The sequence below is a fragment of the Gossypium arboreum genome, chromosome 4 (assembly GCF_025698485.1).
Source record: "Gossypium arboreum isolate Shixiya-1 chromosome 4, ASM2569848v2, whole genome shotgun sequence".
Lineage (NCBI taxonomy): Eukaryota > Viridiplantae > Streptophyta > Magnoliopsida > Malvales > Malvaceae > Gossypium > Gossypium arboreum.
Window position 1 is genome coordinate 38,457,373 of NC_069073.1, and position 72,089 is coordinate 38,529,461.

The 72,089-nt window shown below is 34.8% G+C and overlaps 2 protein-coding genes and 1 long non-coding RNA gene across 6 annotated transcripts; all 3 read left to right on the forward strand.

Annotated features, from left to right (window-relative positions):
* Positions 1–16,684: 16,684 nt before the first annotated feature.
* LOC108460939 (calcium-dependent protein kinase 20-like) lies at positions 16,685–23,898 on the forward strand. 3 transcript variants are annotated; one of them, XR_008281656.1, is made up of 9 exons: positions 16,685–18,166; positions 19,099–19,242; positions 19,354–19,506; positions 21,125–21,240; positions 21,524–21,691; positions 22,352–22,576; positions 22,690–22,790; positions 23,164–23,242; positions 23,342–23,898. XR_008281656.1 is itself a non-coding variant. In XM_053027161.1 (7 exons), exons 1-7 carry the CDS (start codon positions 17,338–17,340, stop codon positions 22,771–22,773), a joined length of 1,719 nt encoding a protein of 572 aa, XP_052883121.1. In that variant the 5' UTR covers positions 16,685–17,337; the 3' UTR covers positions 22,774–22,803. The 3 variants fall into 3 exon arrangements, 1 of the variants encoding a protein (XP_052883121.1); XM_053027161.1 differs by lacking the exons at positions 23,164–23,242; positions 23,342–23,898 and having other exon boundaries at positions 22,690–22,803; XR_008281655.1 differs by having other exon boundaries at positions 16,686–18,166; positions 22,352–23,242.
* A 1,762-nt stretch (positions 23,899–25,660) lies between these two features.
* Positions 25,661–29,867, forward strand: LOC108460850 (sucrose-phosphatase 2-like). The gene is made up of 11 exons (XM_053027162.1): positions 25,661–25,873; positions 25,965–26,000; positions 26,467–26,548; positions 26,632–26,931; positions 27,070–27,171; positions 27,366–27,560; positions 27,661–27,951; positions 28,846–29,032; positions 29,312–29,358; positions 29,517–29,616; positions 29,821–29,867. Exons 3-10 carry the CDS (start codon positions 26,489–26,491, stop codon positions 29,613–29,615), a joined length of 1,281 nt encoding a protein of 426 aa, XP_052883122.1. The 5' UTR covers positions 25,661–25,873; positions 25,965–26,000; positions 26,467–26,488; the 3' UTR covers position 29,616; positions 29,821–29,867.
* Positions 29,868–30,876: 1,009 nt separating this feature from the next.
* LOC128291824 (uncharacterized) lies at positions 30,877–36,580 on the forward strand. 2 transcript variants are annotated; one of them, XR_008281755.1, is made up of 3 exons: positions 30,877–31,345; positions 31,459–31,693; positions 36,350–36,580. It is a non-coding gene; the product is annotated as an uncharacterized LOC128291824 (long non-coding RNA). The 2 variants fall into 2 exon arrangements; XR_008281756.1 differs by having other exon boundaries at positions 30,877–31,693.
* The last annotated feature ends 35,509 nt before the right edge of the window (positions 36,581–72,089 follow it).

The window sequence follows — 72,089 nt, forward strand, 5'->3', positions numbered from 1 at the left end:
AGTGGCAATCATTGAAAATCCTTTGACAAAACATCGGTAATATCTGGCTAAGCCCAAAAAGTTTCTAACTTCAGATACATTCCTTAGAGGTTTCCAATCAACAATCACTGAAATCTTATTTGGATCAACCCGAATACCATCACCTGAAACAATATGTCCCAAAAATCTGACTTCTCAGAGCCGAAACTCACTTTTACTGAATTTAACAAACAACTGCTTATCTTTCAAAGTCTTCAATACAGTTCTCAAGTGCTTGGCATGCTCGGACTCATCTCGAGAATAAATCAGAATTTCATCGATGAACACAACCATAAACTTATTTAAATATGGTCGAAAGATTCTATTCATCAAGTCCATAAAAACAGCAGGTGTATTAGTTAGTCTGAAAAGCATAACTAGAAATTCATAGTGCCCATACCTTGTCCTGAAAGCAGTTTTCGGCACATCCTCCTCTTTAACTCTCAACTGATAGTAGCCAGATCTCAAATCAATTTTTGAGAATACCGTTGCTCCTCTCAACTGATCAAACAAGTCATCAATCCTCGGTAAAGGATACTTGTTCTTTATAGTCACCTTGTTGAGCTGACGGTAGTCGATACATAGCCTCATGGATCCGTCTTTCTTCTTTACAAATAATACGGGAGCACCCCGAGGAGAAAAACACTTATCTGTCTACTCTTGCAACTGAGCTTTCAATTTTTTCAATTCAGTCGAGGCCATCCTATACGAAGCAATAGATATAGGCTCCCTAGTACTAAATCAATACCAAACTCGAATTCTCTAACTGGTGGTAACCTGGGCAACTCTTTCGGAAACACATCCGGATATTTACAAACCATCAGCACTGACTCAATTTTCAATTCAGATATCTTTGTATTCAACACATAAGCAAGATAAGCTTCGGAACCCTTCTTTACATATTTTTGGGCAAACATCGAAGAAATCACAACAGGTATCTCACCTAACTCATCTGAATCAATCCGAAGAGTTTCACCATTTTCACATTTCAGTTCAATAATCTTTCTTTTACAGTTCACTATGGCATCATGTACTGTCAACCAATCAATACCCAAAATAACATCAAATTCATCAAATGGCAACAACATTAAATCAGCCAGAAAATAGTGACCTCGAATCATCACGGGACAATTCTTGCAAACTCTATCAACTAATACATGTTTGCCTAAAGGGTTTGACACTCTAATCACAAATTCAATAAACTCAATAGGCAAGCTCTTACTAGCTACCAATTTCACACAAACATAAGAATGAGTCGATCCAGTGTCAATCAATGCAACTACATTAGTATTATAGAGAGAAAAAGTACCAGAAATAACATCAGGAGATGTCGCTTCTTCACGAGCGCGGATGGCATAGGCTCTAGCTGGTGCTCGAGCTTTGGATCTCACAACTGAATCCTTCGTCACACCTTTACTACTAGTTTCATTTCCGGTATTCCTCGATGGCCTACCCTTATTAGTAGTATTACTCGGCCTTGCACTCTAAAATTTTCTTTCGCGGCCATTTCGGGGAAATCTTGGATAAAATGCTCTTGAAAGCCACACTTGAAACAAGCCCGGTCATTCATTCTACACTCACTAGAATGTCTTCTCCCACAATGCTGGCATTTGGGTCTGTTAGGCCTTACATTACCCACACTTGCCATTGAAGTGACTTCGGATTTAAAACTCAAGTATTGCTTCCCTCAGTTTTTGTACGAGTACCCAGCTGATACATTCGAACGGGAATACATTTCTTTAGATTTCTTTGCCTGAGATGGAAATGACTTACTCATAGGTCTTTTCTTAGAATCTCTAGCTTCACAATCAGCTTTCCTCTTTTCTTTATCCAACTCTTCAGCCTTACAAGCCTGCTCGACTAACACCACAAATTCTTTCAGCTCTATGATCCCAACTAACACACGAATGTCCTCATTTAATCCATCCCCAAATCTCTTGTACATGATGGCCTTGGTGGAAACACACTCTCGAGCATATTTACTAAGTCTGACAAATTCTCACTCATATTCTGTCAGCGACATTCGACCCTGTTTCAACTCAAGAAATTCCTTACGTTTTTGATCGATGGACCGCTGACTAATATATTTCTTTTGAAACTCCTATTGAAAGAATTCACATGTAACCCTCTCTCTTGGTACCACAGATACTAGTTTATTCCACCAGTGGTATGCAGAATCTCTCAATAGTGAGACGACACACTTTAAACACTCATCTGGTGTGCAAGACAGCTCATCAAATACCCTAATGGAATTTCGAGCCAAAACTTGGCTCTATCAGGATTATCATCCATATTAGCTCTGAAGACTTTAGCCCCGTGCTTTCAGATCTTATCAACTGGGGGCTTGTTCATTCTTACAAATTCCATACCTTGTAGAGCCATGGGAATCGGTCGAGGAATAGGTACGGGTGAAGGAGGTTAGGCATTCGGATTTGTTCGAATAAACTTCGTATACCACTCATTCACCATGTAGAGAAAGGCTTCCCTACCTCCTGACCAATTGTTAGAGGTCTACTATCAGATGGCGCTGCCCCTTGAGCGGGAGCCGGTGCATTACTTTCAACGTTATCAGCCTCAGCTCGATTGGGATCTATTTACTATATGAAAACACAATTCAAAATTGTTAGGAGTCATTACACTATCACAGTTCAGTTATGGCAAGTATAGCTAGACTCTTACACATGCTCTGTTAGTCTGATAATCGACTAAACCGTAGCTCTAATATAACTAAATGTAACACACTTACCCGTTCAACGCCAGAACATGGTATGAGGCATTATCAGACTTATACACAAGCAATCATACAAAACTGAGACGTAAAGTTCCATCCAAATTTAAAACTTTTCACATACATTCATATCATCCCTAAAACGAGCCTACGAGACCCAAAACATACTTTGGAAATGGTTCGGGACTAAACTGAGAACTTCAGAAAATTTCACAACACTTAGAAAATTTTTCATGTTTTAAGAGCCACAAGCTCGTGTGGCCTGGACACTCCCGTGTGGCTTGGTACACGCCCTTATGGGCAGGCCGTGTGGTCACACACGCCCGTGTCCCTAACCCGTGTAACTCTCTGTTTGTCACCCAAGAACAAATTGAAGTCACACGGCCAAGTCATACGCCCTTGTGCTAGACTGTGTGGTTGATTTAAAATTTATGATTTTTCATAAAATGGTGCAGACTTCAAACGCCCAAGGCACACGCCCATGCCTGAGTCTGTGCCATCCACACGGTTGAGACACACGCTCGTGTTTCTGCCCGTATGCTCCATTTTGAGCATTCTGTTTTGCAATAATTAAAGTACAGGGGACACACGGCTGAAACACACAACCTAGACACACGCCCGCGTGCCTACCCGTGTGGACAAAAACAAGGTTATTTACCAAGCCATTTTGTCACCCTTTAATGCACATACCTACACAACAAAACATAGCACCAATCCAAGCAATTACATTCAACCAACTCAGCCACAATCAAGACATCCACACATCATTCACATACTACCATTTATCACATACAAACATCACGTTCTTATTAACTTAAGCCATGCAAATTTCCACAACCATAAAAACATCATCATATGCATATATACTTAAACCAATATTAGCCAATTTTAATGACCATTTACAAAATGAATTATCAACCAACATGAGCCAACACATTTGGCCGAATCAATTATGACACATAACAAAATGACCAAGTTCCTATACATGCCATAACTCAAAATGTGGAATTCATTGATACCCAAAATAATAAGTTGATAGTGTGGGTGGATCTTTGACAGTCTTCAATCCCCGAGCTAGCTTGGTGACACTATAAGACAAGGGAAAATAAATGGGAGTAAGCTATAAAGCTTAATAAGTTCCTATGCAAATAATAAGCATCATAAATACACATTTAACATACAATTAATATGAGGTAAATTAACATAAATGTTATCATAAATCTCATAGTCAAACTTACTCAATCATAACCTTACCGATGGTTCATCACATAACGAGCTCATTACGTATGAGTTTTACGTACATACCTGAGTCATCTCGAACTTGGATTTTCACACAATTCATCTTTGACATACTTAGTAAATTACCCGTTGAACCACTTGGAATACTAAAGGATACTCAGGAGATCTCATACACATAGTACCGTACCAATGCCATATCCCAGTTATGGTCTTACATGTAATCTCATATCGATGTCAATAGCCCAACTATGGTCTTACACGAAGTCTCATATCGATGCCATATCTCAAATATGGTCTTAAACGTAGTCTCATATTGATGCCATATCCCAGATATGGTCTTACACATAGTCTTAGTAACCCTAATGTCATGACATTTGTATCCTATCTATTCTTAAGGTTCAACCGAGATTTCACGCTTGTCAAAACTTTGTCGAATTTGTTTAATGGTCAATCACAATTCATACAATAATAAATCATTTAAAACATAATTAAAAAAAATGCATTATTTACATACGAACTTACCTCAGTACAAAAAAAGTAGAAATGTGACCTAATCGTCAAATACTTAATTTTTCCCTTATCTAGGTCCGAACCTCGTTTCTCTTGATCTATAACAGCAAATTTAACTAATTTATTATTCACATTACTCAATTCAGTTCAAAAATCATATTATAGCAAAATTACATTTTTGTCCCTGAACTTTGACATTTTTTACACTTTGGTCCCTAAGCTCGTAAATTGAAATCTATTCAATTTATTCAAGACCCAAGCCTAGTCGAACCTCTTTCATACCTATAACATCCATATGTTTCATTTAATCACACTTTTACACACATTTTATGACCTTTTTACAAATAGGTCATTTTGACATTTTCAACAAAAATCACCTAACAAAAGTTGTTTATCATACACCAAACATACATTTTCTACCATTAGGCATCAAAATACACAATATCTAACATGGTTCAAACCCTATACCTTAATCATTTCTCAAATTAATGTTAGAAATAGATAGATCGAGTGATAACGACTTCAAAAATGTAAAGAGTATTAAAAACGGGACAAGAACAGACTTACAATCGAGCTTGAAAAGTGGAAAAACCCTAGCTATGTCTTCTCTCTTCAATTTTCGGCCAAGCAAGAAGAAGATGGACTAAAATTTTCTTTTCTTTTACTTATTTTGTCTTTAATTGACAAATTACCAAAATGCCGTTTTATAAAACATGAAATTTCTCTTACCCCATGTCCATTTTTGTCCACTAACTTAAAAAATGGTCTATCTAAGGACCTTCAATTTAAAATTTCATAATAATTAGACATCTCTAGCATGTAGAACTCAACTTTTTCACTTTTTGCAATTTAGTCCTTTTTGCTAAATTGAGTGCTTAAACGTTAAAATTTTCGAACAAAATTTTCATGAAATCATTCTATAAAAATTTAGACCATAAAAATGTAATAAAAATAAGTTTTTTTATACGTCATATTTGTGGTCTTGAAACCACTGTTCCGATTAGCCTCAAAACGTTACACCAATATTCATTTTCCATTTTGGTCTCTCAATACACCACCTACTGCAGCATAAACCGTGTTGATTTTAACGGCTTTATCAGGTCTTAAGCAAATCCACCTTTCTGTTCCGATCGAAGGAGATGCGATGTTAACTCTTCAAGAGCTTTTACAATTTGATCGAATATTATCTCTTCAGAGTATGTAATAAAAATGACACTTTATCATATAAACATAATAAATGTTTAATTTATTTGAAATAATATGTACTTTTGCACTTCTTTTCAACATGAATGATAAAAATTTTGAATCCTCAAAAACTTTATTTATTCATATAAAAAAGAATAAGTATAAATAACACATATATTAAACATAACAAATATAAATTCATGTTACTAATCAATCACTTTAACAAGCATGTGATTAGATAACAAATCTATACACCGTAACACAAAAAATACAAAATATTAAAGTAACTTTGTAGCTATAGAGGTTTAAACAAAAACATTTTCTAACCTGCACGTCTTATGACATAATTTCAATTCAAAATTTATTTTCATGCACTGTGGAGTATCCCTTTTTCGATAAGACTTTACAAAATTTAATGTTTTAGACATGCTACAGGCATGTACACAATGTATCATATTTATCATAACGTTTATTAGCATCATCTTGTTGTTGTAGCCTTATACTTTTTCAACCAATATGATTATAATGTCAATAGAAATTGTGACAATTGATAATTTTATTGCCATTCCTTTTACTTTGTATCTACATATACGTATTATTGTGACATTTACTTTTGAAAATTTCTAAATCAATGTGAGGTTTATAATATCATTAACTCAACAAAATAAATATAATTTCCTTACAATTATATGCATAATTCATTTAAGAGAATATGTCAAAATCTTCAAATACCCAAATTGGCTTTAATGATAAAAAATATTATAAAAAATGTTATATTTATTACAAACATTCACTTCAAGGATGTGCAAGAAATAATATTAATGTATGCATATCTAATATTATTTACCAATAAGATCATATAGATACTATCCATTCCAAGAAATGATTAATTATTATAAATTTTGATCATTTTATTCTAGGAATGAATATTTATCAACATTTTGAATTATCCATCTTCCTCTTGTCTATTTGCTAATAACAACAATATGTTCCATTAACTTCTAGGAATGAGCACACAATATATTTGTTAACAAGGCTAATAAAGTCATCATTGTTTAAAAATTTATTTTAATATCATTTGATAAATCAAATGCACATATGCATCTTTCCCATTCTTTTTTAATTGAATTTTAGCAAAATACTCAAGCAATACAATGCGCGTGTATCAAATGATCTTTTAGTATCATATAAATATTTTTGTGCTCTTTGAAGGGCTATTTGGAGAACATTATTTGTTCCCTCATTTATCTTTATCATTCCACCTTTTAAGAGAGAAAAGAATTGCCATAATCACTCAAATTAAGTGATTATTATACCTACACTAGCTTATCCACTATCATGGTCACAACCAGAGTTATAACTTTGTCCTCATAAAATTGATTATGTAATGCTTCATTCACTTCAGAGAATGAAGTAGATCTAGTGAGAAATTTTACATTATCATAATTTCTTTTAAAAAATTATTCATAATTAATGAATCTTTTACATGCTTTCATAGTGTAACACCTCTCACTCAGTCTGGTTGTCAAACCTGAGCTATATAATGCTACAACAATCAATGAAATAATTACATGCAAAACTTAATTCAAAAATAATAATTAAACATGTAATTATTTCATACATACGCACAAGTCATTTTTTACAAACGAAAAATGAGTACAAGTTGAGCTTACAAAAGCTTTTAAGTTTACCCGAGTATGAATAAAGACTGTTCTGAAAGATTTTAGAACAATAAGGACATTTATGAAAAACATGGGACACGATCGTGTGTCGAGGTTGTGTAACTTTCTGTGACCGTGTGAAAAAGATGACCATTTCTACAATACTCACACGGCCGTGTGGCCGGCATATGTAACATTCGGGAACCATGTGGCTCTAAAAACTTCCTCCTTTCAGATATCACACGACTATGTCACCAGCTCGTGTCTATCACACGGCCGTGTGGCTAGCCCGTGTGGTGCAAGAATAGGGCATTTGGTATTTTTTCAAACTAACCACTTAAGTCACCACATAGGTGCACTTATCCAACATGAAAACCTATTGAAAACACTTAAATTCATGTCAAAACATAGCATATATTATTTTCTTTAAACATCTAACCAATATGCCATATTTGACACCAAAACGCAATAAGGTTAAATGGTCTACTTCAAGTCATTCAAGCTATTTGTACAATTCCATACCATTCATCCATTTCATGCTATCAACTAGTTCAAAATATTTAATTCACTTTAGAATCTATCACATAAGCTGTAACAGCTCGGTTTAGACCTTAGTCAGAATAGTGGTTTTGGGACCACAATCTGAGGTCAAAATAATTATTTTATTATTTTATTAATGTTTATAGATGATAGAATGTTTGTGTGAAAATTTCGTAAAGAATTTTTACTGTTTGAGTGGTTAATTCGATAAAAATGACTAAATCGCGTAAAGTGTAAAACTTGTGTTCTATTAGCTAAAAGTGTCAAATAGCTATAGAACATTAAATTAAAGGTCCTTATGTGTTAGTGGATGATATTTGGTTTGGCATTTGTGTAAATTTGATTAATTTTAAAGGTTAATTTAGTAAAAAGGTAAATAATGATAATAAATAAAATAAAACCAAATTTCATCTTTCTATTCATCATCTTCCACCGAAAATGAGAAAGATGAACAGCCATGGAAGCCTTAATATTCGGCCAAGTTTTTTGCTTTATTTGGTGAGTCGTTTTTGCTCGGTTTTTAATAATTTCTACGTTTCTGAGATCGTTGCTTTATAATCTAGCTAGCCCGTGTCTTCGATTTTGAAACTGGTAAAGATTTAGCAAGATGCCATTGTTGAATGCTTGAGTGTTTTGATGATTCATGATAGATTATGAATATTTGATGTTATATTTTGATGTTATAAAAATGTCAATTTTGGACTAAATTGTGAAATGTGGAAAGTTAGTGGTTAAAATGTGAAATAAATTGAAAATATAGGCTGATAGTAATATATGGAAAATTCGACTAGCTTGGGTTTGTGTTTAATTTCATGAAATTTTGATTTTAAGTGATAAGGACTAAATTGTAAAAATGTGAAAGGATAGGGGTTAAAATGTAAAATGCCCAAATTATGTGTTCTTGGAAGAAATTAAATGAAATGTTGAATAACTAAGTTAATTTTGATATTAATTAGATTGACGAAAGCGGAATTCGGATCTAGATCGAGGGAAAATCAAAGTACCGGATTAGTCGACTTAATTTGTCGTTACTGCGAATGAGATAAGTTTGTATTTTAATATATGTTATGAAATTATGCTATAAATGCATATTATTTATGTGATTGAATTCAACGAAGAATGGTAATGTAAATATATGTAGTTTGAATAAGTTATATATATGTATATATATATATGTTATTATGATATCAAATCGTTCAAGAAGCAGAATATGTGAATACAAGAAAATATTGACAAAGTTTCGACGTCCGAAAAGCCCCGTATGAACCTTAGGAATAGTTAGCATATATATGTCATGACATAGGATTCGATATGTGTTTTCATGTAAGACCACGTCTGGGAAGTTGGAATCGACTTATGATTTACATGTAAGACCACGTCTGGGATGTTGGCATCGTATTTGATTTTGTGTAAGACCCTGTTTGGGACAGTGGCATCGATATTTGATTACATGTAAGACCAAGTCTGGGACGTTGGCATTGTACGAGCTTTCCGAGCTATTCGAGTATCCTTATTTGATTTCGAAAAATAGTTCAACAGGCATTTCAAGAAATGAGTGACAATGTGAAAGTGTATCCGATTCAGGTATTTATGATGTGTATATGACATTCGAAAATGAATAGTAAATATATGTGCAAAGAATGTTATGTGATGTACATGGAAGTAAAATGTGAAAATGTGCAAATGAAACATGAACAAATGAATAAGATGTGGTTTATAAAGTTGTATATGTGATATTATCTGATGCTTTACAAATAAAATGTGAGTTTGGGTATAGGTGAGAATATTTGATTTATATGAGAAAGATATATGATTAAATAAGTTATTTAATCATAATGTGCTCATCTGTCTATATGAAAGCGTGAATTGAATGATATATGAGAATCGAATTGATTAAGCTTGTGAAAGTTAAAGTTAGCTAAGTAAGTAAGTATATGATTGAATGATGATAATTCAATATGAGAACATGTTATAAAATTGAGGAAAGTTGTGTTGTGGCATGTGAGATAGCAAAACATGCTTATGTCATTGAATTGAAATTATCTGTTATGTTAAGTTTATTAAGATACGAGCTTACTAAGCTGTATAACTTATTTGTTTGTTTTCCCTATGTTTATAGAGTTTTGAAGACTTGCTCGGGTTGGAAGTTGTAGGAGACGTCATCACACTATCCAGTTATCATTTCGGTAATTTAAAGCTTTGAGTTTTGGTTATGTGGCATGTATAGGCTAAAGAAGATAAGATATGTTTTGAGATGTATAAAACTTGCAATGTGATATGGCTTGGTTATGGTTGAGACCATAGTTTGATTTTGGTATGGACTATGTGATGAAAAATGGTATATCTTGATATGTGAATATGATCTTGTGTAGATGAACATTTTGGTATGTCATGGTGAGAATGAAATGATATATTACATGTTTGAATTTATACGATATTGCTATGTCTTGAAATGGTTTAAAATGTGATATGAAACATATGTTTTGATAGGAATTGGCTTGTCAAATTGGTATTCTTTAGCATGGAATATGAGTATGAAATTGGTTGACGAATAGACGATATAAATGGTGTATGTTTTGGTCATGATTTGGCTTATATTGTGGTTCATTTGGTGCTTCATGTATGTTTGTAGGGAGGACCCAAATTGGGTGGTATATTGGCCTTGTAAATGGCCTATTTTGTGCCCACACGGGCAGGGACACGGGCGTGTGTCTCTGCAGTATTGCTCGAAGGCCACTTTGAAGTGAGCCTAGGTAGACCACACGGTTGCACATACAGGCGTGTGCTAGGCTGTGTGGTCAAGTCAGTAGCCTTCCTAATTTTCATACGGCCTAGCACACAGGTGTGTCTAATGCCGTGTAAGGCACACGGCCTGACCACACAGGCATGTGACCTCAGTAACTTTGAAAAATGTTAAGTTTCGAAAAAATTTTGTATGTGTCCGGCTTAGTCCCAATCTCCTTTTAAGCATCTTTAAAGGTCTCATTGAGCCTTCGTAAGGGACGATATGATTATGTTTGATTGATGTTTATGTGGAAATAATTCATGAATGAGGAATGTATGTTATAAGCTGTATTTTGTTTTGATTCAGTTCCGAATACATGATTTCAGCTTGATAGGTTCGATTCAAACATGATATGATTATGAATGTTTATTGATTACTGTTTTGGTGAGATTTGGTGTATGTTTGATAATTGAATGTTCTGAACTGAGTTGAAAGTCCGGTAATACCTCGTAGCCTTATTCAGGCGATGGATGCGGGTTAGAGGTGTTACATAAGCTCTTGCCTATATGAACTAGCTTGAAAATAAGGAGCAAAGTCTATCTTATTTAAAGACATATCTCAATCTTTTCAAAAGCATATCTCTATAAATAAAAAAAAAGCTAGGCTTTATTTGGAAAATGAATTTGGTAAATAAAAATATAAAGTTGTTCTCAACAATGTAAACTTAAAAACATGTTAAGTACTAATTTTCTTATAACAAAAACATGAGAAATAAAATAAAACTTTCTACATTTATATGGATTTCAGCCAAGGTAATATGTTTGATATTTAAAAATTTTATATGGGTTTGAATCAAAACCAATTTATTTAAAGTTAAAAAATTTTGTTTTCATCTTTTCAGTTTTATAAAACATTTTAATGAAAACAATTTTTTTAAATTTCAACAACATTTTTTAGTATTTTTATTTTTAAAACCATAATCTGATTCCTTAAACTCAATGGAGCTTTAAGGTTTGAAAATTGAAAATCTAATATACTTTAATTTCCTTTTAACAAAGAATATTAAATATAATCTAATTTTACTACATTAATACAAACTTAAAACACATAAAAAATACCCTAAGTGTTATGAATATCTTATTAAGTGGATGTCCATCAAGATCAAGATAAGTTTTGATGTATTTTAAATTCTAATATTTATTAGAAATAAATCTCTACTTTATTTATATTTTTATGCCTATAAATAGAGACTTTGGATAAGCATTGTAAATGTTCGATTGATCAATAAAATATGCTTTCTCTTTGCTCTTCCATTCTCTTTGTTCTTTATTCTCTGCCTTTTATTTTATAACACATTAACAACACGATTCTCTTTTAATTGTTTTTCTCCATAAGTCACAAAAATATCCCAAAATTTGCTATTGTCAATTGCCTCTTAGAGTTGTTGCTATTTCAATTGAGGCCTACGCACTATGGGTAATCATTAGAGCCTTTAACCACTCAGCCAGGGTGATAACGATGATGTTAAAGAATCTCAGGTATATTTTACTATAATTTATTTATTATATTATGTTTATTATAATTAGAGACTAATCATGACAATATGAATAGAAATATTTTGATTTGAAATCTACGCATGTTTACGATGGTGATTATGAAATAAAGAATCTATTGGGACATTTATAAATTTGTCCTAGTAAATCTATTGCATTCCCTAAAGTGAACACAAGCATAAAAGAAAATAAAAACCAATATTATTCCAATATTTGGTAATACAAAATTAGTCGAAAGCTCCAGAAGAGCTAATATATTAATATCTTGTGATGGTTAATCCATTGGTTTTAAAAGATATTCATAATAGATCTCATATTGAGATTGTGAATGAGGAAAAAATTATATTTCATATGAATCAAAAGAGGATTGAGTTATTGATTTATATTTATTACTATTGTTATAAATTAAATTGATTGTGACTATCTTTGTGATATTCTTTTATCATTATCCCCATTAAGGAGTTGAAAGCAGAATATTTGACTATGAAAGATCTACTTATGAGCAATAGAATATAGTAATTCTATCTAAAGCTCATTATGATTAGATGCACCTGAAGTAGATCTGCTCATGGGTCGGGCTACCCGGCCTGGCCCGAAGGCCCGCCCGAAATGTGAGAGGGTTTGGGCAAAAATATAGGCTTGAAAAATGGGCTTGGATAGAAAAGTAAGGCCCGTTTAAAAAATAGGCCAGGCCTCGGGTAGTGTATTTTTGGCCCGAGCCCGGCCTGGCCAAACCCAAATTCACTAAATGACAAAAAAATCTGCTATTTTTTTTATTTTTGAATGTTATTTTCTTGTTGTTTTCTCCCTATTTTGCAACCATATTACTATTATGTTGCTACTATTTTGTTGTTATTGTTTCGATATTGTATAAAACTTATTTTATTATTAATTTTGTTATTATTTTAAAGGCATTTGTTAATTTTGTTATTATTTTAGAGGTATTTGCTTGTTAAGTTGCATCTATCTTAGTGCTATTTAAGTCTACTTATTTTTAAAATTTTATTTTCAATTTGTTGGGAAATATTTATTTAATTTTTTTAGTATTTTTGATGTATTATATATATTTAAAAATTATATAAAATAATATAAAAATTAATCTGAAGTGGTGGCCTGCCTCGAGTTTTAGCATTTTTATTTGGGTCAGGCTTGGGCAAAATTTTAGGCCTATTTTTGGGCCCGGCCGGCCCGAGCCCAATGAATGGGCTTAAATTTTTAGTTGGGCCCGACCCAAACCCGACCCGGCCCATGAGCACCTCTGACCTGAAGTTGCAAGTTTTTTTTAAAACTGAGTATTACTCTACATTATTCAAAATAAGTTCTCAATTAAAATTGCATGGAAAAATATTACTGATGAGAACTTGCAAGAGAGAACTTATGTATGAAAAGTTATTGGTTATGTACCTGTTGTACACCTGGAAAATAGTAACTTAGACTTCATATTGATTTAGACATTTCCAGTAGTAAATGTCACAATAGTACTTTTATGTGGATACAAAGTAAAAGGAATGACAATAAAATTATCAATTTGTCACAATTTATATTGACATTATTAGTACAATTGACATGTATGTTAAAGTAAACCAAAAGTTTACTGATACAAATGCATTTACTACTTGGCATGACCAGTTAGACCATCCTGAATCATATATGATGCGAAAATTAATTGAGAATTCATATAGACATTCATTAAAGAACCAGAAGATTCTTTAATTTAAAGAATTCTCATTTGTTGTTTGTTCTCAATAAAAATTGATTATTAGAAACTCACTAGTTAAAGGTGAGATTTAATGTCTTGCATTTCTTAAATGAATATGGACCTTTTTATCCACCATGTGGATGGTTTTGATATTATATGATTTTGGTAGATGCATCTACAAAATAATCATGTTTGTGTTATCAACTTGCAACATGTCATTTGCAAGATTGCTTATTTAAATAATTAATTTCAAATCATGTAATTAAGACAATTCATCTTACTAGTACTGATGAGTTTATATCTTAGTCTTTTATTGATTAAGTTTGAAAAACTTTTGTAAAAATTTGTTATTTATGCGCATAATGGATTAGAGAAATTACTGACTAAACACATGTGATTAATATCCAAACCAGTACTTATGAGAACTAAACTTCATCTTTCAACATGAGATTATGTTGATTTACGTGTTGTGCGCATCAAGACAATAAGTTATAAATACTCCCCATTACAATTGGTTTTTAGTCAAGAGCTAAATATTTCTCATCTTTGAATTTTTGTATATGCGTATATGTTTCAATTGCTCTATCACAACATACAAAGATGAGTAAATCTTCAAAGAAAGTTAAGAATCTATATTAATTACAAGTCTCCTTGTATTATTGTATGTAAGCATACATGTTTTGGAGATTCAATTATGACATGATTTGTGATTATTATTTTGATTTGATAGTTTTCTCGACATTAGAGGGAGATAAATAATAACTTGTAATGAGTTAGAGGGAAGAGTAATTTGAACCAGAAGTTCAATAAGGATAACTTATTACAGGTTCCAAATATGAAAATTCTCATAAAAGAAAATAATTCTTGTAAATTGTTATATAGTGGAGGCGGGTGCTCCAGAAGAGACCCAATACATAACTAAAACTCCAAAAGAGATTTAGGTACTTGAAACTGAAGATTAAAATAGTGAAAATAAAAGATCTCGATAAGTTATATCAATTCAAGAAAATGTGAAACTGAATAATAAAAATGGTCGACAATGGTTTTGCATGCAATATTGTTGTTGAAATGAAAGGAGAATCTTGAATAAATTTATTGAGAAATATAGATATGGAATAGAGTGGTCAAAATAGAAAGATCCAAACTAGCAATCCAAATATTTAAAGGTATAAAGCTAGTGCGGGTACAAATGAAGTAGTTTTGCAAAATGAAATAAAAATATGAAGTTTTTGCTAAGTTCTGACATTGATTATGAAAAGTTATAATATTCTTTTATGTTGGATACAATAACCTTTAGATATCTTATTAAACTGACGGTTCATAAAAATTTAACTTGCGTCTAATGGTTGTTGTTAAACCTTTTATGAATCACTATATAGTAAAGTTCATATTAAAATCCTTGAAGCATTTAGAATGCTAGAAACATATTGAAATTATCGGAAAATTGTTCATTTATATGAATTGAAATAATTGAACATATGTGGTTGACTTAGTCAATAGTTGTTGAAAGAGGATTATAAAATGATCCAAAATACCTATTTGTATTTTTATAGAGGGATCATTATAAAAGTTTGTTATGATTATTGTTGAGATCAAAATATATTTTCCCCAAAATTTTTCCTCACTCATGACTTTCAAAAGAATGTTGATTGCTTAGCAAGTACATTCAAATGGACATTTGAAAAGTTAGTATTCAAGATTGAATAAATAGAATATGATAAATTATGTGATGTTCTCATGAGGGGAGTAAATATGCGCCCTTAATCAAGGTTTTGTTCCATTAGATTTTCCTGGTAAGATTTTTAATGAGGTAACATATTATGTGTATTATATATATGTGTACTCTTTTTCTTTCAGTAGGAATTTTTTTCTCACAGAGTTTTTATCTTAGTAAGGTTTTATCACAGTGATTAAAAGTAAATCTCTACTTTATTTATACTTCTTGTGTTCATTTATACTTCTTATGCTCATAAATAGATACTTAAGAGAAACATTATAAATATTCGATTGATCAATAAAATACGTTGTCTTTATTTCGCCATTTCATTTATTTTTATTCTCTATCTTTTATTTTATAACACTAACTTAAAAATATAATTTTTTAATAATTATTATAATGTTAGTTGTAACTAAAAATTATAAGTTTCACTAAAAAAATAAAAGCCATAACTTCTAAAATTGCACTGAATTAAAATACATAAACTTTCATATAATTTAAGATTTATTCTTTGACTTAAATAAAAATATATATATGTTGAGATTAATGTTATTAAATCAAGTAGTGATGGATAAGGCAAATAGAATTAGTATATATGAGTAGTTGTGTACTAGATAATAGTATTACTCACAAATTTTATAGATATAATGATAAATTTAATTATTGATATTTATATTTTTGTTAATTTTATATATATTTTTTAGTTTGAATTAAATTTGACCATCAATTTTTAAAAAGGTTGAATTCGACTATCAATTTTTTAAAAGAGTTGAATTGATTTTTTAATAAAATACTATGTAAAATGTTAAACTTTTAAATATGACATCTCACGTAAGAATTTATTTGTATTTTATGATTTTTAATTTTTTAAAGACTTGACATATAAAATAAATAAAATAATATTAGCATGAAATAAATGTGAGCTATGAAGTGGGTTTACACTCCAACATCTAAAGAATTATTATTAAAGAAAAATGATTTAATTTATTTGTGAGATTAATAGTTAAATTTAATTAGAAAATAATGACCAAATCAAAAGATGTAGATGTAAATAATAAAAATGATGGTATTGCTAATCATGTACGTAAATAATAATTTAGATTTATTAAAGCAATTGGGCGGGTGGGGGAACTGAGGTGCATATGATGACGTGTGAATCCTAGGAACTGCAATGCATGCAATGAAACTGTAACCCAATTCATGGAAAATGGAAAACACCCTTTTCTTTTATGTTAATTCTAATTAATAATTTTTTTGATGTAATTATGAAATTTTAGCAATCATTTTATTTTTCTGTTCCTTCACCAAATAACTTGGATGTGGAACTCTCCTGCATATTCTTTGAAAAGAGACGAAATTCAAAGCAAATTGATCTCTTTGTAAACTTCTCATAGCTTCCATTACCTATTTTCTTCATCTTCCCGGAAATAATTTTTCCCAATATCTGTCTAAATTTCGTTTTTGGGATTTTTTTAGATTTGGAACAAATCCTAAAGCTTTGCTTCCCCCATCGAATTGATGACATAATTCCTGATCTATTAGTTTGGATTTTGTGGTGGATTTTCCTAGAAGAGGCTGTTTGGACCAGAAAAAGGGCTGGACTTGGGGGGTCTGTTCTAGGCCTTTGATCTCTTCTCACAGATTGAATTCTTTCGATTTTTATTTGCTCTTTAATGGAATTATCAAGGACCCACATTGATGTTGGAATTGAGAAGAGAGAGTTGATGGTTATAATGAGGACCTAAGAATTTGGGAAATTTTGATGGGGAACGCATGCGCTGGGCCAAGTAATCTTGGTGGGAATGGATTCTTCCAATCTGTCACACAGGCGGTTTGGCGGCAAAGGCCGCCTATTCAGGACCAATTGCCGGCGGCTAATGAAGATAACAGCAACAAAGGTTCCGACGAATCTAATAAATCCAAGGGCTCGGATGATTGTCAAGATTCCGCTGCAACTGAGAACACTGCCCCTGTACCCGTCAAGATCCCCAATGCGGAGCCCAAGAATAAGGAAGGGAACAATGCCAATAAGGCTTCGGGTCAAAAGCCAAACAATTTGAAGAGGTTGACAAGCACGGAACTGGAGTCAGTGCTTGGAAGGAAAACCGGGAATATGAAGGAGCTATATAGCTTGGGGCGTAAGTTAGGTCAAGGACAATTCGGAACAACGTTTTTCTGTGTTGAAAAAAGCACTGGGAAAGAGTTCGCCTGCAAATCCATTGCCAAGAGGAAGCTGACCTCAACTGATGATTTGGAGGATGTTAGAAGGGAGGTTCATATAATGCACCATCTCGCAGGTCACCCTAATGTGATACAAATCATAGGTGCTTACGAAGATGCTGTGGCTATTTATCTTGTTATGGAGTTTTGTGCTGGTGGGGAGCTTTTTGATAGAATCATTCAGAGAGGGCATTATACCGAGAGAAAGGCAGCTGCGCTTGCTAGGGTAATGGTTGGTGTTGTTCAAGCATGTCATTCTCTTGGTGTTATGCATCGTGACCTCAAGCCCGAAAATTTCCTGTTCATTAACAAGGATGAGGACGCCCCACTTAAAGCAATTGATTTTGGGCTTTCAATGTTCTTTAAGCCAGGTATTACCCATGTTGTAACTTCTTCTTTTCGTTCATTCTTGACAGTCTTGTAGTTTGACTACAATTAGCAACTTTTAATTAAAATGTCTCTGATGGAAACATTTGATCTTTTTTTTTTTGTCCACTTTGCTGCCATGAAAGTAGTTAACTCTTGCTAAAGGTAATGTTTTTGGCCACTAGATAAATGCTTGAGTGAACATTTTGTTATCTTCTTGGACAGTTGGACCAAATTTTGTCAGTTGACATAATTTTCATTTTATTTATGAAACTATTGAGAGCACAGGTTCCTACTTTTTAGTTTTATATTATATATTATCATTCATCCTAGCGACCGTGAGCACAAAATTTCTCTCTCAAGCAAAAGTAAACAAGAATCTTCAATTGCTAGAATAAAATGTCCTGTAATCCCTTGAGAAACCTTACGCAGCTGATACTGTGCTAACTGTCTCACTGGTTTTTGTTTTCTCTCAGATTAAAAATCACAAATTCCATTATATTTATTCTGTTAGTAAATTCTTAGTTACTACAGAGAAGCATACGAAGTTCTTATAATCACCATGTGCTGTTATGGAAAGTATTTTACATAAAATAGTTTTAGATCCATGTGAGGTAGAGCAGTATTGGGAATCCTTATGGAGACTCTACCCGTCACAGGCTACCTGACTATGTTTGAATGCACATTACATTGACCTTGCAAAGAAAGCAAAGAGGGGAAGAAAAAAGAGGGTGGGGTTGGGAGATAGGAGTTAGTGCAATGTCTTCATCACCCTTCTTGGCTATTGCTCATCTTTAGAGTGTGGTCATATCTAGCCAAATCACAGTCTGATCATTGCCTTCATTTACATGGAGTCATTCATCTTTATAAAGGATTTTACTAAATTTTATTATGTCAATTTACTCTGTTATCTGGGAACTAATCCCTTTTCCTCTAGGTGAAATATTCAATGATGTGGTTGGAAGTCCATATTATGTGGCTCCAGAAGTGTTGCAGAAGCACTATGGTCCAGAATGTGATGTTTGGAGTGCTGGAGTGATCATTTATATTTTACTTTGTGGAGTCCCCCCATTCTGGGATGGTGAGTGTTTTGCTACTTGTCGCATTAATGGTTTGAAGCATCAGTAAATGCTTCCAGGCACGGTTGACTTACATCTGATTTATTTGGTACGGATGTTAATTTTTCTATCAGAAACGGAGCAAGGGATATTTGAGCAGGTTATGAGAGGTGAACTCGACTTTACATCAGAGCCATGGCCTAGTATCTCTAACAGTGCAAAGGACTTGGTACGACGAATGCTTATAAAGGACCCTAAAAGGCGGTTGACAGCCCATGAAGTTCTTTGTGAGTATGCATAAATCTCCCTTTCTCTAAAACGTACTGTTATTTAGCACAAATGGTCAACTTGAATATTATTTTATCTGGGAAGCCTTGAAGCTATTCTGTCTATTTCAATTGAATGATCCTTTGCAGCATCACATAGTGGAGAGTTACATTGGATATACCTTTAGAAACAGTTTTGATTTGGCCAAAAAGGAATACATTTAATGAAATACAAGTTGTCATGCAGTCAATCTAATTTCATGCAGAATTTTGTTATGGAGATGGAAGAATAAGTGTTCATTTAGTGAATGATCTTTTAAGAACTACCTAGATGTGAGGATCTTAGAAACTAGTGCCTTACATATAAGAAAATAATTTGTCTGTTTTATCTTTAAAACTACGTACTTTACTTTGTTGGCAGTTGTAAATTATGACCTAATATTGAAGGAGAATGACAAAAAGAGTGATATTGTATGCTTTACATTAATCTACTCTGTTAAATACGAGTAGAAATATAGGCTTTGCTTTTATCTCGTTCCTCACCTCAATGCATAATTAGTTTGTCCTTTGTGGCTGCTTCTTTCCATCTATATGATATGACCTGCATGAATACCATTTTCCAACAATTCCTTTTTATACCCACTGGAGTTGGCAGAGGAAAGCAGGGAATTTTGTAACCTGAGATTCAAGATGCTAGGCTTCAAAGCAATCATTAGAGAAGTTGGAGTCTTGGAGAAAAGTTGATCTTAGCCTGCACTGGATGTGGCTGCAAATGTCTGATTTGATCGTTTCAGGATTAATTTTGAGAAATTGGATAGTGATTATTCTAAACAATTTGAGATTACGAACTGATGATTGAAAACCACAATCTAGTTAGTCATCAGGGAATCATTCCATCAAATCTTGGTGTACATATGTTTTGCAGAAGAGACCTGTTAACCTGTAGACTACCTTGTCACACATTTATGAGTTTTTTCTTCACTTGGTTTCTGCCCTTATATATTTTGCAGATTTCAAAAAAGTTTATTGCTATGTTGTTGGAACTCATGTATGTGTCCTACATGGTATGCTTAATTTTTTCTTTTCCATGTTTTTGGAGGGTCCTTGGAGGGACATCTCTCCTATGTCCTGAAATGCATTGGACACAGGGTGCTGTACGCAAATACTTCAAGAAAAATGAGGAGTCGTAGCAACATAGGTTTATATCCCTTCTTTGAGTGAACATCTTTGTGACAACTGGCACTAACTATATTCTGAAAATCAAGGAATCTGGATGACAGTGAACAGTTTTATTTCAGTTACTTAAATGCAAGAAGAAGAATCGCCATTCTTGTTTTGGTCGGTGTTTCCTTTCTGCAACATCAACCAAGAACTTTAAATTGTTGGATTTATCACTTGCCTTGTATTGTCAAACAAAATGAAAAGTTTATCATAACTAATACTTCTACTTCTCCAATTATTTTCTCCATGTGAAAGCATTTTATCATTGTTCAAAAGAATTCAAGACAGATGTAATGCGTTCCCTGTCTCTTTACCGTTTTAAGCATTTCAGTTATCGAGAAAATTTATTTTCTGTACTTCTTCTAATGGTGCAGAAATATATTGTAAAGGGATTACTTAACTTCCTGTTTCTTGGCAGGTCACCCTTGGGTTCAGGAGGATGGCATTGCTCCTGATAAACCTCTTGATTCAGCTGTCCTATCGCGTTTGAAGCAATTTTCTGCAATGAATAAGCTGAAGAAAATTGCCATCAGAGTTAGTACCCAGATTCATCTCAACTCTCTGAAGTCATAGTAGTGTGGAAGAATTTTCAAATTGAATTGTGTTTTTCCCCAATAACATGCATGAATGAAACATGTTGAATGGGCTAAGCAACTTCTTAATGATAAAGAGTAAGAATCTTTATCAAATTAAATGCTTAATGCAGCCATTATATCAGGCAGCTGCAGCAACTAACAAGTTGTGATTTTTTTTTTTTTTTTTGCGGGCCATGGCATCCTTATATATATTTCTTATTAGAAGTTTTGTTTATATTTAGGTCATTGCTGATAGCCTATCAGAAGAGGAAATTGCAGGCCTGAAAGAAATGTTTAAGATGATAGATGCAGATAACAGTGGGAATATCACTCTTGAGGAACTGAAAATTGGTTTGGAAAAAGTTGGTTCTAAGCTCAAGGATTCTGAGATTAATGGGTTAATGCAAGCTGTAAGCCTCTTTATACCGAACAAATCTCTGCCTTGCTGTAGTGTATTATGATTCTGGCTTTTCTTGTTTTAGTATTAAGTGCTCGCAGGGGGCATTAATAGGTCTAGGGGTGAAGCTAGAAAATATTTTTGTGGGTCAGAATTAAATTTTATATTTGTACGATAGTAAAAATGTAATTTCATCATTTTAATAGCTATATCTTTATAAACTTTAAAGGATTAAATTAAATTTTTATCATTTTTGGGGGGCCAAAGTGCAATTTTACCGTTACTAATTTAAAATTTTATAAATTATAAAGGGGCCTAAATGAAAAATTTTCTATTTTAGGGGGAGCCGGTCCCTGCAAGCCCCCTGTTTTTGCCACTGAACAGGTCCAATGTTAAAGATGCATGAGGTGGATAGTTTTAGGTGTTTCCAATGCTTTTCCTGACTGGAAACACTCGATTACTAAACTATTAGCATAGATAAGAATCAAGAACTAGGAGAGTAGCTGCAGTTTTTTTGAATAATAAGTTTTTGCTACATTTGAAACTACATTGTCCGGTCATCATCTTAAATGCGAGATTGACCAGTATATGCATGGCGTAAGAATGGCCAACCAGGCACCCAGGCCATAACATTGTTGCTGATTTGGTATAGTTATTCTCTTAAATACTGCAGGCAGACATTGATAACAGTGGTACTATAGACTATAGCGAGTTCATAGCGGCCATGCTTCATCTAAACAAGATCCAGAAAGAGGATCATCTGTTTGCAGCTTTCAACTACTTTGACAAAGATGGAAGTGGCTACATTACTCCAGATGAGCTCCAACAGGCCTGTGAGCAGTTTGGCTTGCAAGATGTTCACTTGGAAGATGTAATACGTGAAGTTGACCAGGATAACGTAAAGAATTTACAAGCTGACTTTTTAACTTCCATTTTCACTTCAAATATTATGTTGGTTAAAGATGTATGTTCATTTTACATACATCGATTATCATGATTTCTTCTCTTCAGGATGGACGTATCGACTATAGTGAGTTTGTAGCTATGATGCAAGACACAGGTTTAACCGGAAAGCACAAAACATTTAAGCATTGATACATCATCTTGCTACAGTAAGACTGCTTATTCCATGGTTCTTTAGACTACAATTTTGATTTTGAACCTCAGACCTTTTGGTAATCCCTACTGAAACTATCATAAGTTGGGTAGTAATTCCCTTATCTGAATCTTGTTAGCACTTTTCAGTTCACTATACTGAGCTATGCTACTCTTGACTTTTTCTTTTTCTTGAAGTACCCGTCTTAGACACCTATGTCTGATGCATATCTGGAAATGGGTGTAGAGACATGACCCTAAAAAAGCCCTCCAAATACATGCAAAAACTTTGAAAAATTTGAACATACTCATACCAGATATATACTCTTATCCAACATTTACACCCAAGCTGAGATCTCTTTACTCATTTTGACCCTCAATTTCTTCCAGGTTAAGTCATTCATTCATCAGTCCATTCATTTGCCCTCGTCTGAAAAAGAAAAAGATAAAAAAGAAGAAGGAATATACGGTATAACCTTAAACTATGCTGCTAGCATCTAATGTCATCAAATCCATGTTTTAGCCATTTATGTCAATGACTTGCATGATGTTTCATCTAAACTGACAGGGACTTGGTAGCCATGTTCAACATAAGCTGTTTAGCAGCTCTGTTTAGAAACTGTAGCATGCTCGATGTTGTGTCCCGTAGTGATCTTGCTGGCCTAAGGTCGACTCAATCATAGGGTACTTCCTTCTTGCTACCATATCTTGCCTACTAGCAAGGCCAGCATATCTAGATTCTCAGGAGGTTATGCAGAAAAAATGGCATGTAACATTTTGCTGGCGAAGATTGGCTTGTTGACATGGAGCGCCCCCATGGCAGAGAAGTCAAAGCTTATAGGAACCCATATTATTTGGACCTAAGTTAATGGCGTGGTTCGTAGGTTTCCCTCTTCTTTGGAGAGTTGTTCTGTAATGTTCTTAAAAATTTTTGTTGTAGAAAAACGGACCACTTGGTTCAATTTTACTCGTCCTCGATTGGACCATTGCAGGAACAAGCAAACTCATTGGTTATTTCAACCCTTTTTACCATCATGCAACAACTTGCGTCTTCTTGTTTTCACATCTAACAAATCTCATATATTTATTTACTCTCAAATTACAATTTATCATTTGATGGTGAAATTACCATGGAAATTTTTCTACTAAGAGTTGAATTGTATTTTACTTATTCTACTTAAGAAATAGATAATTAAGTCTCTGTACCTTAGATTAAAGAGTAAATTGGTCTTTCACTATTAAAAATTTCATTCATTTGTACTGTTAAAAACCTGCATGATTAATGGAATAACTAAACAGAGACATGTGACATGTCACGTGTATCTTGTACTAATATACATGAATTAATTTTTAATAGGAAAAATGAATAAATTTTTTTGAAAGAATGAATGGAATCATACAATTGAAGGGAAAAAAAGTAAACACTCGTCATAGATAGGGAAGGACAAACTCTATCAACACAGTAAAGGTTTTAGAGACAATTGGTTTTGTCACAATTCAAGCATGACATATTTGTAGTTATTGCAAGCACTTAATATGATAAGAAAATTAACCCTGGATGGTCCAAAGCGGCGAACAAAAATCGACAAAAGAATTGAGCATTCACCGACAACAAAACCATCCCTAAAATCACTTGTAAAATTAAGATTTTAAAACTGAAGACTTATTAAATAATGGAAAAACAAACGAAAAAAAATATATAAAACTTAACACAACACGAGTCCAAATCAACTCGTGAAATCATTCATTATTTTGAAATATTTTCAAAACAGAAACAAATTAAGAAACTGACCGAAGAGCCATCCACTTTCCAAAAAAAAAATTACAGGTGATCGGTGGAGTTCGACAGGCATCGTCATCTATCCATAACCTGTGAAGACAATAAAGATATTCATGAAATAGATCTGCAAACTAAAAAAAAAAAAGAAGACATATGGAGTGAATGAGAAGAAGAAAGAAAAAAATAGTTGGTGGGAGGGAAAAAAAAGCAAGCCCAAAAGACAAAAGTTTTTAGGGTTTAAAAAAAGAATAAATTTTTTAAAAGACTGTTTTTTTCTTTAATATACTATACAAAGATTAATTTATTCTTTTGAGTAGAAAAAAGTAAAATACAATTTGACTCTTTATACAGGGACTTTTATTGTATTTTTATCAGGTTTAATTGATAAGGGGACTCGAAGTGATCCAAATATAAACATTTTGATTTTCATCATTGAAATTCACTTTATTTATAGGGATATTAAATTTTTAATAAAATTGAGTATTTGGAATGAAAATAATTTAAAAATTTAAAAAATTTATAAATATGAGCACCTTGTAATAGGGGTGTTTAAATGGTCGATTCGATTGTTAACCAAATAGAATTACTATTAATCAAATTACCCAAAATGTAAATATCTTTAACTGTTAATCGAATCAATTTTTTTAAATACATTAGTTGAATTAAAATATTTCGATTTAACCGAATTAATCGAGTTTATATATTTTTGTCTCTTGATTAAAAAATATAAAATACATAAAAAAACAATACATTGCTAATATTCATTTTTCTAATAGTTCAAAAAAATTATATATAATATATATTATTTATTTCAATTAATATATAAATAATAATTCAAAAATACATTACTAATATAAAAATTATTATATAATATATATTATTTATTTCAGTTAATTTAATTAATTATTTAATTTCAAACTAAATTAATTGATAATTAAAATTTTAAATAATTATTAATTAACTTCTAATTGAATTAAATTTAATCTCTAATTAATTAATTAATCTAGATCGATTCAATCAATTATTTTAATTTTAAGTGAAGAAAAAAAAAAGAGGAATATGCCTAATAAGATGCATATTTTCAGGTATATAAAAAATTAGATGAAATTCCTGGTGATGACACACCCATGATAGTGGGCCCCTAATAATCCGGTAAAAAGGCTCTCTACACTGATAGAGTAGACAGATGAGGAGGCGCCAACGAATTTGGATCCAATTCCATTTATCATCTCATCCTCATATCTCCTAATCTCCGCTAATATTCCAAGGCCACCAAATCTTTATCTTCTTCTCCACTTCTCCTTTTCTTTTTCCACTTAGGTAACTTCACTCCTTTTAGTTTTCGCTTCATTTTCTTCTTTTTTCATTGTATATAATTTTCAATTGAGTCGTAATTTTCATGCGATCGCAGGTGAAATTTTCAGAAGCTTCGATTTGGTCGATCAAGGTACTTTATCAATTTTGATTTTCCTTTTTACAATCTCTGATTTCAGGTTTTTTTCATTATTCTGTGTGCTCTTAAATTGCGTAGATTGATTTTCTTTTAATTTAATTGAAGCTTTTCACATGTTAATTTCTTTCTTTCAGTGTAGTTTCAATAAATATTCTCAGTTTCTTTCTGGTACTAGATTAATTTCTTTCTTTCAGTGTAGTTTCAATAAATATTCTCAGTTTCTTTCTGGTACTAGATTTTTTTTTCATATTTTATGGCATTTGTTGATTTTTGATTGATTTGGATTTTTGTTACTCTTAATAATGTTGTTATTAAATGATGCTAAATTAAATTATCTCATTTTTTATGGCATTTTTCAATAATCTTAAGTAGTTTCTTCAACACAATCCTGACTCAGTTCAGTAGAATTTCATGTTTTTTTTTTTTTAATTTACACTGAGTAATTCCTTTCACGCTATAGGATTTTAATCGGTACAATAGTCATGGATCGGATTACTAAGGCCGCACGTCTCATGATAGTATCTGATCTTGATCATACGATGGTATGCTTTTGTCTTGCTTTCATGTTCGGAAATGTTTTTGCTACAGTTGCTTAATTGGATTTGATGATCTTTTTCTTTTCCAGGTTGATCATCATGATCCCGAGAACATGTCTTTACTTAGGTTTAATGCCCTTTGGGAATCGAATTATCGTCATGACTCTCTGCTGGTTTTTTCCACTGGGAGGTCACCTACACTCTACAAACAGCTGAGGAAAGAGAAACCCATGCTAACTCCCGATATAACTATTATGTCAGTGGGAACCGAGATAACATATGGCAGCTCGATGCTGCCTGATGATGGCTGGGTTAAAATTCTGAATCAGAAATGGGATAGGAACATAGTCATTGAAGAAACCAGCAAGTTTCCTGATCTCACTCTTCAGGTCTACGTAATATATATTATTAACTGCAACCTGATATCTAGGTTTTAGTGTTATTCTGTTGAGCATCTTCAATATAACAGGATATGTAGTCCTTGGTCATGATATATTTGATGAATTCAAGCATGTTGGATCATGCAGGCAGAAACAGAGCAGCGACCACACAAGGTTAGCTTTTACGTTGATAAGACTAAGGCCCAAGTAGTGATGAAGGAACTTTCTAGCCGTTTGGAAAAGCGAGGGGTAAGATTCAACTTACTACCAAGCATGTTATGCATCCAATCATATGCACTTTTCCCAAGTAAATATACATAGAAAGATGTACACCGGACTACAATACATTGGTATTCATTTCTTCTTCATCTTGCTTGCTTAGTTGTTTCTTATTCACTGGAAGTTGTTTTGCTACCATTAACTTTTGTCTTATTCTGTGCCAGTTGGATGTTAAACTAATTTATAGTGGGGGAATGGATTTGGATGTATTACCACAAGGTGCTGGCAAAGGACAGGCCCTCTCATATTTACTAAATAAGTTGAAGACTGAGGGAACACTACCTGTTAATACTCTTGCTTGCGGTGATTCTGGAAATGACGCTGAACTCTTCAGCATTCCAGATGTGTATGGAGTCATGGTTGGTAGTCTTCAGCTTTTTAAATAATTCAGAGTTACTAGCCCTTTAGAATTGCAGTTCTTTGTTGCTATTTGTGGTCTATTAATCTTCCCCTCTTCAGGTCAGCAATGCCCAAGAAGAATTGTTGCAATGGCATGCTGAAAATGCAAAAGGTAATCCTAATATAATCCATGCAAAAGAAAGGTGTGCAGCTGGAATCATAGAAGCCATTGGACATTTTAATCTTGGTTCAAACACTTCTCCAAGAGATGTTGCTGATTTTGTGGAATGTAAGCTAGACCGTGTCAATCCAGGTTATGAAGTAGTGAAATTTTACTTGTTCTATGAGCGATGGAGGCGAGGGGAGGCTGCCAACTGCGAGACTTATATAGCAAGTCTGAAAGCTTCTTGTGTATGTTACTCCCCTTCCTTTTCTTTCATTGGTATGTTTTGTCATGGTACTTATCAGTTCACCAGAATTGGGCAACATCCAACATTCTTCTAATTATTAGGGAAAGGAAAAAAACAAGACAACAATCATGTTACTTATCAGCATCTTCTAATTAATTCTAGTCTGAAAGCTAGACCATGTCTTGCATTTGTTTATTTTAATTTGGTGCATCATTGGCTTCTGTTTCTTATTTTAATCTGAACTCTTTACACATTACAAATTTGAATCATAATACCTGCATGATTTGAAACCCTTCTCTGAACAGGATGAATTAGCTTTATGGTATATAGGGGTATTAGTGAATCAGATCTTTTTAATACATTCCCTCGTTACATTTTTCCTTTTGAGATGAATTCTTTATGTGATTGTCTCTTCCATCATTTTGTTGTGCAAAATGTGACCAACCTACAGCACTCCATTACTGACAAAGCCAGGGCACAGCAGGTAACAAAACTTGTAGGACTGTTGGGTATGCATGCTAGGTAACTAGCAAAACAAATAGGTAAAAGCAGTTGGATCTATTCTTCTGCAATGTTATGCATCTAGAACATAATGTGATCATAAGATAATAAAATGAGAACAAGTTCACAATCAGCCAAAGATTACAATTTGTTACGGGTGTGTATCTACAAATTGGAATGCATGCCGATCAGTTTATGGACAAGCTTGTGGCTAACCACAGATCTAACAAGTCCTGTTGAATTTTAACAAACAAGTATAGAGATTATTTTCCTGACCAAGCATTTCTGCCAGGAAAACACTGTTTTCCTCCTTTTATGTGAATAAAATCTAATTTTGATTCGTTTGTTCTTACTAATTAGTACTGTGCTTAGATTTTATGTTATTTTCCTTCAGGATCCCACTGCTACTTTTGTCTTTCCAACCGGTGTTGAGAAAACTCTTCATGAATGCATATACGCAATGAAAGGGTGCTATGGAGACCAAAGGGGTAAACAGTTCCGAGTCTGGGTGGATCGTGTATTGTCCACACCAATTGGCTTGAACACATGGCTAGTGAAGTTCGATAAGTGGGAGTTATCTGGTGAGAGTGTTTTCTTTATAAAAGTAGTTTATCATTGTATTTGATTCCGCAGGCACCTTTATTTCGCAAGCATGCTCACATTGTATCTCCATTTGGAAAAAAAAGAAAGAAAAGAAAACAGTATTATGAACATGTGCAAGCATGTATAATGTTTTAGAACATAGGCTATATGCCTCTACCTTTATACTAGGCAAGCTCCTAAGAGCCACTCAGTATTATTCAATGTTGGCGTGATTGGCAATGATTTCCCACCTTTGATTGCCTTGCTAATTCTTGTAGGTGATGAGCGATGTTGTTGTGTGACCACTGCTAAAATAAATGCGAAGGTAAGAACTTTTAAATCCTAGATTCTGTTTGATTGATACTTTTGCTATAAGTTTTGAATAGCTATCGCGTCAAACAACAGGAGCTTTAATCTGTTAATTTCTTGATGAAGATTGCTTAACACAATTTTGTTGTAAAATGATTACATTTATGTTGGCAGGGATCCGGTGGTGCTTCAGACGGGTACACTTGGGTGAGTGTGCAGCAGAAGTGGTTAGAAGGATATGAAAAGAAGGATACATCAATTTGGCTTTTCTAAGGTACTCCGCAACAACATCGACTCTGGAATCAGCATAAAAATTCTATAGGAATAAATGTATCCAAATTTCAATAGCTTTACTATTTTGACATATATTTGATTAATTCATAGGCAACTTAGGAGATGGCTCTATAATTAGATAAACTGAGATACATACCTTGGCTTATCTCTTGTGTGATTCATCTTATTTTTTATGCTCTCGCAGTGTACAGCATCTGTGTCAAAAATTTGCATTATCCTTTGGATTTCAAACCCAAGTGCTTATTTTGTTATTACATATTTGGTCTCCCTTTGTTTATTTTCATTCAATCTGTTAATAAAAACTTTAGGTTTTGGCTTAATTTCCAAATTGGCTACTAAAATATGGGTAAAATTTTATGTGTTATTTTTTTTAAAAAAAAATTGACAACAGATTATATTTTTGTTGAAATAATTAAGTTGAGTTATTAAAATCATTGGTAGCATTTGGTTTACTAAATGTAACATTACGACATTTAACATGGGGTGTAATCTTATTATGACCTATTCCTTAAGTTATCTTAGATTACAGTGTTCAATTTGCCTTTTGTTTTTATTATTTTAATTAATTTAGACTTTTTCTTAAATAAAGTTTAAGATTAATTAAAACAAAAATAAATATTTGAACTAGTAAATGTCATACATTACAATTACAATTACAATTATTATATTTTATTTAATAATTTATTTATGAATATATTACTTATGGTTACAATTATGGTTTGTGTTGCAATTATGATTTATATATTTATTCAACAACATATATTAATATATAAGAATTGTAATATTTATCATAAATTTATGGTAATTGAGATTAAAAGTATTAAAGGAATTAACCTTGTTAAAAGAAATCTTATAACAATAACAATTGAATAAAATATTCTTCTAGGTAATCTTAGATTCGAACCTGTAATATTATTACGGAACTTAATTTAAGATTCAACAAACTACACACTTCTAATATTTTGAGTTTAATTCTATCATGTGCAATTATTTTTCTAGATTGTATATAAAAATAAAATTATATTTTTTGTAAAAATAAAACACTATTTACAATTTCATTAGTTTGACTTTTCTCCTTGACGTTTTCTTAAAATTAGGAATGGGGGTGGGTAACGTAACATGAAAAGATTAGAGCGTTATAAATTATTAGTGTATAAAAACATACGTGTATCTTTAATATTTAAATGAAATATTGTTATTGAAGATGATATAAGGAAATTTTAAACATATTTTTGAGAGAATGATATCATTAAAAATCGAAAATATGGCCATTATCAAATGGCCTTCTCTGATTCCAACAGAACTAACAAATGCTGTGGCACTTCCTCCCTCAGATGTTTTCCCAATTCATGGACTGAGTGAAACAAATAGAAACAAAACTAGCAAGACATCTTCAACAATGGGGGCAACTTACTTTGCAGCTTCTTCATGATGATAAGCCACCTTCTAGGATAATAAGCTCAAACCCCACATCAATGGCTAAATTGATAGCTCGCCAAAAAAAAGCTTCAACAGCAAAAGGGGAAGGTGCATGAAAAATTGGACCGACTGCATCTACAAGAACTTCCCATTCCATACCGTCCGGATCGAAAGGAGAAAGAACCATCAAAGTTTATTTTGACAAGCCCTGGAGAAGGAGGACACCAACGCCGGATAGTAGGCCGTGGAATTTGATCCGTCAGATGTGTCACTGTAGAATAATCCAAGTGGTAAGTATCAATAAAACGCCTCTGACAATCCACACTAACTTTAAGACCTTCATGCTTCTCCGGATTGTAGTATAAAAATTTCTGCAACAAAAAGGGGAAATTGATTTATGCAGTTGATGAACCATCCCTCAAGAGAGAGTTGTAGTTCGTCAGTGCTCCAAGCAAACCCCTAAGCCACCCAAAAATCATTTTCCAAGGGACACCGTCGAATTGCATGAAGAACATCTTCCTCAGCCCTCATACACCTGAGGCACAACGCCGAATCATCAATATGGCGTGTAGCAAATACCATCACCACCGGAATAAAACCGTGGAAACATCGCCAAACTCAAACAAGAATCTTCTCAGGTAATCTAACCTCCCATAGCGTTTTAAAGAAACGACTGTTTAACATACGTATTCGGGAAGCATTTATTCATAGCCAGCCAAGCTGCATAATACCTTGATTTCAGCGTAGGACCCTGAATTATGATGCGTCCATATTAATCGATCTTGCATTCTGTGTCTGCTTGAAGGCATATGAAAATTTGTTCAACAATATCATCAGAAAATAAAGCATGCAGAAGTGGCTCCTCCCATGTCTTAGAACCTTGATCAATAAGTCAATGATCGTAGTAAGTACAGGCACCAAAAGATCGTGCCTAGGCACCGAAAGGTCGTGCCTAGGCAACCATCTATCTTCAAAAATTCGGATTGCGATACCATTACCAACCTGCCATCTAACACCACAATGTAGTAAATCCTTAATTCCCCAAATACTTCTCCATGTGAAAGATGGATTTTGGCCAAGAACCGATTGAGGAAACTCGGTAATTGGAAAATATCTGGCTTTCAAGATTCGTCCAATTAATGAGGTAGGATTAGTGGGAAGACGCAAACCTTGTTTACAAAGCAGTGCCCTGTTAAAAGCTTCCATATCCCAGAAGCCCAGTCCTCCCTTAGACTTAGGAATGCATAAATTCGTCCAAGAAACCTAATGAATACCGCTCCCAGCAGCATCCATTTTCCACCAATTGGTAGCAATAATAGAATTAAGTTCAGAGCAAAAACTTTTAGGGAAAGCAAAACAACTCATGGGTAGAGCTTGCAACACAGATTTGATGAAAACATATTTACCCCCAAATGATAGAGCCCGTATACTCCATCCTATAATTCTGGATAAAAGTTTGTCCTTAATGGCCTGAAACACTTTCTTATTCCTCCCCACAATAGGGGGAAGACCTAGATATTTTTCCAATTCAGAGACTTCAGGAAAATTTAAAGCTTGACTCATACTATCATTCAGTTCTACTCCAGTGTTGGGACTAAAGTAGAGCTTTGATTTATCAAATTTAAATGTTGTCCCGAACACCTCGCATATTCAGTCAGATCTCCTTAATTGAAAAAGCATCCTCCGAAAACCAACCTATAATCTCTGAATTTGTCATATTTATAGTTTTTAATTAAAATAGCACTTGTGTCTTATACGAGGTGATTTAAGCTGTTCTTAAAATTTCTATTGATCGATCTTATCCTCTACCTTAAAACGTTGAATTGCTTTGAGTATGGACTAAAACAAAACTTCTTTTAGTTTTTGGTGGGAAAGTTATTTTAAACTATGAACTTTCACAAAAATAAAATTTATTCTAAAAATAAATTATCATTATTTTTTGACAAAATATCGATGCTCTCAAAAGATGTATAAATAGATATTTTGAATGAGAAAATTAAATATATTTTCTTCTGATTATAATACAATAAAATTGATGTAACTTACAGAATTATAATTAGGTTAAAAAAATAATTTAATTTAACTAATTAATTGAATAATATTTTGAGAAATACAAAATAATTATTGGATTAGATAAATTATAAGTGTTGGATTAAAGGTCCGTATAATACATATTATTATACTCAATACACGAGATGAGAATAAAAACCCAATCACGTGAAGGGGGCAACAATTCCTAGTCCCAGTAAAGGTATGTTGTCGCCCCCATGTATTCTACTTGTAGTAGAATATTGTGTTTTTATTAAATTATTATTATTTAATTACACCTTATTGAATCAAAACTCTTGTATCGTTTCTCTATAAACTCGAACTTCAATTACTTAATTACAACCAATTAAATAATAGTTCAAAAAAATTAAATTAATTTCTAAGTCATTTTTTGTATTGAGCGAGGAAACTCATTCACTGCAAATAGTGATACATGCGATCTATTTCTCTTATTTATCTTTTTCATTCATTTCATAGTTTATCATTTTGACATGCAATTCGTTTTAGGTTATCTTGAGCTATTGAATGGACCGATTGAATTTATATAATTAAAGCTCAAATGATTTTGTAATTAAGTTTCAACTCTTTGCCTATCAATTACAACATTATTTAATCATGGAACCATTCCACTATAGTACCCATAATTTAACTTTCCCTTATTATATACCACTATGAAAACTACTATTTCAATGCTTGTCAAATGACTTTTTCATAAGTGTCTTATCCTCATAGGTTATCATTAATCTCTTTAAGATAAAATTCGTTTTTTCAATATGATCCTATTTTATCTCATGGTTTCTATTACATCTATCGATATGAAAAAGCCAAATACTAACACATAGTAATTAAATCATTTTTCCTATGAAAAATGACTTGTGGCCTCGTTACTTTTTCATTAATCATGTAATGCCAATGAGAAGATATCATTTACCATTATAGGGCTATGATTCCATTGTTGTAGAATGATGCTACATCATTTAGAAGTCGTATACCCAACGTACCAGCTTTCGGTTCCTTATCTATTTAGACTCAGGGTTTTAATACATCAAAGTATATAAGTCACGCATATATAGCCTATCAACCATGCAATATTAAGGTATGCCACATTGTGAATGTTACAAGTGAATAAATCTATAAACAAATCTAAGATAAATTCATCTTAAGTCCTATCCAATATATTATTAGTCAAAACAATAACACCTGTCTCTATATTTTAGGAGTCATCGACTTTGATACCCAAGACAAGACATCTCCTTAGTTTGACTTGATAGACGATATAATAATATTTCAATCGATTTTCTCAATTTTGATTAGACTATAGACTGTTTAGATTATCTACTAATATAATTTGTCTTCTTGCATTATACTCCAACCACATAATGCAACTTAATATTAGTTAAACATTATATAATTAATGAACCAATATTTGCTTATGTTTTTCTTTGAGAGCAAAAACTGTTGAGGACAAATACAAACGATATTAATGTATAATGAAATTTTATTTAAACCAATTGTTTTAAAAAATTACAAGTACAAAATGACTAATACACTACATGTAACAGCCCGATTTTGGGCCTAGTCGGACTAGTGGTTTCGGGACCACGAATCTGACGTAGAAAAATTTTTTTTTATTAAATTTTCATGGTCTACAGTTTTACAGAATGATTTCTTGAAAATTTTGTTCGAAAATTTTGACGTTTGAGCACTCAATTTAGCAAAAAAAGACTAAATTGTAAAAAGTACAAAAGTTGAGTTCTACATGCTAAAGGTGTCAAATTGTTATGAAATTTTAAATTGAAGGTCCTTAGATGGTAATTAGACCATTTTTAAGTTAGTGGACAAAAATGGACATGAGGTAAGAGAAATTTCATGTTTTAAGTTAGGGGCATTTTGGTCATTTGGCTAATAAATGAATTAAAAATCAAATTGAAAGCCAAAATTTAGTCCATCTTCTTCCCTTGGTGCCAAAAATTTGAAGGAGGACATAGCTAGGGTTTTTTCCACTTTTCAAGCTCAATTGTAAGTCTGTTCTTGCGCCGTTTTTAATGTTTTTTACATTTTTGAAATCGTTATTTATCACTTGATCTAGCTATTTCTACCATTAATTTGAGAGATGATTGAGGTCTAGGATTTGTCCCATGTTAGATATTTGTGTATTTTGATGTCTAATGGTAGATTATGCAAGTTTAATGTTAGATAAACAATTTTTGCTAGGTGATTTTTGATGAAAATGACAAAAGGACTAATTCGTAAAAAGATTTTAAAATGTGTGTAAAAGTGTGATTTAATGAAAAATATGGGCTAGTATAAGCATGAAAGAGGTTTGTCTAGGCTTAGGTTTTGATAAAATTGAATAGATTTCATTTTACGAGCCTAGGGACTAAAATGTAAATATGTCAAAGTTTAAGGGTAAAAATATAATTTTTTCATAATGTAAGTTTTGGAATGAATTGAGTAATTGATTAATAAATGAGTTAAATTTGCTATTATAGATTAAGAGAAACGAGGTTCAGACCTAAATCGGGAAAAAAACAAAGTATTTGACGATTAGGTTTCCTACTATTTTTGTACCAAGGTAAGTTCTTATGTAAATAATGCATTGTTTTAATTATGTTTTAAATGCTTTACTATTTATGAATTGTGATTGACCATTAAGCGTGTTCAACAAAGTTACAATAATCGCGAAATCTTGGTTGAACCTTAGGAATAGATAGGATACAAATGTCATGACATTAGGGTTACCGAGACTATGTGTAAGACCATATCTGAGATATGACATCATTATGAGATTTTGTGTAAGACCATATCTGGAATATGGTATCGATATGAGATTTCGTGTAAGACCATAGCTAGGCTATTGGCATCAAAATGAGATCCCATATAAGACCATATCTGGGATATGGCATTGGTGTGGTACTATGTGTGCGAGATACCCGAGTATCCTTTAGTATTCCAAGTGGTTCAACGAGAAATGAAACAAGAATGTTAAAGTTATGAAAGACTATGGTAAGTTGTAAATTGGCACAGGTATGTATATGAAACTCATGTTTAATGAGCTTGATATGTGATAAATCCCTCGGTAAGGTTGTGATTGAGTAAGTTGGATTGTGAGATTTATAATGACATTTATGTTAATTTACTTCAAGTTAATTGTATGTTAAATGTGCGTTTATAATGCTTATTATTTGCATGGGAACTTACTAAGCTTTAAAGCTTACTCTTCTTTCTTTTCCCTTGTCTTATAGTGTCGCCAAGCTAGCTCAGGGATCGAAGATTGTTGAAGATCTAGTCATACTATCAAATTATTATTTTGGGTACCAATGATTTTAACATTTTGAGTTATGGCATGTATAGGGACTTGTTCGTTTTGTTTTGTGTCATAATTGATTGGCCAAATGTGTTGGCTTATGATGGTTGATAAATCATTTTGTAAATGACCATTGAAATTGGCTAATATTGATTTAAGTATATATGCATATGATGATGTCTTTTATGGATGTGGAAAATTGCATGATTTGAGTTGAAATATATGTGATGTTTGTGTATAATAAATGATAGTATGTGAATGAAGTATTGATGCCTTGGTTGTGGCTGATTTGTTGAATGTATATACTTGGAACGGTGCTATGTTTTGTTGTGTAGGTTTGTGCATGGAAGGGTGACAATATGGGTTGGAAAATAGCCTTATTTTTGTCCACACGGGTAGATGCATGGGCATGTGTTTAGGCCATGTGTGACACACGGCTCGCCCCATGGGCGTGTGATCCAGCCGTGTGTCCCTTGCACCTAACTTGTTGCAAAACAGAATGCTCAGTATTGAGCACATAGGTAGAGACATGGGCTTGTGTCTCAGCCGTGTGGATGACACAGCTTCAGGCACGGGCATGTGCCCTGGGCATGTGAAGTCTGCACCTATTTTATGAAAAATTATGAAAATTAAATCAATCACATGGCCTAAGCACACGGGTATGTGCCTTGGCTGTATGACTTCAATTTGTTCTTGGATGACAAACAGAGAGTTATACAGGTTAGGGACACAGGCGTGTATGACCACACGGCCTAACCATACGGGCGTGTCCCAAGCCACACAAACATGTGGCTCTTAAAACATGAAAAATTTTCTAAGTGCTGTGAAAATTTTCAAAGTTCTCGGTTTAGTCCAAAACCACTTCCAATGCATGTTTTGAGCCTCGTAGGCTCATTTTAGGGACGATGTGAATGTAAATGAAAAGTTTTAAATTTGAATGGAAATTTACGTCTCGATTTTGTATGTTTGCTTATGTTTAAGTCCAGTAATGCCTCATACCCTGTTCTAGTGTCGAATACGGGTAAGGGGTGTTACACTACACTTAGGACACTAGATCCTAACAATCTACCAGTTGCTCTAGTGACGTAGATTAATCATATTTTGCATTCCCTTACCCTTTATATGTTTCTCAAAACTCAAAGCAACTAGAGTCTTGGCAAATAGATCGACAAGGTTGTCTCAAATGCGATTTTAACTACAATCAGTATTCTATTTTCCTTCGCCTTTCGGATAATGTAATATTTTTGAACAATGTATTTTGTCCTTTTATGATTCCGTGTTTCCTTAATATTAGCTATTGCCGCATTATTATCTAATACAGTGTAATAGCTTTCCCTATACTAAAAATGATTGTGAGATTCATAAGGAACTTCTGAAACTAGACTGCTTCTTTTGTTGCCTCAAAAGCAACCACATATTCAGCCTCTATAGTGGAATTAGTAGTACAACCCTACTTGACACTTTTCCATGCTATGGACTTATCCTTTAGGATAAAGATGCAGCCCGATGTTGATTTCCTCAAATCTCGACTTGTTTGAAAGTTAGCATCTATATATTTAATAAGATTTAAAATCTTCTCTAGAATATACAAGCATATAATCTCTTATTTTCTATAAATACTTAAGTATATGCTTAACTTCTTGCTAGTGTCATGGACTGATATTCATCTAATATTGACTTACCATCCCTACTGCATAACATATATTTAGACATGTGCATAACATAACATACATGAGACTTTCTACTACCAAACCATAAGGAATCTTTCTCATGTACTCTTTTTTTTTCACTGTTTTACGATAGTTCTCTAAAGAAAGATGAAATCTTGAAACAGAAGGTTTTGATCCTTTTTTGGAATCAGTCAGCGTGAAATGTTTCAATATCTTAACTTCCTTTCGTACCACAATTCGTATGAAGTTTTAGGTACTGTCATAATTGGTACATCATTTAGAATGTAGTAAGTCATTTGTAACGCATATCCCCAAAAGGATATTGACAATTGTGACTAACTTAACATCGAATGAACCATGTCTAACAAGGTTATGTTCCTTCTATAAACCATGTCATTTTTTATGTAGTACTTTGTGCAATTAATTGGGATAGTATCTTATTCGCTATGGTGTATCCTAAGAACTCATATGATAAAGATTCCCCACTTTGGTTAGATCAAGTGTTTTTATGGGTAAACCTAACTATTTCTCCACTTCTACACTAAACTCTTAAAATTTATCAATGGTTTCATTCTTGCGGTTTATTAGGTACACATATCTATATCTTGAATAATCATCTATAAAGGTTGTGTAATAGTCATAAATACCTCTCGTACTAATGTTCATGAGATTACATACATCATTGTGCACAAGTTTTAAGGGTAAAATGATCCTTATACTTTTCGCATAAAAGACCGCTTGACCATTTTACCTTCTAAGTAATATTCATAATTATGGAAAATGCACCTTTTTAAGTGAACTTAAAGTTCTATATTTCAAAATTCTAGTGATTCCTTCTTGGTTAATATGACCAAGTCTTAAATGTTGTAAGTACGCCTCATTAGAGTGAGAAATTTTAAGTTTTTTATTCATAATTTCGGTTTCAAATAGTAAGCACATCTTTAGTTTGATAAAATAGAAATTATTTTGCATCCATCCATTACAATATGATTTTTATGAATTCCAATTCCTTTATTAAAAGTTACAAAAAATTCGTCTTAGAATAAACATGCAATAAAAATTAAATTTCTCCTAAAAGTAGGTACATAAAAAATATCTGATAATATAATTTTCCTAAAATTATCAAAATATATATGTAATTCTCCCACTACTTGAGCCACCCCATTATTCCCATCTTTGCTTTGCAACGAGAGGTTCCTTATGCCAAAGACATGCATAAACTTTGGATTTTAAAATGTTTAAATCATTGATTTTAAAACTTAAATTGATAAATCTTAATTTTAAACTAATTTAAATATAAAGTCTTCAAATGTATTATTTAGTCCGCTGTGTATTTTTGAAAGTAGAACATTTGCAAAATAACATTTCAAAATTTGATACCAAAGCCTTTTTCTTTGAAATAATAAAAGTAACAACATGAACTATTTGGAAAAACTTACTTAAATTGAACATGCTTTATTAATTATTTTCAGTTCCAAAATTTCTATAAAAGGTAAATAATGTTTTTCTAAAAAAATTATATCAAAGCACACGAGTTGCATACGCATGGCCAGTATGTAACACCCCGTACCCGAGTCCGCTGCCGAAATCGGACACGAGGGGTTAACGGCTTAAACCATTCACTTTCACAGTCCATTTTAAAAATTTTCCAGGCAGTTGGCTAACCGCGTCACTGTCACTTTAAAAAAATCATATCTTGAGTTCCAAAACTCGAAAACCAGTTTCGTAATTTTTCCCTGAAACTAGACTCATATATGCATCTACAAATTTTTTTCTAGAATTATTGGTCAGGCCAATTAGTACAGTTTATTGGTTAAAGTCTCCCCTGTTACAGGGATCGACTACACTGACCTTCGTGCGTTACGAATTGGATATCTCCCTGTACAGGGCTTCAATACTGATGCCGTTTGTTTCTATAGAAACTAGACTCAAAGAGGAATCTATATATATATGGCATGACTCCTAATTATCTCTGGTTAATTTAAAATGAATTTCCAAAGTTGGAACAGGGAATCTAAAAACCGTTCTGGCCCTGTCTCACGAAAACTTAAATATCTCTTAACATACTGTTCATATGATCGTTTCGTTACTTTCCTATGAAAATAGATTCATCAAGGTTCGACTACATAATTTATTCACTATTTAATTCCCTTTCTACTATTTTTAGTGATTTTTCACATTCACGTCACTGCTGCTACCAGCATCTATTTTTAAGGTAAACTTTACCTATTTCATGATCCTCCATGGATCAACTAGAGTTTGTCATACATATACCAAAAGTGATCATGAATGACCATTACCATGGCTAACCGTTACCAACATTTCCATACCTCTTGACAAACAACATACAATGATTATAATGCTATGATCAAAGTATATCTAAGCCATTTTCGCATGGCTATCCAAATTTACACAAAACCGATGGTACATGACCTACACCAAAAGGGTAGTCCTATACATTAACCAAGATATCCTCTCACTACTAGTCTATTCTATACATGCCATAAGATATTCCAAAACATAGCAGTACCAAACGGTGGATAGTGATAGTGTGACTAGTTCTTGACGATCCCCGAGCCTGTAGCTTCCAAATGAGATCTATAAAGCAGAGGAAACAAAGTACACGAGTAAGCATTACAATGCTTAGTAAGTTTCAAGCGGTGTCAACAGATAACAATCAAGTTATAACATAGTTGTTCGTATTTCTATTTCACTCTTCCTTGGGCATACCACCCTTTATCCAAATATGCACATCTCATCATAATCATAGGAATAGTCTCATAGATTGCTCTCGTATACATCACATAACTACCTTATGGTTTAGTTTAAATCAAGCTCACATATAAACTTGGAGTACATACCTGTTTAACCTTTCGCATTGCGTATTTTTATAAGCAATTGTTATAAAAGAAGTCTTACCCGGACATAATCTCCACACGTAGTCATCGGGTCTTACCCGGTCATAATCTCCACACGTAGTCATCGGGTCTCACCGGAACATATTCAAGTTTCATATACATTTAATCACATGTTACAACATTCACATTAGCCATTCAGCTTTGCCACATATGCATATCACACATATATTTTACATTAGCCATTAGGCCTTATCACATATACATACACTTTCACATTCACCACATCGGCCATTAGGCCTTATCACATATACATACACTTTTACATTCACCACATCGGCCATTAGGCCTTACATACACTTTCACATTCACCACATCGGCCATTAGGCCTTATCACATATACATACACTTTCACATTCACCACATCGGCCATTAGGCCTCATCACATATACATCCACTTTCACATTCATCACATCGGCCATTAGGCCTTATCACATATACATACACTTTCACATTCATCGCATTGGCCATTCGGCCTTATCACACACATATGTATATCATACATATTTCATATTTTCGTGTACATCAATTTCAGCAATAGCTTATAAGCAACTCAAATAGTTTCATCAAAGTTTACAACAAAATCACATATTCACTACAAGCAGTTTTTCTGACCAACAGTCACTAAGTTGTTTATAACTGGAGCTACAAAACTCAAAATCAATTGCCGTTAATTTTCCCCGAATGTAGACTCATGTATCTTTCACCCATAAAATTTTCAGAATTTTATGTTTGGCCAATCAATACCAGATTTTTCTTAAAGTTTCCCTGTTTCACTGTTTGACTAATCTGACCACTCTTCGCTCTGAATCGAATTTTTCATTGTACAGAATTCATAATGTGTTCTATTTGGTTCCATTTGAAACTAGACTCATTAAGGAATCTAAGCATATAAATCTTATCTTATAACCATTTTTTACAAATTATAATGATTTTTCAAAAACAGAACAGGGATTTCGAGTCATTCCGACACTATCCCGCACAACTTTAAATATACCTTCATAGGAAATTCCTTTGCTTACATAGTTTCTTTTATAAGACACTAGATTCAATAAGCTTCATTTTCATATTTTATTCAACTTGAACTCGCCTTCTACAATTTTTGGTGTATTTTCAAAGTTACAACACTGCAGTAACTCAAATCTGTCAAGACTAGTTCGGCACTTAAACTATATAAATTCATCCTTCTCGCTACTAAGTTTATACAATCTTCAAGTATACTAAAGTAAAGTTCAAACACTTGAGAACTTACCTCGGATACTGTTGAACAATTTCAAAACGGCTATTCAATTATATTCGCCTTCCCGCTATGCAAGATTGATTCCTTGAGCTCGTGAACTAAATCAACCAATTCAACAACTCAATTTACATTCGGCAATGTCATCACATACATAACAAAATTAGATTCATTTCTTAAACCATCCCCGGCAATTCACCTTCCAAGAACCTTGATTCACTTTAAGCTAAACCACTTCATGGTATACATTTACACATTCGGCTAATATAAACAAGGTTAGCACTTAGCCGAAATAATTTCTTTAACATTTTAAATTTCATTCGGTCTAATCTCCATATCAACTACTAATTCACAATGAGAATCAAATCCAAAATCAGCTACTATAATATATATCTAAATGCCATGTAGCTACTTAGTTGATTATCAATTATCACTTAATTCACATATTAACACATAACATCTCACATTAGCAATTCATTTGTATTATTCGAATACAAGCTCAACATGCAACCTCATCCCTTTAGTTTTCCATTCAATAATCGAACACAAAGATCACATGCCTAACTCACTATCCAATCTTGATTTCTAACACAAATACTCTCCCTTAACCGAATGTCCATAACCAATTTGCAAAACATTTTCACTTCAACATAGCCGATTGTCATTAAGCAATTAAGCCACATCTATTCAATTTTTACCAAGCTCAACTTATCTATAATCAACCTTCAATACTCTAAAGCATCAAAAACAACATAAAAAAAATACAACCATCCATGACCGAATGTCATCTTCATAAATTTACAAAACATTTGCCATGAGCTAGCTTCTATACTTGATGACCACTCCAAATATACAAAGATTTTCAATGAAAGAGCATTAATCATACCTTAATCCCAAGAACCACCTTGGCGAACTTCCCTCTTCTTCCTCCTTCAATTCACGGCCAAGAAGAACCAACTTCTTCTTTTCTTTCTTTCTCAAGTCACGGCTAAAGGGGAAGAACATGGATGAGACAACTTTTTTTTTTCTCATCACCCTTCCCATTCATTTCTTTATTACAAACCCTTTATTCTTTTCTTTCTCCCATAACCCACTAACACAACATGTTTCCAACATGTTTCACCCCATATCATTTTGTCCATCCTCATGCTCATGGCGGCCACTACTAGTTAGGGGGGGAAAATTGACATGCAAGTCCTCCTTTTTGACTACATGCACTATTAGATCCTTGTAGATTAGCCTATCACATTTCAAAAGTGTCACACAAGTCCTTTTGACTAAATTCACATGCAATTTACTAAATCGAAGCTTAAAAATTTTTGCACATTCATATTCACATATTTTAGACCATAAATATCACATTCAAATAATTTGGTGACTCGGTTTAGCGGTCCCGAAACCGCTTTTCGACTAGGGTCACTTTAGGGCTGTCACAACTCTCCCCCACTTAAGAAATTTTCGTCCCCGAAAATTTCTACCGATGCATAGTTTAGAATAACGTCCTCTTATTGAATTATATTCATATAAACATTAGCTCATCGATAGCAATTGTAATTCATTATTGATTTCACATCGATCTATAAAATCATTTTCTTATCTCAAAACAAATACATAAACATTTCTACAAGTATGCACATATATCTCATTTCCTTGATTTCATAAGCAATAATCACTTAATTTAATTCACAATTGCATTTCAACCACATATCAAGCACATACTAACATGTATAATTCATATCATCAACCCACATATTTGTAACCCACATTTTCATCCACGTATAAGTCGTAACTCGGCGAAAATACACATATACTCAAACATCCCAATAAATATTCTTTATAACTCCATCGTATCTCAATATTCAACTTCCACATACCGAACATTTAATTCATTCAGCACATACGAACATACCTCATTGCTGGAATTTTTGCAAGCGTATTAGCTGAAATTTTTACAGCAAGATTGCTCATTTCGAATCACGTACCTTGAGTTTAACCGGATATAGCGACTCGCTCGATTGTTCTCGGGACATAGCCGGTTATAATGATTCGTACAATTGCCTTCGAGAATTAGCCGGATTTAGTAACTTAGCACAAAAGCCTTGGGACTTAGCCGGATACCATTGAATAACCAAGCACATATATCAACCAATCAATACACATTCTTATTACATTTTCATTACCAAAGTTCAAACACAAGACACTCATCATATTTACAATTTCGGCTCAATAGCCACACACCAAGAGCATGATTTCGATTTGCTTAAAACATGATCTAATCAAATCATAATTTAAGCTCTATTCACTCAAGAACTTACTTCACATTACCAACCCTTATGTTCATACACAAAAGATCAATTTAGCCAAAGGCGGTAGCTCGTTTATCAAGCGGCGAATACTTACTTGTAAGGGCTCAACTAATTCAAGCACATATAGCTCTTACAATGCCATATCCTAGATATGGTCTTACATATTCTCACATCTCGAGCCGATGCCATGTCCCAGGCATGGTCTTACACATTATCTCAAGTCAATGCCTTCGTCCCAGACGAGGTCTTACATGAGTCTCATTTCACACACTTAGTGCTCTGTTGAAAAACTCGCACACACAGTGCCTCAATTACTGATCTCGCACACGTAGTGCCTCAATTACTGATCTCGCACACATAGTGCCTCGATTACTGATCTCGCACACATAGTGCCTCGATTACTGATCTCGCACACATAGTGCCTCAATTACTGATCTCGCACACATAGTGCCTCGATTACTGATCTCGCACACATAGTGCCTCTATTCATTCGTTATTACCCAGTGAAAGGACTTAACCAAGTCTATAAAACATCATATATGTACACTTTTAAACATATCATCTCATTTAAGTTTGAATTCGTATAGAAATGAACACTTAAACTTTGCTCAAATTAAACACGAAGCCTACTAGGCACGAAGGCGAATACGTCACTAGCATGATTGCTCTTGGGACCTAGCCGGATACATCACTAGCACGAATGCTCTTGGGACTTTGCCGGATACATCACTAGCACGAATGCTCTTGGGACTTTGCCGGATACATCACTAGCATGAATGCTCTTGAACTTAGTCCGGATATATCACTAGCATGAATGCTCTTGAACTTAGTGCGGATATATCACTCTCAATTCTCATGTACATATACACATATAGCAATACACATTAGTATATCATTTTCATTACTTGAATACAAACACAACATGCTTATCGACCATTCAACTTCCGGTTCCATAGCCACATACAAAAAAATCACATTTATAGTCATAACACTCTTTCAACATTGCATCGCTTATACCCTTAATTCAATCCAAATCGAAATTCAAATACGAGTACATGATCGTACTGATCAACTTAATAATTTAGGCGTATCTAAGTGAAGTTATATCACAAATTCTCATAGTCGAAGCTTGCTACTGCTCGATCGGGATCAAGATTCATTACAATCTGACAACCACATTTTAATAGTCAAAAATCATCACACTATCATTTTATCACTTTATGGCATGTATAAATAGACTCACGCGTGCTACGTTAGTCCTAGAAACGACTAAACCGTAGCTCGATACCAATAAAATTGTAACACCCGTGCCGAGTCCGCTGCGAAATCGGACACGAGGGTTAACAACTTAAACCATTCACTTTCACGGTCCATTTTAAAAATTTTCCAGGCAGTTGGCTAACGCGTCACTGTCACTTTAAAAAATCATATCTTGAGTTCCAAAACTCGAAAACCAGTTTCGTAATTTTTCCTGAAACTAGACTCATATATGCATCTACAAATTTTTTTCTAGAATTATTGGTCAGGCCAATTAGTACAGTTTATTGGTTAAAGTCTCCCCTGTTGCAGGGATCGACTACACTGACCTTCGTGCGTTACGAATTGGATATCTCCCTGTACAGGGCTTCAATACTGATGCCGTTTGTTTCTATAGAAACTAGACTCAAAGAGGAATCTATATATATATGGCATGACTCCTAATTATCTCTGGTTAATTTAAAATGAATTTCCAAAGTTGGAACAGGGAATCTAAAAACCGTTCTGGCCCTGTCTCACGAAAACTTAAATATCTCTTAACATACTGTTCATATGATCGTTTCGTTACTTTCCTATGAAAATAGATTCATCAAGGTTCGACTACATAATTTATTCACTATTTAATTCCCTTTCTACTATTTTTAGTGATTTTTCACATTCACGTCACTGCTGCTACCAGCATCTATTTTTAAGGTAAACTTTACCTATTTCATGATCCTCCATGGATCAACTAGAGTTTGTCATACATATACCAAAAGTGATCATGAATGACCATTACCATGGCTAACCGTTACCAACATTTCCATACCTCTTGACAAACAACATACAATGATTATAATGCTATGATCAAAGTATATCTAAGCCATTTTCGCATGGCTATCCAAATTTACACAAAACCGATGGTACATGACCTACACCAAAAGGGTAGTCCTATACATTAACCAAGATATCCTCTCACTACTAGTCTATTCTATACATGCCATAAGATATTCCAAAACATAGCAGTACCAAACAGTGGATAGTGATAGTGTGACTAGTTCTTGACGATCCCCGAGCACTGTAGCTTCCAAATGAGATCTATAAAGCAGAGGAAACAAAGTACGGAGTAAGCATTACAATGCTTAGTAAGTTTCAAGCGGTGTCAGCAGATAACAATCAAGTTATAACATAGTTGTTCGTATTTCTATTTCACTCTTCCTTGGGCATACCACCCTTTATCCAAATATGCACATCTCATCATAATCATAGGAATAGTCTCATAGATTGCTCTCGTATACATCACATAACTACCTTATGGTTTAGTTTAAATCAAGCTCACATATAAACTTGGAGTACATACCTGTTTAACCTTTCGCATTGCGTATTTTTATAAGCAATTGTTATAAAAGAAGTCTTACCCGGACATAATCTCCACACGTAGTCATCGGGTCTTACCCGGTCATAATCTCCACACGTAGTCATCGGGTCTCACCGGAACATATTCAAGTTTCATATACATTTAATCACATGTTACAACATTCACATTAGCCATTCAGCTTTGCCACATATGCATATCACACATATATTTTACATTAGCCATTAGGCCTTATCACATATACATACACTTTCACATTCACCACATCGGCCATTAGGCCTTATCACATATACATACACTTTTACATTCACCACATCGGCCATTAGGCCTTACATACACTTTCACATTCACCACATCGGCCATTAGGCCTTATCACATATACATACACTTTCACATTCACCACATCGGCCATTAGGCCTCATCACATATACATCCACTTTCACATTCATCACATCGGCCATTAGGCCTTATCACATATACATACACTTTCACATTCATCGCATTGGCCATTCGGCCTTATCACACACATATGTATATCATACATATTTCATATTTTTCGTGTACATCAATTTCAGCAATAGCTTATAAGCAACTCAAATAGTTTCATCAAAGTTTACAACAAAATCACATATTCACTACAAGCAGTTTTTCTGACCAACAGTCACTAAGTTGTTTATAACTGGAGCTACAAAACTCAAAATCAATTGCCGTTAATTTTCCCCGAATGTAGACTCATGTATCTTTCACCCATAAAATTTTCAGAATTTTATGTTTGGCCAATCAATACCAGATTTTTCTTAAAGTTTCCCCTGTTTCACTGTTTGACTAATCTGACCACTCTTCGCTACGAATCGAATTTTTCATTGTACAGAATTCATAATGTGTTCTATTTGGTTCCATTTGAAACTAGACTCATTAAGGAATCTAAGCATATAAATCTTATCTTATAACCATTTTTTTACAAATTATAATGATTTTTCAAAAACAGAACAGGGGATTTCGGAGTCATTCCGACACTGTCCCGCACAACTTTAAATATACCTTCATAGGAAATTCCTTTGCTTACATAGTTTCTTTTATAAGACACTAGATTCAATAAGCTTCATTTTCATATTTTATTCAACTTCGAACTCGCCTTCTACAATTTTTGGTGTATTTTCAAAGTTACAACACTGCAGTAACTCAAATCTGTCAAGACTAGTTCGGCACTTAAACTATATAAATTCATCCTTCTCGCTACTAAGTTTATACAATCTTCAAGTATACTAAAGTAAAGTTCAAACACTTGAGAACTTACCTCGGATACTGTTGAACAATTTCAAAACGGCTATTCAATTATATTCGCCTTCCCGCTATGCAAGATTGATTCCTTGAGCTCGTGAACTAAATCAACCAATTCAACAACTCAATTTACATTCGGCAATGTCATCACATACATAACAAAATTAGATTCATTTCTTAAACCATCCCCGGCAATTCACCTTCCAAGAACCTTGATTCACTTTAAGCTAAACCACTTCATGGTATACATTTACACATTCGGCTAATATAAACAAGGTTAGCACTTAGCCGAAATAATTTCTTTAACATTTTAAATTTCATTCGGTCTAATCTCCATATCAACTACTAATTCACAATGAGAATCAAATCCAAAATCAGCTACTATAATATATATCTAAATGCCATGTAGCTACTTAGTTGATTATCAATTATCACTTAATTCACATATTAACACATAACATCTCACATTAGCAATTCATTTGTATTATTCGAATACAAGCTCAACATGCAACCTCATCCCTTTAGTTTTCCATTCAATAATCGAACACAAAGATCACATGCCTAACTCACTATCCAATCTTGATTTCTAACACAAATACTCTCCCTTAACCGAATGTCCATAACCAATTTGCAAAACATTTTCACTTCAACATAGCCGATTGTCATTAAGCAATTAAGCCACATCTATTCAATTTTACCAAGCTCAACTTATCTATAATCAACCTTCAATACTCTAAAGCATCAAAAACAACATAAAAAATACAACCATCCATGACCGAATGTCATCTTCATAAATTTACAAAAACATTTGCCATGAGCTAGCTTCTATACTTGATGACCACTCCAAATATACAAAGATTTTCAATGAAAGAGCATTAATCATACCTTAATCCCAAGAACCACCTTGGCGAACTTCCCTCTTCTTCCTCCTTCAATTCACGGCCAAGAAGAACCAACTTCTTCTTTTCTTTCTTTCTCAAGTCACGGCTAAAGGGGAAGAACATGGATGAGACAACTTTTTTTTTTCTCATCACCCTTCCCATTCATTTCTTTATTACAAACCCTTTATTCTTTTCTTTCTCCCATAACCCACTAACACAACATGTTTCCAACATGTTTCACCCCATATCATTTTGTCCATCCTCATGCTCATGGCGGCCACTACTAGTTAGGGGGAAAATTGACATGCAAGTCCTCCTTTTGACTACATGCACTATTAGATCCTTGTAGATTAGCCTATCACATTTCAAAAGTGTCACACAAGTCCTTTTGACTAAATTCACATGCAATTTACTAAATCGAAGCTTAAAAATTTTTGCACATTCATATTCACATATTTTAGACCATAAATATCACATTCAAATAATTTGGTGACTCGGTTTAGCGGTCCCGAAACCGCTTTTCGACTAGGGTCACTTTAGGGCTGTCACACAGTAACTAACTCAGGATTTAGGTAATTCGCACCATCAATGTCACAAGTGAATTAATTCACAAGAGAATTCAAAATTAATTCATCTTAGGTCTAGTCTAATGTATTATTCTACCAATGAATACATCTCTGTCTCTACTCGTGAAGTCAACTGCTCCGATAGCCAAGACTAGCCATCTCCCCAATTGGAATTATAGATGACATAATAATCCTTCTCAGTATTTGAATCAAATGCTTAATTAAATTCTTTTATGGGATTACAGATCATTTAGATTATCTACTAAAGTAAGTTATCTTTCTCGCAATGTAAACATTCTTACAATGTCACTTACCTTCAATTTGAACTTAGACAATCGATGAGCTAATATTATGTTGTCACAATTTTTGCTATGCATGCAAAATATAAAAGACATAAATACAAAAGACATAATAGTGAAATGTGAAATTAACTTTATTTATTTATTCATCGTTCAAATAAATAGAAAATAGTTACATACTTACTACAATATGGGTACATTTCCCAACAACCATTTCATCTTCTTTCATGAAAGTAAATTACTATTAAACAATAATCAAGTCATTAATCACAAAGTTGAATGACTTGCGACCACATTTACTTTTCATCTACCATGTAATGCCAATGAAAGGATATCATTTACTCGTGTCTTGGGCTATGAAATCCATAAACGAGCTCAAGATCTATTGTAACGCCCCAAATTTTGGGCCTAGAAGTATTGGGTCTTGAGCATAGGGACAGTGAGAAGTTCGTACATATGTAGTTAGTTGTGTGATTAAGTGAAAGAATGGGCCTGCTGGTCAGGTGGTGAAGTGAATGTTAGTGTACCTTGAGGTTCTGGGTTCGAACCTTCTTGTGGGCGTTTTGTGGAACTGTTTTTAATTTTGTTAATTGATAATTTAGTTTAAGTTTTTAATTGATGAGAATTTATACTTTTTCATTTATTTTTATTTTTATTCTTTATTTTTTGGTTTTTCACATTTTCTTTGCTCTCCTCTTTTCTCTCCCCATTATTTTTCTACTGTTTGTTTTTTTAAAAGTGATTCAAAACTAACGTGTTGTCTTCGATTTTTGGAATTACGCTCCCCTGTCATCTTCTTCATCGTTGAAGCAGGTTTGGGTTCCCAACCTTTTTCCTTTTTAATTGCGAATCCCAAACTAACATGGCCGTGTGATTGGTTTGGGAAATTAGGGCTTCCATACGAGTGTGTGTTTTGAGACACACGGTCGTGTGTTATGGGATACACGGCCGTGACTGATGGCCACCGGACTTGTGACACCTTCACATGGTCGTGCCCTTGCACCACACAGGCGTGTGTCTCTGTCACACGGCTGTGTGCTGCCCCACTCACACGGGCGTTTGGATCCCCACAGGGCCTGAATTGCTCCACACGGCTGGAGCACACGGGCGTGCGGCCCTAACTTGCCAAATATTGAATTTAAGTCAATTTGATTGCAATCGCAAGTCAATGTGTTCCTATTTTTAACTAAGCTTAACTGAGGGTAACCGTGACTCTGAATTAAGTTGGGTTTGTGCGATACTCGTGTTTGATTGCGTGAATAATCTATTACTGATATGGATTACATGAGTGTACATCTTTCTGATTGACTGAATGTGATTGACCATTTTTGAATAACTGCTTTTGAGTGACTGTTTGGAATTGTATTCTGAGTTGGTGCATTTGCATTCATACATTTGCATACATCCATTTGCATAAACCATTTTGGGGTTGGGATGTTGAAGAGAAGGAAGACTGATTTGATTTGGCAGTTCAACTGCATTGATGTTGCCAGGCAACCCGGGATGACATCTTATAACGGTATAGCGGTTTACCGTATTGCATCATACCACACGTACGTTAGCTACGCTACGTACTTTCATCTGATCTTACAGTTCATACTGCATGACTATATTTCAATTCACCGCATTGCACAGTACAGCCTATACGCTAGCTTTGCTGTGTAATTTATGTGACTGGTAGTTTATCTACATACTGATAGCCCAAATTCCCAAAGGGTCGAGGGCAGTGCCAATACCCTGAGGGTCGTGGACAATGCTGATGATCATTGTTTTCGGGCAACCCGGGATGACATCATATGGAGTGTAGGGTTGGATGAGCTTTTTAAGGTCCTGCTTGGAGTGTAGGGATGGGTGGGTTGATAAAATCCCCACAGTAAGTGCAGGGTTGGACAGAGAGGTGTGTTGGCTGGATGGGTGGGTGCATTTTGTAACTCATCTGCACTCACGTGCATTTGATTGAATCTGATTGATTGGATGTGTTACTGTGAACGAATTGATTGTACCGTGGTCTGGTATGTCTGATTGACTATTTGCGAACGACTGATTGACTGAAAGGCACTTGTGCCTAAGAGGATTCTGTAGATATGGTTGCTACTGTCTGACTGGATAGTTACTAAGAGGGACTAAGGCCCCAAATGAGAATTGATACTGACTCTAGAATAGGGCTTAGGCCCAATTTGTGACTTCTAGGAATTACCGTTATTGTGTCTGACAGAGCCATATGACTGTAAAGTTACATATGGTTTGTATTTGTTTTAGTTGGTCTGTAAGTATGTTCTATTTTTGAACTGCTTCTAGTTTTCTGATTTCCCTTCTATAGTTTAATTGATTTGATTTCACACTGAGCTCGAGTAGCTCATCCCCTCTTCGATTTCCCCTTTCAGGTATAGTTCTGGATTCTGGATGCTGGACTCAGTACGCGGAGGTCTCTGACAGTTTCAGCAAATTGGAGTATTAGTTTATGGTTTCTAGTTCTTATATTTGATTTTGGACTGTATGGTTTATATAGCTGTGGTACAAGTTTTGATGTAAGTTTTATTCATTTTTATTCCTGAAGTTTTACTGATTCGAGTTTTATACAAGTAAATGTTTTGATTCAACATGGTAACTTGTTTTGTAAAATTTACCTGCGATCACTTCGGTGATCAATGGAGCATTTCAAATTCAGTCTAAACTCCTAGGCTGGGTTTCGAGTGTTACATCTATTTTTATTGGGTCTTATCTGATGTATTGTCTGTCCCGTTAGTCACATTTATGTCTTTATCTCTTGAGAGTCATTCGCTCCAATGCCCAAGATAAAGCATCTCCCCCATTGGACTTGATAGACGACATATTAGTCTTACAATTGGTTTTCTCATTTTCGATTAGATTAATGATATATTTAGGTTCATCTACTAATATAAACTATCTTTCCTTATTATGATCCGACCATATAATACTGCTTTGTATTAGTTAAACCTTAGACAACCAATGAGCTAATTTTTGCTTCCGTTTAGCTTTGTATGCAAAACCATCATGGACAATATACAAAAGATATTCATGAATAATTTTATTATACTAATATGTTTGAAAAAATACAAGTGTACATAGACGAAATTACTACGCTTAGGGCACTAGACGCAACAACTATTTCAAACAGAACAAAAAGTTTGTCCGAGGGGTTACCAACGAGATTATACTTAAGAAATTGGAAAGTAGTGCTCGCTATGAAAACTTGGATGGCTTGATAATAAAAAACCTCTTTGGTGGTCATGGTGGAAGCATTAAGGCTTTGAACAAATCAAGGACTTATCCACCCATTAGCGAATGGACATTAGGTTCAATGGGGACTGTTGAAAAGTTTTTTTTGCAAAAATCTACTTATGAAAAAATCAGCCAATGGGTCAAATGTGTGGTTGGAATGTAATAGCCCAAATTTCAGTGATGTAGGAAATAGTGGTTCAAGACCACCAAATCTGAAAAATGAAATCGTAAATTATATTATTTAATATTTACGAGCCAAATGTAGCTTTTAAAAGGTTTTTGAAATAGTAAACTATGTTTTATAAAGATTTATTTGGTTAAAAAATTGAGAAAAAGAGGTTTTGAGATCTCAATGTTATAAACCGAGCCATAAATATTTTTATGAATATTTACAGAGTGTCAATAAGATAGTATTAAAATTTCGTAAGAAAATTTAACGTTTCGGTAGTCAGTTAGATAAAAAGGACTAAATTGAAAAGGTGCAAAACTTGCTAAAGTGATTAAATAGCTTAACCATTAAATAAGGAAGGACTAAAATGGAAAATGGACCATTTTAAAATGTTTGAGGCGGCATAGCGTGAAAAAAAAGGATTTTTATGTGAAAAGGATAAAATTGGAATTTTAACAAAAGTTACATGGCCAAAGTTGATTTTAATGATTTCTAGGCCATTTCTTCTTCAATTTTATGTCAAAAATAGCCATAGAAGAGGGTTTTGAGCTGGTCTTTCATATTTTAGCTTCAAGTAAGTTTAATTCTTTCTTTTTCCTTGAAATTTTTATAATTTTGGACTTTTACAATTAGGTACCAACGGGTTTGTTACAACCTGTTACGATTCCTGAGTGGAAATGGGAGCAAGTCATGATGGATTTTGTATCTGGATTACCTATGACTTTGAGAAATAAAGATTTGATCTAGGTGATTGTTGATATATTAACTAAGTTGACACATTTTATCCCAATCAGAACAAACTTTTCACTTGAGAAGTTAGCAGAATTATATATATATTTGAGGTTGTAAGACTATACGGGGTTCCAATATCCATTATTTCAGATCGAGATCTGAGATTTACATCAAGATTTTAGAGTAAACTACAAGAAACTCTGGGTACTAAGCTAAATTTCAGCACAACATTTCATCCTCAGACTGACGGGCAATCAGAACAAGTGATTCAGATTCTAGAATGCATGTTGAGATGTTGTATACTCGAGTTTAGAGATAGCTGGGAAAGGTATTTACCCTTGGAAGAATTTGCATATAACAATAGTTACCGTCTAGTATAAAAATGGCACCATTTGAAGCTCTTTATGGAAGAAAATGTAAGACTCATTGTATTGGTCTGAGTTGCTAGTGGAAGTTGATCTGATATAGGAAACTGAAGATAAAGTTCGAATAATATGGGTAGTTTGAAGGCTGCTTCTGATCGTCAAAAATCATATACAGACTTGAAAAGAAGAGATATAGAATTTGAGGTTGGTGATTAATAGTTTTTAAAAGTCTCTCCATAGAAGAAAGTACTACGATTCGGTAGGAAAGGAAAACTGAGCCCAAGATTTATTGGACCATATGAAATTGTAGAAAGAATTGGCCCTGTGGCTTTTCGGTTATCTTTACCTCCAAAAATTGAGAAAATTCATAATGAATTTCATGTATCAATGCTGAGGCGGTATAGATCTCATCCTTCACACGTGATTCCTTACAATGAGATTGAACTGCAACCAGACATGACATATTCAGAAAAACCAATAAAGATTTTAGCTCAAGAGGTTAAGGAATTGCGAAATAAATGGGTACTGTTAGTAAAAGTATTATGGCACTATCATGGTTTGGAGAAGGCTACTTGGGAAACAGAAGAATCGATGAGATCACAATATCCAAACTTATTCTCAGGTAACAAATTTCGAGGATGAAAATTCCTAAAGGGGGGAGAATTGTAACAACCCAATTTTTAGTGGTGTCAGAAAAAGTGGTTTGAGATCACTAAATTCAACAAGTGAGTTCAAAAATTTTATTATTTATTATTTATGAGTTAAGTGATATTTTAGAAAGATTTTTGAATTAGTGATTTGTGTTTTAAAAGAATTTATTAGGTTAAGTGGTTTTGAAAACGAGGTATCGAGGCCTCAATTTCATAAGTTGAGCCGTAAATACTTTTATAAATATTTACGGAGTGTCATTGAGTTAGTATTAAAGTTTCATTAGAAAATTTTAACGTTTTGATAGTTAATTAATTAAAAAAGACTAAATTGGAAAATGTGTAAAATTTGCTAAAGTGATAAAATAGCCTAAATATTAAATAAGAGAGGACTTAAAAGGCAAATTATCCCAAAGATGATGGCTTGGGCTGCTTAGGCAGAGAAAAATCACAAAAAATAGTGTGAACTAAGGGCAAAATACTAATTTGGTTAAAATTAAAAATAAAACAAGTTACTAAATTGAATTCTAGACATTTCTTCTTCTAATTTTCTATCCAAAAACACCATTCAAGGTCCTCTAAGCTAGATTTTCGTAGTTTTTCATCATGTGAGTTCAATTCTTCCTCTTTTCTTGAAATTTTTGTGTTTTTTGAGACTTTTACAATTTAGTCCAACTATCTATTTAATTAGTTTTTGATTTTATGGGTAATTTTGAAAGTTACCATTGGTGAGTGCCGGATGTTTATGATAAATTAACATGGAATTGAAGTTTTAATTTTGTTAAATGATGATTTTATCAAGTGATTTCAATAGAAATGATTTTAAGACTAAATTGCAAAGAATTAAAGAATTAGGGTTTGCTATTAAATTTCTATGTATCAAAGGCTGTAAGATAGCCTAGAATAATTCAATAAATTGTCAATTGAGAAAAATTAGGTCAATTGATAGGATAACTGGTAAGGGACTAAATTGTAAAAACTATAAAAGCTAGGTTAATTGTGTAATTTTGAAAATTAAAGGGTATTAATTTTTAAGTAGATTGAATTGAAATATATGATAATGAATGAATAATTTCATATTTTAGATTAAGAGCCTGTAGATAAGGGAAATTAACAGAATAGTCCCTAACTGCTACAAATTCCACAATTAGCCCATATTAACGTGAAATCGGAGGATCGGATCAGCACATCGAGCCACATTATCTAGCTTGCTCTGGTAGATTTTGTATATATACTATGGTTTATATGGCATGTATAGGGATAGGTATGATTTAAGTAAAGTTGGTTTGTGTAACATTATATGATGTATACTTTGTTTAAGTTTCCAACCAACTTATATAAGTATGAATTAAACATGCATGAGGTGTGTTTAAAATGGTTAATTTATGGTTAATTAATAGGTATAATAAGGTATAATTTGACTTAGTAAATTTAGTAAAATATGCATAATTGTGTACATAGTTGATTTGATAAGATTGAATATTTGAATATATGTAATGATATGTTAGTTATAAGACTTGGTATTGGTTTGAATTAAAGGTCTTATTGTGTTTTGTGAGTGTGTAAATGGTTGTGCCTAGGCTGATACCAAGATTGGGTGAGAAAAGTGGCCTTAAAATGGCCTATTTTCATCCACACGAGCAGAGACAAGGACGTATGTCTCAGTCGTGTGTGGTACATGCCCATGCACATGGGTATGTGGTTGGCCGAGTGTCCCCTGTGCCTTAAAATTTTGAGACAAAATGCTCAGGTTTTAGCACATGGCCTAGCACACGGGCGTGTGGCTTGGCCGTGTGACCCATGGACTTTTCTCATGTCCTAGTACACGGGTGTGTAGTTGGTCGTGTGACCCAAGTCAGAGAGTTACACGGGTAAAGACACGGGTTGGGACACGGCTTTGTGTTCCACATCGAATGCCCACACGGCCTAAGACATGGGAGTGTCTTTTGGCTGTGTGAGCCACACGGCTAGCTACACAGGTGTGTGTCCTTTGTTCCTAAGAAAATTTTTGAAATTTAGGGAAAAATTTTTTGAGTATCCAGTTTAGTCTCGAATCACTTTTAAGGAGTATTTTGGGTCTCGAGGGCCATCTAAGGGACAATATAAGTATTATATAATTGATTGTTAATATGAATAATAAAGGTGGAAAAATGTACATATTTAGTCTGTAAAGTTCGGTAATGCTCTATAACCCTATTCTAGTGACGGATAAGGGTTAGGGGTGTTATAGGAAGTGTTAGTTCACTTGTGACAGGCGAAGAGTTGGAACTAAGGAGGAGAGAAGGAAGAGGAAGAGGTGACAATGTGAAGGAGAATGAGAGAGCTAGGGTTTTCAGAGGAAAAGGAGTAGATCATTGGTCCCTTGTGCACTTGGTTTATATGGAGGGGTCACCCCTTATCTTGTAGTGCCACGCGACAAAAAATACAGTGTCTGCAAGTTTGTACGTGCATGGCTTGATGGTAGGATTGTTACAGGTTAGTTGTCACCATATAGTGTTTTTTGTGTTCTTGGTTTGACATTCTTTGAGGTTGTATGAAGTTGCTATGCTTTATTGGTCCCTTAGAGGTCCCCACAAGGGGTGCATAGTGGGCTGTCTCCAAGCTAGTTCAAATAAGGTGCACGGGTGCTCATCCGTTGGCTATCCTAAACGAATGGTTCCTTATAGAAGGTTGCATGTGAACCATTCCCAATAGAACATTATCTACAAGATGTTCCATGTTGTGCTACATGATGTTGCCAAAGCAGGGATATAAAAATATTATATATAAGTGAAGCTATTTGATTATGTTTAAAAAATCCTTTGAGAAAGTAGTCAAATAATGATGTAATTTATTTTGTATTTATCCATGTTGACTTGTTGAGATTTATTTTTTTTTGACGTGTAATTCATTAAACTTTTAAAAGTAATATTTGATTATAAATTGTATTCTCGAGGGGGGTCGTAGATGACTTTTCAAATTTTCAATTCATGAAGAATGAAATGTAAAACCTTAACTTTCTGAAATAACTGAGAACCATACCATTTTTTTTTTGTGAAAAATGTTTCAACGTGTAATGGTATATATTGCATTAGACTTATTTTAGGCACACCAAATTATAGTTGGTTTTATTTAGTTTTTGAGCCCTAATTTTGTTGTTTTTGATCTCAAAACTAAACAAAAAGAGAAGCTCAACAAATTAAGCATTATGCATTATAGCAAAAAATTGATGGTCTGTTTCACTTCATTACAAACTATTTTTCCTTTATATTTACTAATTATCTCATTGTTATTTTCTGTTTTCTTTATATATTCCAATTATCCTAGAAAAGAAAATGTCTTTTTCTCCCTTTCCCTCTTATGTAACACCCCAAACCTGGCCCAGACGTTATGGCCGGATCTGACATGCCACATCAAAGCGTTCAAAAACATTTCAGGTCGTTGTTCTAGAAAAACTTATTTAGTATTTTTAAAAGATAATTTCAATGCAAGTTAAAGTGAATGGAAGCTGAGCACCAGGTAGGAAACTGGAAAAGAGGAGGTGAGTCCCTCGGACTGCTTAAGTACCAAGCTCCCTTCGGATCCAATCCTAGACATGCACACTGCCATTACCACATCTTAACGTCGTGTATATTTCGAGGAAACCAATTTGGTTAAGTCCTTTTTAGGAAAAGTGATTAATTTTGGAAAAAATATTCTCATTGTGGAAGCTTTGCTTGTTGTCGTGTTATGTTGAAATCAATTACCATTTTTGAAAACGGGCCCTAATGCTATCCAAATTCAACAGTTAAATATAAGTAGTACCTATCTTAATAAAACATATAAAACCCATGAAAGAAAATAATTAAGCGGGCTTATTACATTTTTTTTAAAACCCAAAACCTTAAACGTAAAAAAAATGTCCAATTCACCAGAATAAAATCAACTTGCAGAACGTGTGGCCACTCCGAATCCCTCACAGCTCCAAGCCCACTATGGTTGGGGATTACCTGCGTGGATGAAGAATAAAGGGGTGAGTTTGGGGAAACTCAGTGTGTAAATTAACCCAACCATAGCCTATATCAGCTCAACCACGAAATGAATAAGTTGGCCTTAGCCCAGAACACAAGTCAGAATAAAGCCCATAGGCCCATAACATAGCAGAACAGATATTACATGTCTATGCAAAACCCAACCCATATCCAACCACATGCACCCCCATACCAACCTGTAACACCCCGTACCCGAGACCGTTGCCGGAGTCGAACACGAGGTGCTAACCGACTTAATTCATTTACTCTCACAGTCTATTTAAAAATTTTCCAGACGACTGGCTAACTGCGTCACTGTCACCTTAAAATCATAACTTGAGTTCCACAACTCGAAAATCAGTTTCGTAATTTTTCCCCGAAACTAGACTCATATATCCATCTACAGATTTTTTTCTAGAATTTTTGGTTGGGCCAATTAGTACAGTTTATTAGTTAAAGCCTCCCCTGTTACAGGGTGCGACTACACTGACCTTCATGCATTACGATTTGGATATCTCCCTGTACAGGGCTTCAATACTGATGTCGTTTGTTTCTATAGAAACTAGACTCAAAAAGGAATCTATACATATATGGCATGACTTCTAAATGTCTCTGGTTAATTTATAATGAATTTTCAAAGTCAGATCAGGGGATCCAGAAACCATTCTGGCCCTGTCTCACGAAAACTTTAACATCTCATAATATACTGTTCATATGAACGTTTCGTTACTTTCCTATGAAAATAGATTCATCAAGGTTCGATTACATAATTTATTCGCTATTTAATTCCATTTCTACTATTTTTAGAGATTTTCACATCCACATCACTGCTGCTGCCAGCATCTATTTTAAGGTAAACTTTACCTATTTCATGATCCTCCATGGATCAACTAGAGTTTGTCATACATATACCAAAAGTGATTATGAATAACCATTCCCATGACTAACCGTTACCAACATTTCCATACCTCTCGACGGACGACATACAAAACGATTATAATGCTATGATCAAAGTGTACTTAAGCCATTTTCGCATGGCTATCCAAATTTACACAAAACCGAAAGGTACATGACCTACAACAAAAGGGTAGTCCTATACATTAACCAAAATATCCTCTCACTACTAGTCTATTCTATACATGCCATAAGATATTCCAAAACGTAGCAGTACCAAGCGGTGGATGGTGATAATGTGACTAGTTCTTGACGATCCCCGAACTGTAGCTTCCAAATGAGATCTATAAAACAGAGGAAACAAAGTACACGGAATAAGCATTACAATGCTTAGTAAGTTTTAAGCCGTGTCAACGGATAACAATCAAATTATAACATAGTTGTTCGTATTTTTATTTCACTCTTCCTTCGGGCATACCATCCCCTTTTCCGAATATGCACGTCTCATCATATGTAATAGGCAGATAAATTCTCACTTGATGGTGACCTCTTATGATCATAGGTACATTACATATTTTTTTACCTGACTTTCCACATTGACCAAATGCACAATAATCATAGAACAGTCTCATTGCTTTACTCACATGTGCATCACATAACGACCTTGTGATTTAGTCTAAATCAAGCTTAAATATAATCTCAAAATACATACCTGACCAACTTAACGCATTGAATATATTTATTACTAATTGTCACTGTGAAGTCGCATAATCTTACGCTTTACTTGAATCTTCAGCAAAACCTTTAGTTCGGGGCTTACCCGGACAAAATCTCCACACGTAGTCATCGGGTCATTAGAGCTCGGATATAGTGCGAGCACGAAGCCTCTGATCATTAATCGGTGATAATATTCTCGCATAAAGCCTGCGGGGTTTTAACCCGGATATAGTACTAACACAAATGCCCTTCGGGACTTATCACATTTAAACACTTCCACATCCATCACGTTGGCCACTCGGCCCTATCACATATATACACCTTCACATTCATCACATCGGCCATTACGCCTTATCACATATATATACACTTTCACATTCATCACATCGGCCATTAGGCCTTATCACATATATATACACTTTCGCATTCATCACATCGGCCATTAGGCCTTATCACATATATACACACTTTCGCATTCATCACATCGGCCATTAGGCCTTATCACATATATATACACTTTCGCATTCATCACATCGGCCATTAGGCCTTATCTCATATATGCACTTTCACATTCATCACATTGGCCATTCGGCCTTATCACATATATACACTTTCACATTCATCACATCGGCCATTAAGCCTTGTCACATATATACACTTTCACATTCATCACATTGGCCATTCGGCCTTATCACATATATACACTTTCACATTCATCACATCGGCCATTAGGCCTTATCACATATATGCACTTTCACATTCATCACATTGGCCATTCGGCCTTATCACATATATATATCTCATACATATTTCATATTTTTCTTATACATCAATTTCAGCAATAGCTTATAAGCAACTCAAATAGTTTCATCAAAGTTTACAACAAAATCACATATTCACTACAAGCAGTTTTCCTGAGAAACAGTCACTAAATTGTTTATAACTGGAGCTACAAAACTCAAAATCAATTGCCGTTAATTTTCCCTGAATGTAGACTCATGTATCTTTCATCCATAAAATTTTCAGAATTTTAGGTGTGGCCAATCAATACCAGATTTTTCTTAAAGTTTTCCCCTGTTTCACTGTTCGACTAATCTGACCACTCCTCACTACGAATCAGATTTCTCATTGTAAAGAATTCAAAATGTGTTATATTCAATTTCATTTGAAACTAGACTCATTAAGGAGTCTAAGCATATAAATTTTACCTTATAACCATTTTTGTGCAAATTATAACGATTTTCTAAAAACAGAACAGGGGATTTCGGAGTCATTCTGACACCGTCTCATACAACTTTAAATATCTCTTTATAGGAAATTGCTTTGCTCACACGGCCTCTTTTATAAGGAACTAGACTAATTAAGCTTTGATTACATATTTTATTCAGCCTATAATTACACACCAACAATTTATGGTGATTTTCTAAAATCACGTTACTGCTGCTGTCCTAAGCAAATTATTACAATTTGCTCTTAAATTTCCAAGTCCAAACACTTATGAACTTACCATTTGAGTTTAAAACATATCATGGCCACATCATATCTTATTAAATCAACTCTTTATGTTCTATTATGATTGAATTTACTCAACGTTTAATCACTTAAAACTTACCTCGGATATTTTGAATAGTTGCGGATAGGCTACTCGATTGCTTTTTCTTTTCCTTTATCTGATTTTGACCCTCTTAGCTCTTGAGCTTGATTAAAACAAATAGATCTTATTTAATAACTTATCAAATTAGCTATTCGATTAAATACATGTATATTATACAATTAAGTGCGAATGATTTTATTAACTAGTTTTTCAAGCATTATACATATGCTCTACTCATGCCCCATCGAACATAATACTAGCTTAATACCTTGCATATTAGGATTTCATAGACATCATTTAGTTTCACATAGTACACATATTGTCCCAAATCGACACAAGAGTCAAATGCATCACTCAAAATGCGAAATCCAATTAAGTCTACCATTATAGCATTATCATATTTATGTACTTGGTAAGTTGGGTTTGAACACGTTTGGCACTAGGTGTCCAACCAAATATTCCTTGAACACTAAACTCAATTTATAATCTTTCCTAATTAAAACATTTAACACCGATTAGACATGTTTACAAGCCTAGGCTGAATATTATTTTAGACATTAGAAATCATTTCTCAACTCGTGATTCACTAACTTGGGAGTTATTTTCTAACAAATTTTAACTTACTCTAATACCGAATGCTACTCAAGCTTTAAGCTCATGTCCTTTCATTATTAAGCAAATGTTATAACATAACTAACATCCCCTTTTCAATTCGAACATCAACACATAAAGAAATTAAACACAAAGATTCATAGCCGAAACCTATACATAACATCATTCAAGGTTTAATCCCTTAAATTCATGCACAAAGCCGAACCTATTGAGAGATGTATATAAAACAATATCTAGTTAGTACATTCAAGCACCTACGACATTCCCTTCAATTGAATACTAAGACAAACCAAAAGATTTATTCATGTAAATTCAAAAATTTCAAGTTCATCTCTTTCACATATAAATACCAAAAATTAAGTATTAGTAGCTTAAACTCTATTAAACCTTAAAACATCAATCTATCCCCTACCATTTTCCCCCATGGCCGAATGCTCAAGACACCATAAAACTAAAAATTGTCATGGGCTATGTAATGAACTTAACATCTAACTCAAAATATGCTAAAAAAAATCCATAAGCTAACATGAATTTCTCACCTTATTCATGACTTAGAATCACCGAATGGTTGCTCCCTCTCTCCCTCTTAGAATCGGCCAAGAAGAAACAAGAATAAAGACTTGTTTCTTTCACCCCTTCCTTCTTTCTTCTTCTTCTTGTCATGCTAAGAAGAACAATGTGATGCCTTTTTTTCTTTCCTTCACCCTTCATCCCCTTATTTTATTACTAACTCATTATTTTATTCTTTCCAACATGAACATTAGCACACCATGCTTAAAATATGCTATGACCCATAGCATGGCCTACCACTAGCTCAATTTTTGGGCAATTTGACATGCAAACCCCTCACTTCTATAACATGCATTAACAGGCCACTTTACATTTGCCTAGCACACTTCTAAATTTTCTCACATAAGTCCTATTTACTAAATTTCACCTACAATTAGCAAAATTTAAATATGAAATTTTCACACATGCATATATACATATAGTAAGCATCAAACATGACAGCTAATTATTTTTATGACTCGGTTTTGTGGTCCCGAAACCACTTCCCGACTAAGGTCATATTAGGGCTGTCACACAACCTTTCACCATGTGGGGAGACACATGCACCCCCATTCGCTACACGCCACAGAAATATGCAACATGGCTGCCAGAACAGATAATGTGACAGAGTCACCAGAATAGATAATCGTGGCAGAGCCACCAGAACAGATATATGTGGCAGAGCCACCAGATCAGATAATTGTGGCATAGCCACTAGGACGCTTCCTCCATAATATAACCCATGTCCCCATTCAATAGATATACAGTCATGGCATACATCATACAGAATTAAATCATCATGCTTTTCAGTCAAAAGTAACCCTAGGGGTATAATGGTAATTTTGCACCTAGGGGTATATCAGTAATTTCCATATATAGGGGTATTCAAGCAATTTAACTATTTTTAGGGTTTTCATGCATAGCATAGCCATTTTCATACGACTAGAAACACTTACCGCATTTTCTTACCGAATTGGGCCCGTTGGCCCATTAACCCGTTTTCAGCCTATTAAGCCCAAAATATCATTAATGCACGAATTTGCACGTACTGCAGTTTTATCACTTTAGATTACCAAAAATATTAATCCAATTATCTTACGAGCATTCGCACACTCGCAAGTTCCCAAAATACCGACTTTTCGGCATTTTAGCTTTTCAGCTTTTGCCGATCTAGTCTATGAGAGGGTGTCAGTTACCTACCTGTTTGCGACGATTCGTTGACGAGATCCACGCACGAACTACCTACAATTATATTACTACCACATTAATCTAACTACCGAAATGAACTACATATTAACCCCTTACCCTATTTGGCCAATAACACCTTACGCACTAACAATCCTACCTTTGCCGGAATTAGCGACTAGATTTAGATCCCGTTGTTCCCCTTGTCCAAGCCCTTGATCAGTAGCCTCTAGATCACACTATCATCAGGATAAAACAGTTATCACAACCCCTTAGGGCTACAAGTCCAAAACGACAACCTCCTTAACCTTTAGGGATTTCGGCTTTTCCTAAAATACGAAATAAAGACTAGGTTGAAAAGACTTACCACCGATTCCTTCAGTCAACAATACCTCTTAATCCCCACTCGATTATGATGCAGTTCTAAGCCCTCAAATGATAGCAAAAGTCGAGCCTTCAGTGATCTCAATATTCGGCTAAGTCCCTAGGAGTGTGGAGTTTTCGATTTTTTTCCCTTGCAACGGTGTAACGAAAGATGAAATAGGAGGGTTTTGTTGTGGTCTTGTCGACAGAAGCTTGAGGTTTAGAGAACTAAAGAATTGGTCAAGAATGATGAAAAAGATGAGACAATTGGCTAGGAGAAATTAGCACAGAAGGAAATATTGCTTTCGGGATTTCGGCTTTTCTTATGGCAAATGGCTATAAAGGTTTAGGATCATCTGAAGAAAAAGTTAGAGATGAATAGGAGGATAGAAAGATTCGGCTATAGAGAAAAGAAGAAAAAGAAAAAGTTGATGGAGAGAGGAGAAAAAGAAAAGAAGAGGAGAATAGTCAGGAAACGACACAACTTACCCCTAGTGCCGAATTTATACTGGCACTTAACCTAGCCGAAATTTGCCCCCTAAAGCACCCCTTGGCTAGCCGACTCTTGCTCCTCAAGAGTCCACCATTCAGCCAACACCGTTCTCCCTAATCAGCTCTAAATTCTCTCCCTTATCAGCTCTTAAATCCTCTCCCTTATCAGCTCCTAAATCTTCTCCTGATAGCCTTTCACTTCAGTTTCACTGCTTACCTTTTCTGTACAAAAAATTAATATCACTAATTTGCTTACCTTGCGACTCGAACCTTAGCTCACCTTGGTCATCTACATGCCACCTCTAAAGCCCCCAAGTGGCGTCACATGCCAACTTACCACAGGCTTCCTTATGTTTTATTTTACACAGTTAATACTTAAAAGCCTAGCTAACCAGAACCTCTTTTCCCTATGGATTAAAATCACTTAAAATTACCGGGTTTTAGCTTAAGCTTGGGCTTTCTAGAGGCCCACTAACATAATTAAACCTACGCCAAATAGTTAAAACATAGAAATTTTAAAATTTGTTGAAAACCACAGAAATCCCGAAAATCCCGAAAATTGGGGCGTTACAACTTTACCTTCCTTAAAGAAATTTCGTCCTCGAAATTTTACCTGATTCAAACAGATGAGGGTATTGTTGTTGCATTGCCTCCTCTGGTTCCCACGTAGCTTCCTCTCTGCTATGATTACGCCAAAGCACTTTCACTAATGGGACAGATTTCCTTCTGAGAACCTTAACATCTCGTGCCAATATCTGCACAGGCTCCTCCTCAAAGGTCAAATTAGTCTGAACATCAATTTTTGCAACTGGCACGACATGAGCAGGGTCAGAATGATAACGCCTTAACATGGAGACGTGAAAAACATCGTGAATCCTGTCTAACTCTGGAGGTAATTCCAATTGATAAGCTATTGGGCCTACTCGCTTCAAAATCCGATAAGGCCCAATGAACTGCGGACTCAACTTGCCCTTCTTACCAAACCGTAATATCTTCTTCCAAGGTGAAACCTTCAAGAAAACCATATCACCTACTGAGTACTCAATCTCCTTTCGCTTCAAATCTGCATACGACTTTTGCCTATCAGAAGCTTCTTTTAACCGATCCCTAATTATTCTGACCTTATCCTCGATGATCGCCTACCAACTCGGTCCAAGAACTTGTCTCTCTCTAGTTCGGTCCAACAACTAGGTGTACGACACCTTCGTCCATCTGATGCTTCATACGGTGCCATTCGAATACTACTTTGGTAACTATTATTGTACGCAAATTCTGCCAACGGCAAGTAATCCTCCCAACTACCTCAAAATTCAATCACGCATCCTCTCAACATGTCCTCCAGAATCTAAATAACCCTTTCCGACTGACTATCAGTTTGGGGATGGAAAGCCGTGCTAAAGTTCAATTGCGTCCCCAATGCCTCATACAGCTTTTGCCAAAACCAAGATGTGAATCTGGGATCCCGGTCAGAGATAATCGAAACTGGGACTCCATAAAGTCGCACAATCTCCGCCACATACAACTTGGCTAACTTTTGAGGTAAGAAGTCAGTACGCACCAGTATGAAATGGGCTAATTTGATCAACCTATCCACAATCACCCACACCGAGTCTTTCTTCGATGGTGACAAAGGCAACCCACTCACAAAGTCTATGGTTACCCTCTCCCACTTCCAAAGTGGTATCTTCACCGGCTGTAATAGTCCAGAAGGTAATTGATGCTCAGTTTTCACTTGCTGGCATGTCAGACATTTTCCTACAAACTCCGTTACTTCTCGTTTAAGTCCAGGCCACTAGTATACTTCTCGCAAGTCGTGATACAACTTATTCCCTCCAGGATACATAGCACAAAGTCCCCCATGAGCTTCCTTCAATATTGCCTACCTCAAGTCAGAGTCCTTCGGAACACAAATTCTTCCTCGGAAACACAGAACTCCTTTGCCATTTAACCCAGACTCAGAAGTTTCCCCTTCTTTAACTTGTTGAAAACGAGTGACCAAAGACTCATCGTTCAACTGCTTTTCCTTAATCTGATCCACCCAGGTTGGCCTCACTTGCAACTAAGCCAACAGACTTCCATCATCATACAAACTCAGACGAGCAAACATTGCTCTCAGATCAGATACAGTTCTACGACTTAGAGTGTCGGCTACCACATTAGCCTTGCCTGGGTGATACTCGATCAAACAGTCATAATCCTTAAGCAACTCAATCCATCTCCTTTGCCTAAGGTTTAGCTCCTTCTGAGTCAACAAATACTTAAGACTTTTGTGGTCTGTGTATATAATACACCTCTCTCCGTACAAGTAATGCCTCCAAATCTTAAGTGCAAATATCACTGCCGCCAACTCCAAATCATGAGTAGGATAGTTCCTCTCGTGGGGCTTGAGCTATCGTGATGCATATGCAACCACCTTACCCTCTTGGATCAACACGTAGCCCAAACCTACATGTGATGCATCACTGTACACCGTAAAATCCTTCCCAGACTCCGGCTGAATTAACACAGGTGCTTCAGTCAAAACTTTCTTCAACTTCTCAAAAGCCTCCTGATGCTTCTCAGTCCATACAAACGGTACTCCTTTTTTTTATCAGAGGTGTTGCCATCATAAAAAAACCTTCCACAAACCTTCTGTAGTATCCTGCGAATCCTAGAAAACTCCGTATTTCCGACACTGACCTAGGCAGCTTCCACTCCAAAATCGCTTCAATTTTCCGAGGGTCCACCTTAATCCCCTCAACAGAGACCACATGACCTAAGAAGGTTACCTCTCTCAACCAAAATTCACACTTGCTGAACTTCGCATAAAGTTCCTTCTCTCTTAACACTTGTAGCACTATACGGAGATGCTCATCATGCCTCACTTCTGTTTCAGAATATACCAGGATATCCTCAATAAAGACAACTATGAACTGATCCAAAAATGGTTGGAACACACGATTCATTAGATCCATAAACGCTGCAGGAGCGTTCGTCAGTCCAAATGGCATAACCAGAAACTCGTAATGACCATACCAAGTCCTGAATGCCGTCTTATGGATATCTGCCTCCTTGACCCTTAATTGACGATATCCAGATCGAAGGTCGATCTTGGAAAATACAGACGCTCCTCTAAGCTGGTCGAATAGATCATCAATCCTTGGCAATGGATACTTATTCTTTATTGTTAGTTTGTTCAACTGGCGATAATCGATGCACATCCGCATCGTACCATCCTTCTTTTTCACGAATAGCACTGGTGCTCCCTATGGAGACACACTTGGCCTAATGAAGCCCTTATCCAACAACTCCTGAATTTGTGCCTTTAACTCCACTAACTCCTTCGGTGCCATCCTATATGTTGCGATGGACACAAGCGCCGTTCAAGGCAACAAGTTGATTCCAAACTCAACTTCCCGGTTCAGAGGCAATCCTGGAAGCTCCTCCGGAAAAACATCTTGGAACTCTTTTACGGTCCTGACCTTATCCACTGTCAGACCCTCTTCCTCCGACTGACTTACAAATGCCAAATAGGCCTCACAACCTTTCCGAATCCACTTTTCGGCTCTTAATGCCGACACTACATTGGACAAATAATCCCTTCGTTCCGCTATCACCATAACCTCCTCACCTTCCGCAATCCTTAACACCATTCACTTAGCTGCACAATCCAGAGTCGCCTTATGCTTAACAAGCCAGTCCATTCCCAGAATGAGATCAAACTCTCCGAACGGTAACTCCATCAGATCTCCCAGGAAAATCTTACCTTGAGTTTCTAAGGGTACATCCCTATACAGTTTGTCTACCCTAACCGAGTGACCCAAAGGACTTAGCACAGATACCCCACTCACAATCTTCTTAGAGTGCACACCCAACGACCCAGATATGGCACATACAACATAGGAATGGGTAGATCCAATATCCACCAAAGCAGTATACGGTATGCTAGAGACCAAAAACATACCCGTTATGATGTCAGGTGCGTTGCCCTCCTCTCGACGACGGGCTGCATACACCAACGCTGTCTGTCGAGCTTCAGCATTTTCGGTACCCCTGCCAGGTTCCCCTTGACCTCGACCATTTCTATTTCCATTCCTACCTTGCCCACGCCCTCTCGGTGGTTGTGGTCTACCTCTCATGGGTTGAGCAACCCTCTGTACAGAAACCTGAGCCTGATCAGCTCTCTGAGGACAGTCCTTAACTCTATGCTCCATAGATCCGCATTGGAAACAAGCACCGGAACGTTTCCTACACTCGCCCAAATGTACCTTACCACAGTCTCCACAGATTGGTGGTCTAACCACATTCATCGGCACTACTCGAACTGGTTCCTCCACTCTTGCTCTCTTAACATTCCTATTAGCACCACCTGAGGGCCCTGAATCCCTCCGAAAATGGTTTCGATCCTTCTCCCGATTCTGCTTTTCAGCCCGCTTAACCTCCTTAGCTATCTTTGCCTTCTCCACCAAGACCGCAAAGTCCCGCTCCCTCTGTGGAGCAATCAACACCTTCAGATCATCCCTAAGACCATCCTCGAAGCGCACACTTCGCTCATATTCCGTAGCAACTATGCCCACGGTATACCAGCTCAGCCTTAGAAACTCGGCCTCGTACTCAGTAACTGTTTTACCTCCTTGCACCAGATTCAAGAATTCCTTTCTGCGAGCGTCCACATAACTTGCCCCAACGTACTTCCCTTTAAAGGCCGTCTTAAACAGTTCCCAAGTTACCCTATCAGCTGGGGCCCCTTCTCTCACAGTGAGCCACCACTGATAGGCCTCGTCCTGCCGATACGGCTCCCTTCAGCTTCTGCTCCACCGAGCAGTCCAAGTCATCCATAATCCATTTCGTGGCCTCCAACCAATATTCTGCCACATTCGGGGAAACACCAGACACACCTTTAAAGATCTCTGCTCCATTCGCCCGAAGTCGTTCAGAAATAGATCCTCGAATTCCATTGCTTGTACTTGCCCCGGCAACCCTTTCTAGAACCCGAAGCATTGCCTGTGACAGGGCATCATCCCCGACACCACGGTCATGAGACTCCACCTCCATTGCTGGTGGTACCAGTGCATCCACCGCTAGCATATGTCCCGAAGACGAAGATCTCGCTCGAGCACTTCTTCGGCCCCGTCCATGGTCTCTTCCACGAGCGGCTCTTGTACTCATATTGTATTATCTGATTACGAATTTTATGCATTAATTCAATATTCCAGTGTTTATTACAGATGTTTTATGAATCAGACAGTAATTCAGAGTTTGTTTTTCGTAGAATTGAAATCTAGCTACAGTTTCAGTCTCTTATCAAATTTTCCTATGGTTTCAGTATCATCCTATCTAGAGTATCCTAGTGGAATTTCAGTACAGATAGATAATTAAAAAAAATATTCAGAGAAGTTCAGAGTAATACTTACAGGCTTGGGCCGGAGATTCGGAATGCCACATTCCAAAGATCTAAATTTTGAAAAATTGAGTTTTTTTAAAATTTTGTTTTCGAAAATCTTTGTTTTTGTAAAACTCATTCCACAGCCGAGTTGTTGCAACTTGGCTCTGATACCATTAAATGTAACACCCCAAACCCGGCCTAGACGTTATGGCCGGATCTGACATGCCACATCAAAGCGTTCAAAAACATTTCAGGTCGTTGTTCTCGAAAAACTTATTTAGTGTTTTTAAAAGATAATTTCAATGCAAGTTAAAGTGAATGGAAGCTGAGCACCAAGTAGGAAACCGAAAAAGAGGAGGTGAGTCCCTTGGACTGCTTAAGTACCAAGCTCCTTTCGAATCCAATCCTAGACATGCACACCGCCATTACCACACCTTAACGTCATGTATATTTCTAGGAAACCAATTTGGTTAAGTCCTTTTTAGGAAAAGTGATTAATTTTGAAAAAAATATTCTCATTGTGGAAGCTTTGCTTGTTACCGTGTTATGTTGAAATCAATTACCATTTTTGAAAACGCGCCCTAATGCTATCCAAATTCAACAGTTAAATATAAGTAGTACCTATCTTAATAAAACATATAAAACCTATGAAAGAAAGTAATTAAGCGGCCTTATTACATTTTTTTTAAAACCCAAAACCTTAAACGTAAAAAAAATGTCCAATTCACCAGAATAAAATCAACTTGCAGAACGTGTGGCCACTCCGAATCCCTCACAGCTCCAAGCCCACTATGGTTGGGGATTACCTGCGTGGATAAAGAATAAAGGGGTGAGTTTGGGGATACTCAGTGTGTAAATTAACCCAACCATAGCCTATATCAGCTCAACCACAGAAATAGAATAAGTTGGCCTTAGCCCAGAACAGAAGTCAGAATAAAGCCCATAGGCCCATAACATAGCAGAACAGATATTACATGTCTATGCAAAACCCAACCC

Excerpts from the sequence above, each read along its gene's own strand:
- LOC108460939 (XM_053027161.1), top strand. The coding sequence starts at position 17,338 with ATGGGGAACGCATGCGCTGGGCCAAGTAATCTTGGTGGGAATGGATTC. Across the intron at positions 18,167-19,098 it reads TTCAATGTTCTTTAAGCCAG|GTGAAATATTCAATGATGTG; the intron begins GTATTACCCATG and ends CTTTTCCTCTAG. Across the intron at positions 21,692-22,351 it reads TTAATGGGTTAATGCAAGCT|GCAGACATTGATAACAGTGG; the intron begins GTAAGCCTCTTT and ends TAAATACTGCAG.
- LOC108460850 (XM_053027162.1), top strand. The coding sequence starts at position 26,489 with ATGGATCGGATTACTAAGGCCGCACGTCTCATGATAGTATCTGATCTT. Across the intron at positions 27,561-27,660 it reads CAGATGTGTATGGAGTCATG|GTCAGCAATGCCCAAGAAGA; the intron begins GTTGGTAGTCTT and ends TCCCCTCTTCAG. Across the intron at positions 29,033-29,311 it reads CGATAAGTGGGAGTTATCTG|GTGATGAGCGATGTTGTTGT; the intron begins GTGAGAGTGTTT and ends TAATTCTTGTAG.